The sequence below is a fragment of the Chelon labrosus genome (assembly GCF_963514085.1).
Source record: "Chelon labrosus genome assembly, chromosome: 11".
Taxonomy (NCBI): domain Eukaryota; kingdom Metazoa; phylum Chordata; class Actinopteri; order Mugiliformes; family Mugilidae; genus Chelon; species Chelon labrosus.
Window position 1 is genome coordinate 12,892,894 of NC_140344.1, and position 57,534 is coordinate 12,950,427.

Consider the following 57,534-nt stretch of genomic DNA (forward strand, 5'->3'; position numbering starts at 1 on the left):
GGAAACAGCATTTTCTTGAGATTTAGACGAAGTGCCACAGTTCCTCACCTCCGGTGCTGTTAACAAGTCGGCGATGACAACATCTGACGGATGAGTGTGATACGTCGTGGAAAGAGTTAGTGAGATGTTTACATCCAAATGGCATTGTTGCGTGTTCCTGCCGCCTCAGATCTCTGACTGTGAAAAGTAATTTGCGCGTAATTGATATCATTGTTTCAGCACAGTCTGGGATATTTTAACATGGCATCATAAGCACTGATCACAGAGGCTACATGGAACTTGTCTGTCTCATTTTACTCACTAAATCATGTCATAATGTGAATGAGTGTTGTTACCTGGTCAGATTTACAGAAAACCTGCAAGAGGAGAGAACCTGGAAGGTGAAGAGGGAGAAACTAGAGGAAGAATAGAGAATCAAGAAAAACACACACACCCATCCGCCTCTACATCTGACAAGAAACACCCTGGCAACATGTGAACCACTTTGTCTCACCTACAATCTAAACCTTTACATCCGGTTTATTCCATTTGATATGTTTAATTTTATAAAACATAAAGGCCAAACATGAAGAGTAAATACATTTTAAACAAGTTAAACCCCAGTAGCTTTTGGTGTGCATCAATGACAGATTCAGGCTTATCTGAACATCACACGCCAGAGAAGGTAAAGCTCACAAATCACTGCATGTTCCTCATGGAAGCAAATTAAAGGAAGAGTCAAATATAAACTTACTCCTTATGTAATATGGATATTAAGAACCTGTTCCATATTTGCTCCATGCCAATATCACTCGGCTCCCTCGTCATGCTGCACGCTGTCTAGCTGTGGTAGTTGTGCCAATGTTGTCCTTTCTGCAGCCAGGGTAGACAAATAGTGGCTCGTGGACCTAATCCAGCTCTTTCACTGACATTTTTTTGGCACTGCAATAAAGTTTTCCTTTCGCAGTTTGCTTCAAATGACTTCCATGATTTCCATTATTTCTCATAAATCTTCTATACTGTAGTTAACGATTAACTGCATGTTTAAACCGTGAACGAAGCTGAATGTTCTGTCCAAAAGAGTATTATATAACCTCCTGTAGCGTATATATTTGTGTATTTTATCTGCATTCAGTTACAGTCACAAAGCAAAATGAGTACACGCTCATCAGGCCAAACATTAAGACCACCTTCCTAATATTGTGTAGGTCTCCTTTGTGCCTCCAAAACAGTTGGGACTCATCAGAGAATGGACATGGGTCTTCAGAGGGTGTCCTGTGGTGTCTGGCAACAGGATGTTGTTAGTGGGGGCCTTTGGGTCCTGTGGGTTGAGGGGAGGGGCCTCTGTGGATCATCCCACAGATACTTGATCAGTTTGGGATCTAGTGAATTTGGAGGCCAGGTCAACACCTTGTGCTGTTTTTCATGTTTTTTTTTTAGTTGTTCCTAAACCGTTTTGTGTGTGTGTGCCTGTATCAGGCTGCTGCCATCAAGGAGTGTCATTACTATGGGGGTGGGGTGCCTGGTCTGGTCTAGGTGGGTGGTACATGTCTAAGTAACATCCACATGAATGCCAGGTCCAAACGTTTTCCAGCAGAACATTTAATTGTCACAGGATAGTTTATGTTATTTACTTCTCCTGTCAGTGGTCATAATGTTATGCCTGATCGGTGTAAACACTGTTAAGTAGTTTTCATTCTAATACTAGAACAGATAAACATCTTTAACATACAGTAGAGACCTGCAGCTCTACTGTATTTATACAGCTTTGTCAGCAACCTGGCTGAAAGATGCTGGAAAAAACGGGCCTATTGTTTAAAACGTAATCTGCCACAGGATTGATATGCTGTACAGTATGTAGACAACAAGGTAACATTTACGTTCATAATTTAACCTTCTGAAAACAGCAACAATTTACTATTAAATTATCAGCACAATAAAATTGAAAATGCAACAAACAGTTCAGATGTTTTTCTGTCTCTTCTAAGAAGACTATCGTCAGCATAGTGAGAAATAAACTACTACTATAATATTCAGATTAAGGGGGTCGAGGCAGCAGTCAGTTTGCTGGTGAAGTCTATTGAATGCTAAATCATTTTTATGTACAAACCAAACTGTATTAGAACAATTCATGTTATAAAACGTGTACGTAAGAGCTTCTTTCTTCTGCAAGTGGAGGCATTGCACAGTGAGTTTTAAGGGAGACCACATGTTTCCAATTAATGGAGAAGCCTATATGAGTACATTAAAGACACATTAAACACACAAACTAAAGAACATATCACTCCGATGATACAAATACGATGCATCTAAGGACATAAATATCCTATCTATAGAAATCTTTTTTTAGAATTATGTTTTTCCTCTTATTTACATCATAACACTGTGTGCGATCAGAGTGCTAGCTTTGCAGATGTTTACTGTTGTGTCAGGTCTGTCATCAGGACATATCGGTTGGTGTATGTTTCACAGATGCTCTCTTGACATCTCAGTCTGCTCTCGAAAAATACAAAGGCAGTTATTAATTGAAAAAAAATAAAAATAAAAAATCTGAAACATGACTTTTCTCAGTGTCTTAACAGGTCACAACAACAGCAAGTGCAAACAGCAAGAGGGGACGCAACATAATTTAAAGTTTCTGATCATATCCACCACACGCACACTCAGCCCTGTAACATTTATCTTAATTTGCCGGCGGATCATCAGCCGTCTTAATATTTATTTGTCCACCTCCAACTCTTTGGGTCCTATCAGAAAGAGTCCCCGCAAAGGACAAACAGAGAAGACGTCACACACATCCTAGGAGACATTAAATAAACACACGGGCAAACACAGCTGTATCCGAGCAACTTTTAGAAACCAGAGCGGAGACCAAGCAGCAGCATTTCTATTATTTCCTCTCATCCTCTTGTTATTCTTGTCTTAAGGGGCATGAAGTCAGTCACTGTATACTTGCACATGCTGTACATTCCTCCCCCCTGTGTGTCTATAGCTGTCCTGCATTATGTTTCACGGTGTCAGTGGAGCAGTGGAGTAACATTACCTGTCTCCATCAACAGATGGCAGCATAAAATAAGTCAAGATGAAAGAATTTATTTGGGTCTTGTTTTTCTTGACCTGGTCACTTCATCCTTCTGAATTTCCACTCGTATGTTTTCATGAATTTGATGCATGAATCGTTATTTATCATTTGCTGGATAAAAATGGGGCATTTATAAAGACATTAACTGGACACGTGTGTAAATTATGTCATTAATGGCAGATCCACCTCGGTGACATCAGTGAGGTGCTGTATTTATCTCTGCTGCAGATAGTCGTGATTCAGTTGATGCTCTCGGGTTATTTTTCTCCCGACGAAGTGCGTCTCAGATTTCAGGCGAGGGGGAAAAAAATAGTGAGCAGTTTGATTAGCAAAGGCAATCTTGGGACAATCTGACTGTGGAGGCTGTTTTGGGCATTTCCTCGCCGAGTCTGATCAGATAATCACTCGATAGAAACATATCGGTGGATGTGGAGATCACTGTATGTGCTGGTAAATACACGGTTTACATGGTGTAGTGATATCATCCTGGCTGTTTACCCGTCATTGTCACTATCTGATCAACCAGCTTCCTGCAGCAGCGCCCCCGCAGGCTGACAGCGGAACTGCAGCGCGTACACAGCGTCAAGTTAGACGCAATGAAGCTCCGACATCTCGGTCTGGACTGTGAAATTAAAACTCTGTTAAAATTACAGCCACTTGACAAAACATTAGGTACAGCACTGAAAACAAATGCATTCCAATATAAAAGTCCTGCACACATAACCCTAAGCCCTAAACCCCCACACCAAGCGCTGAGATAATGGTGGAAGAATTGTCTTTCAACAGGAAGAACCCAGCTCCTGTGTAGGGACTCTTCTGCTTGAGGCCCGGCCTAGTAGAGAGACAGGAAACAACCAAATGAAACACAAGAGAATGCAGGAAAAGACAGGAAAACTAAAAAAAGGACATAGATTTAGCATGATGATGACATGATACTATACAACATGTAAAATGAATCATATGCAGAGTGGAAAAGGGGACAAAACATAGTTTGAGGGGTGGGTGCTTATCCTCGGACACGGATCCCCTTGAACCCAAACTGGGAGCTGGTTCAAGAAGAGAGGAGCCCGATAGCTGAAGGCTCTAACTCCCATTATACCTCACGAGCCTCTAAGAACGACAAGTAAGCCTGTACTATAAGAGTGAAGCATTTTATTGGAGCAACATGAGGCCTGTAAGATGAGATGGAGCTTGGCCTTCAAGGGCTTTTCATGTGAGGGGAAGGATTTAAAATTCTATGTAGAAAATTACTGGATGAAGAGAAGTAAAAAGTGGACAAGCCTTCTATATCCAATCAATACCCTTGCTGCAACTTTTTTGACAAGCTGGAGGCTTGGACAACCTCATGATAATGAATTACACCAGTCCAGTCTAGATGTAACAATTGCATGGACTAGCTGTTCAGCATTGCTTTGAGACAGGATGCTCCTAGCATTTAAATACTGCACGGATGAAAGGAAGCAGTTGTGGTCTCTTGTTTTAAATGCATAGCAAACGTTTAGCAAATCAGCCCACGGTGTACTGAAGAGAGAGAGCTGCCACATCAGAATACAGAAGCTAGTAATGCTTGTTAGAGACACTCCAGATGTGCATCAGTGACAGAAGTGTTATTTTATTTGGAATATTACATTGTGGGTTCAGAAACTCAAAAACTAAATGAGCGATGGAATTACTTGGACAGTTCACTGATTATAGGAATACTTGCTCCTTGAATTTACACTGTATATCTGGGGAAACACAAAAAATGCAAATAAATAAATAAAAAATGATATGTTCATGACAAAGTAGCATGGTAGCATAGCACTCAAGCAGAGTACAAGTACCTCTGAGCTGCATATGAGGGACTCCAAACACCCCAGGTTCACTATGTGACAATCAGTCTGGGGTCATTTAATTAGTCTCTCCAGATGTGCTTCCAGTTTATTAACTCTTAACACACTTTTTTATGCTGCTACAATAGACATTTAAACAAAAAATAAAATCTTTTGCAGTTTGACAAATCAAGATTCCCCACTATTCCAGAGGAAACACAGATATAGTTATTCTGCACAAAAATGACAGTAAGTTTTCAGACTTTTATTTTGTTATGTGTGTCAGGAATGAGGACTGTGGTCTTTTCTCCCTTCCTTTAGAAGCTGACCGGTACAAAATGCTAAATCAAATGTCTTTTAAATGATATCTGGGTCAGTAAGAGCTGTTTTCAGACAGTAATAGCGCCGTGAATTCCAGGTGTTTTATTTCGTCTGTAAACTGTCCGTGTACTTCCGGTCTGGCGCCTGCACCTCGCGTGTAGCTTGACGCAGGCAGCTCGTCTGTAGCTGCTGCTGGCTGCTGCAGGCGTGCTATTTGCGGCAGCGGAGATACCTCTGCGAAATGCCTTTTGTATGCCCGGCTGTTTTTTGGGGTTTTGTTTTGTGTTTCGCGAGGGTCCCACCACAGTGTTCGTAGCCATGCCCTGCGCTGGATTCAGCGGGCTGTCCTAGCTGACTGAGCCGCTCCAGCAGCGGTGGGTCCGGTGCAGTGCACAGCCGGGGATGAGGCCTACTTGTTAAAGCTCCCCCACCACCCCTCCATCGCGATGGCTGATGATCAACAACAACCTGGTCAGAAGCCTGCCTCGGGATTAGGCTCTCTTCCAGCGCTGGTGCCAGGACTCCAGGGGCCCGAGGCTAACGCGCTGCAGTTCAAAATAAAGAATTCAATTTGGTAAGGATGGAAACGATCCCCGGGGCAGCCACACTGTCCTTTTCGCTAGCCGTAGCCTCATAATTAGCGTATCTAACTCTGGAGTGGCAGGGAGGCAGTGTGCTGCACAAAGCCGCTGAAAATAACACGAGTGTTCAAAGGCTGTAGCCGCAGATATTTGACCGAAGCACGGAGCAGCAGCGAGGTTGAAAAGGGACGCGGTCTGGTTCCTGTTTGTGCATTAATAACACGGTAACGTCGGCTTACTTCCAGCAGCAGCAGCAGCAGCAGCAGCAGTAGCTATGATGATTAGCATCGAGCCACAGGAGGCCATGTTATAATAGATGACACCAGATCCACCGGTGGTGCTGATGCTCAGGATGACAGGTGTCAAAGCAGACAGCTCCACAGATCGAGCCTCACACTGATTTAATGCTGCTAACGAGAGGGCTGCATCTGAAATATTAATAACAATAGGAGCCCCCTCCTCTGGGAACTGTGTGCTTTTTTTTTTTTACATTTACGTGTTGTATCTACAGGTTATTCTTGCAGACTGATCAGCTTGCAGTAAATTGTGATTCAAATTTTAATTCAATATATTTTTTATGTATATATTTTGCTTTTACTACCAGTTATGGTTTGATGGCTTTGGGAAGAATCCAGACCACTTTATTTGTGCAAAATGCATTAAGAGAAAACGTGCTTTTCATTTGGTGTTTTTGCTAATTTATTTAATCAGATGAAAAGTCTCATTTACATAAATATTCATCCTTTGATTCACTTTGATTTTTTGAGATTAACTAAGTGATATGTTTACCGCCCGCTATATTATTTGTATGTCACAATTTTGAGTTCGTAGCGTCTGTACCTCGTCCAGGATGTACCTATATGTATATATTTTATAATGTCACAGCAGGAATTACATTACAGTGCAGGTAATGCAGTTACAGGCTTGATTCCATTTAGCTGTGTCGGTTTCAGGATCCAGGTGTTGTGCATATTGATCCACAGTCACTCGCGTGTTTTCATTGAACGGGGCAGTGATTCATGTTAGTGGTAGCATCTGTATTATAAAATAGCTGCTGCAGAAAAACTAAATAGAGAACCATAAAAGTAGTGTCAATGGCATGTGCATCATTTTCTACTAACGGTTTCAAGTTACAATGCAAGAATGTGCATCACGACACGTGTAATTGACTAAAATGAGTCACAGGGAGTTTCAAACAAAGTAGTGAATGAAAAGCTAAAGAATATTTAACTGGTTGGACTTGTTAGTTACAAAAAAAAAGTCCAATGATCTCTGTACACTGCATTAGTACAGTAGAGCAGAGTGGCGGCAGCATCATGCTGTGGAATCAGACTGGTCAGAGCTCAGGGAAGAATGAAGCTTTAATTTCTGAATGAAATGAATTTAATATGAAAGTAGTAAAGAAGGACTTATGATGTAATAAATTTATATGTTTGTAATAAACCGTAAAAGCTTCTATAAAACACGTTTTACCTTGTGTTAGTGTAGATCGTCAATCAACTTTAAATTACATCTATAATAAGTAGTCTGAATACCTTCCAAAGCCAATAAATATCACTGTATTTGAGTACTTAAAGATAATATGAATAGCCTTGATTTTAAACACAATTCACTATATTTTACTACATATCTACTATAATGTACTACAACAGAATTTCTATACAACTGAGTGTCCTAATTTATGGGATACCACAATTTAAATCCACAATGCCTCGCTGTTGCCTGATTAGCTGTTCATACGTAGATTCAAACTGGTTTCTGGTCACACAAAACCAAGCCTACAGAGATTAAAAAAGACATAGATTTGTTGAAATGTTAAAAAACAAAACAAACAAAGAAATGCATCAATGATATTTTAATTATTTGCTTTTTTGTCCTTTTCTGTCTTTCTCATTTTAGCAAATCTGTACAATCAAAAGTGGACAGCATATTGGTGAGTATCCATAAATACTTTCATAAATGTAATTTTCTTGAAAGCAAGTCTTTCTTTTTTTTTAAACCCACTGTTTTAGATGTGGATCATAAGATTATGATTATTTCTGCAATATGCAAAGGATGTCATGCACATGCAGAAATATAAGCTGTTTCTCTCTGTCAGGTGTATGTATGAATACATGCAGGTTATAGAGTAAATCCAGGTACCACGGTATTTATTTCAGACATATTAATGCACTACTGTTCTTTATTTCTGCACAAGCCATCGATGCACATTTTGGCTCAGATAAATCTGTCTCTCGTGCTGTATTCAGCAGCAAAGCCGCGTCAGTGACATCAAAGGGACGCGATAAAGCTTTGTCTATTTTTTGTCATCAATTAAACTGAGTCTATTTTAATTTCATCCAGTCTGTCGGGTCGCGTCGACGTAGTTTGGCAGCTTTAGTCTCTTTTTTTTGTCCACCGTTTGGCCTCTCTGAGGTCTACATATTCACATCGCTGTGGACAGCGCATCAAACTAGGACAAAACAAATAATTAAAAGATGTCATTCACACCAGACAATAAGGATTTTGTCTAAATATGTTTTTTGTTTTGGTTAATTTGAAGGAACACCTTACTGTCAAGTAATGTACGCTTAATATAGAGATAAAGGGAACAAATATTAAGAATGCTGAGATTAATGAGATATAGATGGATGGTACTGGTGCAGTCAGATGTATTTGTATTTTTTTAAATTGAAATAAATTACTTATAATTGTCTCAAATGCAAACATTAGGTCAATTTCTGATGTTATTAAAAAATGAATGTTGGGGCGGACACAACAGGAGCTGAAACCAACATATATCCAAAAAATCTCTTGACAGCACATTTTAGCATTTTAACATTATACAACACTAAAGTGTCATAAAGTAAAACATAAACGTGATCATTCAGTGTCACCTTGGTAAGGAAAAACACACTGATGCCATCGGTGAAATCAGTAGTTATCATTTTGTGGATAACACAAAAAAAACAAGAAAACATTTAAGGAGGTGGTTCAAAGAAAATGTTCCAATCACAGTGCAGGACGCAGACAGGTAATACACTAGGTGTTCGTAGCGGTGTAGTGTAGTAAATCACTGACAGCACTAACCTCGTTCATTTAAATATTGGTTCCCATAGCAACAAAGAGGCAAATAGAAAAGGAAGAGGTGAGATTAATCCATTCTTAGAAACCAACAGTTAAGGTGGAATTGCTTGTGAGGTGGTTGCGTGCCACTGTCACACCTGTGTAGTATTTTAAAATAGGTGCCAAACTCTTAACTCATTTTTATATATCTCTAGATCTGTTTTACCTCGGCCATTTTGATTACATTTTATCAGTGCCACCTCCTGTCTTCATTTTAAAAACAAATGCCTTATAGTTGGTTGAAAATGTGGACACTTCATTTGAGCTTCCTTCAATCTGAAAACTATTTTCACCGTTCTTCCTTTGTGATGTTTTTATTTTCGCAGCAAGATGTTGAGAAGTTTACAGACATCGAAAAACTCTACCTCTACCTTAAGTTGCCTTCTGGTCCCAGCAGTGGCAATGATAAAAGGTATGTCGCAGACACACACTTCACTCATATTTCCACTTTGCTCCTGGGCCTGTTTTTTGTCTTGCGCACACACACACACTCACACACACACCTGCTTTTGTTGTGGCTCTCATTACATTATTGGCTCTGTCTCATTGCTTGTAAAAAATTCAAGTCGCAATCCACAGGCTGCTACACAGGCACAGGTTAGGCCCGTAGCCCCTGAAGAGAATTTAGGTTTTGACATTTTTAAGGGTTTTTTATTTTTTTTCTTAGTACACATTCATGAGTCCTTTTTCAGCTGTGTGACTGATTATCATTATGAAGCAAACCACTGAAAAATGTAGACTTCTGCTATACCTAGCTGTCTGTGTTTCATTTGTTTCCCCATATCTATTCATCACCCCAACCCCCAATTTCTGCCCATTTGGACTGAGAATGAGAGGGGGTCGTCCACTCCTGGATTATGGTATTAAAGTTTCTGTATTAACAAGAAATGATGCACAACAGTCGAGGGCACTGCCTCACCAGTTTTATTCTCCTTATGCACCAATTTCAGTGATCAGAGTTCCATGTCGTCAAGCCGTACTCAACAGATGTATGCTTTCAACTGGATACGCAATCACCTAGAAGAGCACCCAGAGACTTCCCTCCCAAAACAAGAGGTGTATGATGAATACAAGTGAGTGTGAGGTTTTTACTGTGGGATTTAGAGTAAGGGATCGAAGGTGTGTGATCTATTAATGTAAATATATATGTAGTTTATATTACCTTACACTCTTATGTGGTGTCTCTTCTTTTACAGGAGCTATTGTGACAATCTCGGCTACAATCCACTGAGTGCAGCAGACTTTGGAAAGATCATGAAGAATGTCTTTCCTAACATGAAGGCACGCCGACTGGGAATGAGGGGCAAATCCAAATATCCTTAAATTCCGATTAACACGTCTACAAAGTGTGTTTTCCTATGTTTTTTTGTCAGTGAGCAACGTGGTTGATGTTGATAGATTGCATCAGTGCATTGGACACACTGAGGTGCTAAGATCTGAACCGGCAGATTTTGTTTGTAATTGAATCTCTGTATTGAGTTTTAAACCGATCCTACAACAAGATAGTCATAAAACAAACCAATGGTGTACATTTTTACTTCAGTGCTTGGCTTTTCAGTGTTTCTCTCAGATTTTTAGGACAGGGAATGTCTTGATGCAACGACCAGCACATAGATTTAAAAATTTATTTCAGAAAATGATGTAGCTGAAGTCCAACACTAGGTCAGCATTTTGTAACCATGTCTGTATTCAGAATCATTCATGTTTTAGAAACCTTAACTCCTTCGCACATACTGTTATAGCGGGTTGAGGAAGAAAGCTTTCGTTCACATGCCTTCCTTACCCAACCTGGATCTGCAGAAATCTGGTGATGGGGTAAGTTGCGCTGTGAAAAAATCTGAAATATTTAGTAAGACTTACACTTGTGACTTACACTAATCTTATGCTCATCCACCTGCTGCTCTGCTCTCTCTGACTAGTGTGAGCTGATGGAGTCGACGGGCCAGTCTCCGAGCGCTGAGGATGAAATGAGGTCTGCAGCCTGTGGACTGGTGTGTGAGTGGGCACAAAAGGTCCTGAGTCGTCAGTTTGACAATGTGGAGGACCTGGCTCGCTTCCTGCTTAACAGCCACTACATTGGTACTAAATCCATGGCTGCACTCACTGTTATGACCGGAACGCCCACAGGTAAGGGTCTCCTTTGATCGACTGGGTGGTCATTATTATATTGTTGTCTTTTAATAGATTGATCTACTGTCTGTTAAATTTAAGGTCCGTTTAAGTTCGTAAAGTGCAACTATTAACACAAGAAAATATGATCAAATGTTGAGAGCCAAGTTGCAACTTGCATGTTACAGTTTTCTAGAAATGAGCCCATCTCCAAAAACAGTTCTTGGTGCTTTAATTTGCAGCTGGATGGTTTTAACTTGGAAATGTTACTAAGAATAAACATCAACCATCACCAATCGAACACGGTATATTTCATAATCATAATCCGTTGAACTTGTTTTATGTCTTTGCAGGAATGAAGACGCCAACTCCAGCCTCTGCGTTTGTGCCCACAGCGGAAGCAAACTCATTCCAGCCCCAGGTGAAAACCCTGCCCTCTCCCTCTGTCGATGCAAAGCAGCAACTGCAACGCAAGATCCAGAAGAAGCAGCAGGAACAGAAGCTCCACTCACCTCTGCCCAGTGAGGCCCAGGTCAAGAGAACGGAGGCCAGTACCCCTGGCCCCACCATCCCCTGCGGCAGTCCTGCTCTGCTCTCCCCCCAGCCCACCATAGGCATCGTAGTAGCAGCTGTTCCAAGCCCAGTCACGGTACGTGGCTGAATCGTTCCTTCTAAAATGTTCAGATATATTACTGATGGCTTTGGCTAAATTATGCTTCTCGTTGATCTTCCAGGTACAGAGAAACAGGGGGTTGATGACCTCACCCAGCCCTGTAGGGACGGCGGAAGGAAAAATGTTGAACTTCCAAGTGGTCACTCAGTCTCTTAAACAGTCCCCCAAAACTCCCCAGAATATCTCAGCTAGTCCTGTAGGTGACCGGCTGGCACGACATGGTACACGGTATGCCCAGATTCTGCCCAAGCCCTCTGCCACCAGTGCCATCACGTTGCGCTCTCCCCCAACCCTGCTCATTACCAACAGCCCCATAAAAACTGTGATGCCCACTTCCCATGTTAGTTCAGTGAATGTGGTGAAGATGACGGCCATCGCTCTGGCTCCCAGCAGCAGTAGTAACAGCAGTTCAACTGCACGGCCAGCCTCGGCTGGTGTGAGTACCATAGCTCCCTCAGACGATTCCCTGCAGTCACATGGTGGGACTTTAGTGGCCTCTCAGTCTCATGCAGTCAGACCCAGTGCCCCTGTCTTCACCCAAACCCTCTCCGCTGACAAAGTGGTGTCTGAAAGTGGAAGTGACAGTCACCACACATCTGTCGCAGAGAAAACTGCTGGAGGAGCCAAAGAGGAGAGAATAGCTAAGTTCAGGGCTGCCAGTGAGCCAAGCTTCTTGGTTAAGTGTTCTCCAGGACAAGACAAAGGGACACGGATGAAAAGCGACCCCACATCCCCTCCCACCTCTATAGCTGTATCTGGGACTCAGGACAGCAATAACAGTAACTGCCATGACAGTACATTATACTTGACTGTTGATAATCAAAACTCGAATGGCAATGCGTCATCTAATGGCTCCTCTGCTGTTAACCCAACATCGAAGGATCCCTGCCAGGATGCCAAGAGTCCCAGGAAGCGCACAGGTGGGGAGACCCATGTGATTCCTGTAAAGAGGGTGTTTATTTCCCAGCAGCCACTGGCTATAGTTGACAATCCCAAACCTGGAGTCGGTGCTGCAGTGAAGAGAATCCCCAGACCAGGAACCCCTGCCAGACCAGAGAGTGCTCCCTGCAAAGTGACTGTAAAACACACTTCTATAGGGCCCACCCAGATCCTTGCACTGTCCGACTCGCCCATCACGCACACTGAGGGCACCCAGACTGTTGTCAAACCCCAGGACATGGGGGTGAAACACGAAGACCATACTCTCAGCCCTAATACCAGCACTGGAGCTGCTGGAAATAGCACGTCTGATCAGGTGTTACTACGGCAGATCACTGGGGACCCTCGTGCCATACCAGCCAACTCAGGACCACACGAAGCCTCTGTGATGGGTGACTTGAAGAGCACAATATGGGAGGAGGGACAGCTTGATGAGCTTCGTAAGCAGGCGTTTGCCCAGCAGATACCAGCAGAACACAAACAAGCCCCTACTGACCAACTTACCATAATCGCTCAACCCCCTGAGGCCTCGGGCCAGCTCACCCTCACACAGGAGATGGTTGATTTTGCAGGTTCTCAGCCCAGCATGGACTATTTCCCATTCAATGATGATGACATGACCCAGGACAGCATCGTCGAGGAGCTAGTCCAGATGGAGGAGCAGATGAAGCTAAAGGGCCTGTTTGCTAACTGTGTTGATGTGTCCCTACAAGGTCAGTCGGCCAGCAATCAAGGCTCAATGCTCAACGCTCACCAGGCCAGTACTACCTTCTATCACTCTGCCCACAGTAGTACCACTCCAGTCCAAACTCCCACTCCAACACCAACACCAACCCCGACACCCACCCCGACTTCTGAAATGACGCTTGCGCACAGCCTGACCAGAGAGAGCCCCTGCTCACGCATGGCTCCCATCACCCCTGTGGATGGAGCCATGGGTCGCCACACTCCCATCAGCACACCACTGTCCAACTGCAGCAGCAGCGTTCCTCCAAGCCCGGTGGAGTGCAGAAATCCTTTTGCTTTCACTCCCATTAATTCAAGCATCACAGGTTATCATGACGCCAGTATTGTCTCCAGCAGCCCTGTCAAGCCCATGCAAAGGCCCATGGCAACACATCCTGACAAGGCCAAACTGGAGTGGATAAACAATCGCTACAACAGCAACTCTGCAGGTCCTTTGTCCAACCATAGCATCGGCATTCTGCCCAGCTACCAAGACTTGGTAGATGATCAGTTTCGTAAGCCTCATGCTTTTGCAATTCCTGGCCAAGCATTTCAATCTCAGACAAGACAAGATGCTGCTCACTTTGGCCGTTTGACCCCCATTTCCCCAGTGCAGCAGCAGCAACAGCAACAACAACAACAACAACAACAGCAACAGCAACTAGTAACAGGCGTAACCACTCCTACTAAACAGGAGAGTTTTGCTGTTCCTGCACCATTAGACAACAAGGCCTCAAGCTCATCTACATCCAGTACTTTCCGTTGCCGCAGTGTTAGTCCTGCAGTGCGCCAGAGGAACTTCAGTGGCAACACTGGCCCTCAAACTACCACCACGAGTACCACCACGACAACTCGAGCCGTGGTTTCACCCTTTAACTCCCCTATCACCTCTGAGGTGCTCAGCATCCTATCCAACCCCCAGACAGTCAGCACTGTCCACAGCATGGTCCAGCGTAGCCAGTCTGTACCTCTCAACATTATGATGCAGAGTGAGATGCTGCCAGTACAAGGTCAGACTAACACCGCAAAAATCACAAATGTTCTTCTCAGCAAGATGGAAGCTGATGGCGATGACTCTGTCCGTGGTTTGGGCATAAACAATCTACCCTCTAACTACACGGCCCGTATGAACCTCACACAGATCCTGGAGACCACTCCCGGCTTTGCTGGAGGAACTGCTCACCAAACTCAGCTGCCTGTCAGCTCCAGCCCTGCTGCCTTTGAGCTCCAGCAGCATGGCTACCTCACCACTGGCAGTGGAGAACAGGTGACTTTCTCTACTACGGATAGCCAAGCACAAGCGGGACCTGGTGAGCAAGACCAGACGCAGCAGCAGCTCCAGGAGAATCCTGTGCAGACACAACCACAGCTCCTCCTCCAGAGCACACAGCAGCAGGAGGTGGAAGACGAACAACAACAGCTGGATTTCAACAACACTGTCAAGGACTTGTTGGGGGACGATGGCCTCAACCCCAGTTCCCAGCTGGTGGGTCAGGTAGCTTCAGAGCTCAACGCCGTCGCGTCTGACTTCTCAAACGACATCAGACTGACCTCAGATCTGTCCAGTAGCATCACTGACCTTAACACGTTGGACACCAACTTGCTGTTTGATCCCAATCAGCAGCAGGAACAATATGAAGACTCAACACTGGAAGAACTGAAGAATGACCCCCTTTTTCAGCAGATATGCAGTGATACTGTGAACTCTGGTTTTGACTGGCTAGAAAGCAAAGACCAGCCTACTACAGTAGAGATGCTGGGCTGATGTTATCTTTTATTCTGTATGATTTCTGTTCTCTGTTGTTTGGTTTGGTGAATATGTAGTATACCTGTTTCTAAACTATAGTTTGTTGGGATTTGTCTGGACTTTGCCATTTGTTCTGTTAAAAGTGCCAGGCGTACCAGAGAATCTCTCCTACTGATGTTTAATTACTTCCCTCCCTTTTTCATTTGTCACCCAGAGTTTCAGTATTGAACCACTTTTCTCCCTCATCTGAAATCAGAAATGTAAGCATTTCAAGTAAAAAGGTGTGAGCACTCGGCAGCATGCACTTAACAAGGAGCAGATTCGAATGCTACGAACATTAAGCAAGGGTAATCTTCGATAATGCAATATACTATGTACTTAATGAACAACTGAGGAAAATGACATGGGTAGGAAATTTGGCACAAAAGACTTCACCAAAAACGTATGTTGTTGTATACTATTTTCAGTGTGTGCAGTTCAAGTTCAACCAAATGGAAACAATATTGGTATTGTAGTATATGCACATAATAGTTGTAGTACATTTGCCTGCCATATCTGAATATTAAAAAGGGTGGCATCTTACGCTGCCAGGTGCTGAATTTATGACATAATCTTTATACTTTATCATATACCAAGTCAGTGGAAAACTGATTCACATCTGAGCATTGTCCAAGAGTGAAATTTTCTTAAAGCCTATACTTCTTGTACTGTTTAATATCTTCTAAAGGGAGTAGATGAATCAGTAGGGAGAAGATGGGGATTCAGGCCAATTTGTGGACTACACATTGAAAGGAATCAACAACTGGCTGCCTTATTCCCGAAGTCCAAGGCCTTATGCCATCTTCAGAAAGACTGTATATAGTATAATGTTTTAAGATATCTCCGGAACCATACAGAGCTTCATCATATCAAGGCAGCTGTTACTCTTGATAATTTCAGTACTATTTCTTATTCTGTTTTTGTTTCGCAGTGTTACGATATATATTGTATAGGCTAACGACTACACTGTGTGTGCCCTTATTAATGGATTTAAAGGAATTTGATATGCTGTCATTTCGTGAAAACCATGACAGGCACACTTTCAGTCATGAAATTTTTTTTCATTTTTTTTGGCATGCTATACTCCCAGCTTGGATATCAATGGTATGGAGAAGGCTTATTTACAGGGAAGGCTAAAGGCTGACATGTATGTTTTGATGTCATCTTGAGATTAAGAGGAGGTTATTAGGTTATTATGTTCGTGGAGATCCAGCCTTATTTCCATACCAAAGATGATCTGTTTAAAAATCACAAGAGATTATGACACAGAAACACTCCTAGTAAACATTAACATCAACGGGAAGCGGGCAGCCTCAGAGATATAAAAGAGTTCTATTGCATTGGAGGAAAAGGATTAAGTTGCATAAATCTTATGTACAGTATGTAAATTTGTGAAATGGTCACTGTCCTATGTTTTATAGGTAACCATGGACCTGAAAGCATGTTGAAACCATCACTGCTAGCCAGGTAGGCTATGTGATACAGTAGGATGCTTGCTTGAGTTTTTGGCTATTGTCAATGTTGTATAAGTCATGTTTAAGCTCCATCTGTAAATAGGATAGATACATAGAGATTTGGTGTATCAAGACACTATATTATGGCCATTATCCTAGCTAAGTATGTGCCATTTAAAAGAAAAAAAAAAAAGCTTAACAGATTTATAGTCGGCAAGATACTGTATGTTGTGTGTTACATTTCTGGCTCAATGTGTCGTAAAAGTAATGCTGTCTGGTCTCGCTTGCTGATTTTTTTTGTTTCTATTTCAAAGATAATAGGTCTCTGCAGTTGCAGAAGTGATGTGTGCTTTGAGCAGGATCAATAGCATGGTATATTGAGAAAAAAAAAAGTTGTGATACTGTTAGCTGGTTGCAAACATCTCTGTGACAGACATTGTGCTCAAGATCTTTCGGCAGACACTGGAAAAAAACAACAACTCATGTTTCAACAAACTTTGGAGGTTCACGTTATTGCACTAAATTTTTATGACACATGGCTTTGCCACGTCTTTATGGACAAATGTAATGATGGATACCCGGGAAAAAAAAAGACAAAAAAATATTTTTTATGGCAAGATGAGTAAGGAAATTAAGTGAATTGTCAGAAAATGACTAATTGTCTTGTAGCAAAATGTGCATTAATCTCAGTGAGATACACATTTCTTACTCATTCTCATACATGAGAATATAAAGCATTGAGGGGAAAAAAAGTTAACCTTTTAAAACCTACATGCTCATTATGTTGATAAATGATTGTACGCACGCATGTGTGATGACTTCTGTTGTACTTTGTATTCTTGGTAACCACTGTCTTCTGTGATTTGGGCAGGTTCTGTTAACCAGACTGGCAGTGCTAGTTTCATGAGTTACATTACTTTCATTGTGTGCTGTTTACTAAGTTAATGTTCTTCTATATGTTATGTTGATGACTGTTTTCTGATGATTTTACATATTCATACTTTGCAAAATGCATTTGTGAAGAAAGTTAACATTTTTCCTTCTTTTTCGTTAACAATATGGCACTGATATTTGAATCTGAATGAAGGAAATGCACCTCTTTACGAATACAGAAGCTCCATCAAGCAGTGACTGATTCTTTCCCTTTGACTGACCCAGACCCAACTCTGTTTGACTATCTTGTCCATTTCTACCAGTAGGAAAAAAAAACCCTCCTCTGTGGTGTTGTCTGGTGTTCTGCTTAATGTACAGTAGCTTGTTAATATTGCAAACGCGTTGTTTCTTTTTTTCAATGGAAAGTACTCACTGGTGAGATTTTTAAAGTGGTTTTAAAAGCCAATAAACTTTTTTAAAGAATGTTCCTGTGTGTTTAAGTGGTCATGATTTTGTATTTTATTGCAGTAAATAAAAAGGGCTTCACAGCTTGAGGAAAATGAAAATGTAGTCATTGTAGTTTTAATGTCACACAAGGTATTAATAATGAAAGTCATTATTTTGTTAGCTAAGCAATTTCTTTATTAGGTGTCATTTTTAAATAATTATTATAGAATATATTATTTCATCCAGTAATGACAATATTTTAAGAAATAAATCTAGGTTGTCTTCAGTATAAGCACTGCAAGACAAAGACAAAGCTTTATTTGTCTCCAGCCTATGACATGGCACTATTTATTGATTTTCCCAAATGTGGTAATATTGATGTTTGTTTGCTTTTGGTCAAACAGCACACTTTTAATATTATAACAGCCAAGTTTATGCAAAATCTTTCCATCACCTTCTTGGCATGAGGTTAGAGGTCATCAGCTCTTCAAATGACCTCTGGGGTCAGTGGGGGGTGGCCTCTCCTGGTAACAGGCTCCAGCCAATCAGAGCCCAGATCACTAGTCCCCTGCTCTGCTTTCCCATGGCCTCACAATATTCATAACATGTTAATGACCTTAACCCTATTGATCGTGGCCAAACAGCCTGACCTTCAGCCATGTGGTGTCCAGTGGCTACCTCAACCTACGCAACACAACATTTGGCAACGTGAGTCGACAGATTTCAAGGAATACATTTCTTTTTCATGCATGTCAATAACTACATAAATCTAAAATTATAGGCAAAATGAGGGGACAATACAGATAAAGTGATATGTTTATATCATAGGCATTTACTATCTTTACAAAATAAAATCACTACTATAGGGTATGAGTATGTAAAAAAAATAAAATAACCATCCTAATGAATGAATGAAGGACACCAGGTCCCAATAAAAGCCCTAATAAAGAATGGCATTTAAAACACAAGTGTAGAAGTCTGTTTTATAAAATCTTTAGTGAAATAATCTCAAAATCTAAACTACTGAGTAAACACATTACCAGATGCTATTACCCTGGCAACTGGTTTTGAGCCTTGAGTTATAACTATAAGGCTTTAGATGATTAAATCAATAGTTAGCTTTAATCAATACATAATTACGCTGTGCTCTTCTCATTTGATTGGATATTGAAGTGTGGAGGTGCGTGTTTGAGGCGGTAATCCCTTACAATCATTCCACAACCTATACGTCTATAGTTGAGAATTAAAGTCAACACTTTGCGAGACACAACAAAGTTGTCCGGTCTGAATGTGGCGACTTTATTTACCTGCTCCGATGGATTGGTGTTTTGCTGATACAGCGTGCCTGATCTCACAGCTGGAGCCCATTGTGCTGCTATTGAATGAGGGCTGGGAGACGGGAGGGTCATTGTCAAAAGGCACGGTCGATGGATCAATACCTGAATTCATTAAGCAGCTGAGTTGAAGCCATCAGTATCTCTTCATAATTACCAGGTTTTCTGGTAGGAACAGATGCTGTTCACCATGACCCTTTTACCACTTGGTAACTGATAATTCACAATGTTCATCTTATTTTGTTGTCCAAAGCATTTGATATACAGAAAGGCACATCTCACCAAGCTAACAGGGGAAATTGGTAGTTGGTTACTAATCAGATTGAGGGGTATATGAAGTCAGTGAGCCTGATCAGAGTTTGATGTATAAAATGCCACTCAGCTTTATGTGATATGACAACCATCTAAAAGAAATTCAATTCTGTTTCGCCTAAGGCATTATGGTACGCAAAAACAAACTCCTTCTGTCTTCACATGCTCAGTTCAGATTGGGACACACACTCAAACTTAAACAAGGAAAGGGAGAGAGGGACACCTACGTACATGTCTCATATGCAGAGTGGGTAGAACCAACAATAAAATTACTATACACAGTGGCAATATTAGTTAAAGTGCAAACACAAGCTATTAAAAGAACATGGATCAGAGAACACATCAAGCAACTTCCAGGCGCTGCCATGCAGTGCCAAGACCTGGACTGCAAAGCATGTAAGTGAAAGGTTAATAAGTAAGGTTTGTTTATTCAGTATGGTTTGTCATAAACACAAGAGGCCAAAGAGTTCTTTCAAGTAAACGAAGGGATAAGCCAGGCAGCTTTGAAAATGCTCCTGTAAATCTCTGTGAATTTTGAAAAGTGCCCAGAATTAATGTAAAATAGCCAAATGTGCAGACATGAACACATTATTAGGACTCACAGACTGTATTATTCTTATATGACACCCATCTCTAAATAATCCTTTCAGAGGCTATTTTCATTATCTCCAGGTGAGGACGTTGTAGACTGATGATGTCTGAACACCGGTTTCACATTCCTGGAGGTGGAATAAATGCAAACACGGTAAAAACACAGTGAGAGATCCTCCCGTGGTCCCCTGCGGTCCCTGGACCCCACTTTTTTTGACACGCACTTGCCCCTGGCCCGTGGTGTCTGCGCATGCGTGAGAGGGCGGGGTGAGCCCCCGCGGCACCCCAGTAGAGCCGTTTGAGCTCCGCTGCAGGCAGAAGCGATATTGGGGATCTACGGGCAGCACGCAGGAGAGCGGAGCTTCACCGTGGGAGGGAAAATGACACATCATTCTGGATAAATGGCTAATTTTAAGATGAAAAACTGCCAGCGCTGGCTGCTTTTTGTTTTGTTTCTTCCTCTGTCAGGTGAGTGTCGTGTTTTTGTTTTTTTTTTTGTATTGACGTTATCGTTTTCAGTGCGCTCCTTTGCGGTCTCCGTAGTGATTGTTGTTTGGATTTAACTGCCCCCATGGTGTAAGTTGCCTTTCCTCTGTGAAACTGTTATTATTTTGTTAAAAGACAGTGTTGTTTTTGACCTGCATTGAAGTTGCTTAACTTTATCTTGACATGTTGAAAGTTACGTCTATTGGAGGTGATGCTCACGTCCAGCTTCATGTATGATATTTGTAACAGGCAGCACATTTTACGTTACCATACATTATTATTATTATTTCTGAGACATATATTGTGTATTTGTAGCACATGCATATGTATGTCACGACATTTTTAAATCTTGTCCTTGTCCTCTAATACTCTGAATCTCTTTACTGATGTTCCCATTCTTTTCCTTCAGGGGTTTTATCTTTTAGTGAGTTGTCCTTCATCACAGAACCCAGTGATGTTACAGTGCTACCAAAGGATCCTGCAATATTGGACTGTCAGGCTCATGGGCTGCCTCCAGTCACCATCAAGTGGCTAAAAAATGGAGTTAAGCTGGCAGAAAGTGAACACATACACTTTCTGCCCAACGGCTCCTTGTACATACCAAAGATAAAGCATACCAAGGAGGATTCAGATGAAGGATTCTACCAGTGCCTCTCCCAGAACAAATATGGAGCTATCTTGAGCCAAAGATCACGTCTGACTATCGCAAGTGAGTATGGAGTTCAGAGTGCTGCTAGAATTGACTGATTTGGGACCAGGAGGAAAATTGGTTGAACTTGTCAACAAGCAAGCACCAGTATGGCAGGTTCATAAATTATAGAACTGGACATGGGAAGCAGATGTACACCACCTCTCTCTCTTTTTTTTCTTTGCTGAGAAAAACCTCCAAAGCCTGGCCTTCCATGTTGTTGGAAGTTGACCATACTCGAGTTTAAAGCCCTCAGTCCAGTTAAAGGACCATTTTAACAGGCAGTTAAAGATAGATGGAGAGTCAATCTAAAACCTCATAAATGCTCCATAAATAGGCAGTCCCAAACTGAAGTTCACTGTGATTTCTCTGTTTTGAAGGAAGCTGCAACTTACACATTTAATATATGCACTTTGAAAACATGGGCAACAATTTTACAATCCTGAATTTGTATGTTTGGCATTGACGCTGCAGACTATGGCTCTGTGTACTTGCCGAATGGTCTGCTACACAGAGGAATCTCTGAAAGGCCATTTGCCTTTTAGCCTTTGTTTGGAGTACCCCCTGACCGCCCCAGAAGAAAAGGCTAGATTTCAGGGCATTTGTTTGTCCACATATCAGTGGACAGGACAGCTGTGTCTATTCAGTGGGCCTGGTCTACCATGGACACTTTTCACAGGTCTTAGAAAGGATATCCCATGACTGGTGTCATGGAAACTAGTGGGGACCTTGTGCAATACACTGACTTTCACACTGACACTTCATAGCGATTGCCTTGAGGTTCACCATTTAAAAACAAATGCAGTCATTATACAACAAAATAAACTGAAATACAGAGATACCAGCAGGAAATAAACTTTAAATGCAAATATTTATTTAGCGTTTAAATTAGTATTCATACACAGTTTTACCCTTGTTGCAGTTAATCTAAATAAATAAATATCAGTTAAACATTTTCAGTTTAAGTTTAAGTTCACCATACAAAATTACCCAAAAGTCAAGTTTGGTGTTGCGTCCAGTCTTTGTGAATGAAAGGGTTAAAGGTTTTCGGTCAGCTGTAGGCGGGGAGTGGAGGATGGGACTCCTCTGTGCTTCCCTTCTGCCCAGCGGTCCTGAGGTCAGGGGTCAGTGGGGAAAGGCTTTGTGATCTCACAGGCCTGCTCTGGCTGGGCTGCCCTGCTGTTCTTTCTCCCAGCCCACAATCCCTTTCACTGCATCAGGCCCTCTGTTGCCCTGTCAAGCAGAGTGCTTTTGTTAAAGAAAGGCCAGTTTGTCATGTGAGTGAACAGGCCTAATACTCCACAGTATCAGGTCTGTTGGTCCTTTCAAAACATGTTTACATCCAGGAAGTATTTTCCTTAGTGTTGTCATTGGACTACATGACCATTTTCTACACCTTCAGGGTTTACACACTTGACAGATTGTTGTTATATCTGTCTTACAAAACATGTAGATACATGCTTTGCAGCTATAATTTAATGGTACTTTATCTTTTGATAGAGAACATAAAAAACAACATAGGGATAACCTGGTTCTGTTTTGTGGATTAGTAGTAAACTGACTTCGATCTGGCTCTCAGTTTGGGGTAAAATTGAATGGACAGGGGGGTTGCAGCGAACTATGACCTCTATAGAGAAACCTTTGTGCTGTGTGACCTAGACATTGATTTGTTCTTTACAACAGAGGTGACCATATGAGCAGATAGTCCCAGTCCACCATCTACACCACTAATCCAGATAGTCATCCACGTATTTGTTTTCAACTACTTATCAGGCAATGTATATTTTTATGACACTCATCAGTCAGCCATTTTTTTTTTCTGGAGCCATCAAAGTTGGCTAGTAACACAGCTCATGGATTCTTTTGAAAATAAACAAACAAATGTATTTTTGCCAGGCATTTAGTTTTCAAACCAAAACATTTTACAGTTTCAGGGGAAGACCCCTGTAAATGAGAAGGATATTTGGATTTAGTTCAGGTTAAACCTTAAATCACTTCACATAAACAAGGTGACCAGTTCATCCATATGCTGTTGATGACAATTAAAGAATTGCCCTTCATATCGGTCTCCCAAAGCTCAGGATTTAAATGTGGACTTTCAGCGAGAGAACACAGTATTGATTTTCTTTAACATGATATTGACTTCCTTCCTGTGAGTGAGGGGGAAGGGGGAGAGTTATCACCTTAATGAATGAAGGTCATTGGTCATATTCTTACAGAGTGGGCTTCAGTGAAATGCAGATCGGGGGCTTGTTAATTTGCAGTAACTACTGAAAGACCTTTTGACTGTGCACAAAAGTAAGTGTGCCTGGGAAAATTGTGCACAGTTACCGTTACCAGTCATTTAAAGTGTGTATTTATATACCTATTTAGTTTCTATGTAACATGACAACATTTGACATAGTTGTCAAATATGTACAGCCTGAAACTATATGTTTTGCCGGTGTGTAAAGAATTATGTTTACTTTAATTTAACGTTGTTTTCATTTAACATTGCGGTCCTTTTAATGCAGTGTGTAGTGCATAGTGTATTGATTAGTTTTTATCTGTAATAAATGCATCATTCAGTGTCATGCTTCAATTGATCCATTGATTGAGCCAGCTGGTCAGAATGGGACCTCATAGCTCATCTGCATAAAAGCAAGATCATGGTGTCTTACAGAGATCAATTCCATTCATATAATCCATCAAAGTCAGGGCTTTGCCTGCATAATATATAATGATTTACCTAAAGTCAAAGAAAATACTATACTTACCCAGTACTAGAGTAATACACATTAATTTTGTAACAAACTGATTAGGTAGGTTTTAGTTAAAATGATATACTGCTGACAGTTGATCGATTCTTTGTTCTTTTCACAGGTATCTCAGAGTTTGTTTTGCATCCTGTGCCTATGGTGGTGACTGAGGGTTCTGTGGCACGATTTTCCTGTGCAGTCACCTCCAGCCCTCCTGCCACCATCACTTGGGAGCTCAACCAAAGCACACTGCCACTTCAGACAGACAGGTACTTGCAGCAACATAGATACTCCCCTGGTCATGCACTTGTAGCAGGTCCCAAATCTGTGCTGTACAAATATACCCTCATGTGTTACCCTAATGTTACCTTTGTATGTTTGCAGAATAACGGTTTTGCCCAATGGAGTTCTTCAGATTCACAATGTAGAGTTGGAAGATGCTGGTCAGTATCGATGTGTGGCAACTAACATCGGCAGCCGTTTAAAGAGTCGAGAGGCCACACTTACAGTCCACCAAGGTACAGTAACTTGATTTTAACAATGAGCATTGACCCATCATAATACATATGGAATTCTGAATGTCTCTTTTCCCATTTGTTGTCTTGTAAAGATGCACGCCCTAAACCTCGTCAGAGGCCCAGAATCATCGCTGGACCCCAGAATGTAACAGTTTCCCTTCACCAAACTGTGGTGCTGGAGTGTGTAGCCACAGGCAATCCCTGGCCCATCATCTCCTGGAGCCGCGCTGACAGTAAACCCATTGATGTGTATAAGGCCAAAGTGCTGGGCAATGGGAACCTAGTTATTACTGATGTCAGTTCCAAGCACAGTGGAATCTACCTCTGCAGGGCCACCACACCTGGAACCCGCAACCACACTACTGCTGCAGCCAACCTCACAGTTCTAGGTACTGTAAACTCTTCTGTTTAATATCCATCCATGGCAGGCGCCATAGGTGCCCCACAGTTTGCTTTCTCTGGGTCAATACAGAGTAGCTATTAGACTGCATTTTCATTGTTTATCTCTAACACCACTGTTTCAGTGCCACCCAACATTGTTGAAAGGCCTGAGAGTCAGACCCGTCCAAGAGCAGGCACTGCCCGATTTATGTGCCAAGCAGAGGGAGTGCCTTCGCCACGCATCAGCTGGCTAAAGAATGGCGAAGAGGTTCACTTAAATGGGAGGATCAAGATGTACAACAGGTACTGAATAACAACCCAACATAACTAAGTACTATAAGCTTAGCCTAAATTAAATAAAATGAAAACTGAGTTTTCTTGTTGTTTTAATTGTTTTACAGTAAATTGGTGATTACCCAGATCATCCCTGAGGATGATGCCATCTACCAGTGCATAGCAGAGAGTGAACAGGGCTCTGTGCTGTCCTTGGCTCGACTTATTGTGGTCATGTCCGAGGACAGGCCCAGTGCACCAAGAAATATCCATGCTGAGACTATCTCAAGCTCTGCTATCTTACTGGCCTGGGAGAGACCGCTCTACAATGCAGACAAAGTCATTGCCTACTCTATGCATTATATGAAGGCAGAAGGTAAGACCAAGAAAATTCATTTGGTTTTTCTTATCATCTAAAAAAAGTCATGAACTTGCCTGAACCTGAAGGGATGAAAGTGTGAAAAGAGGCAGGATGACAGTCACCCACACCCCTCTCTCACATGTGATCAACTTTCCCTTGCTGAAGGCCATCTGCTGCTGCACAGAGCAGAGGTCAAGGAGGTCTCAGAATGGCAACTTCACTTAAATAACAACAGGCTTAGTCAGCCCATTGTCCACTCCCAAGCTCATTCTGCCTGCAGTTAAAGGGACAGGGTAGCTTTTTAAAAGTCTCACAGTCTCGAAAACCAGTAATGTAAGAAGATATTTCACTTTAACCATTAAACTGACAGTCCACCAAGTCTTTTAGATGTATAAATGGGTTTGCTTTCAGTGGTCTGGAAGCAGTTATATGTTTGTGCCTTGCATTACACGTGTTTAGAGAAAGGATGAGCGGCATTCAGAGGCTGCAAGCATTCTTTCAAAACACTGACTGTTTGTTTATATGATGCATGTCTGACAAGCTTTCATGGCAATGTATTATTCGTTTGGATAACATTGTTTTGTAACCTACTTTATGATTTGTTGCATGTCAGGTCTAAACAATGAAGAATACCAAGTTGTCATTGGCAACGACACGACCAGTTATATCATTGATGACCTTGAGCCAGCTCGAAACTACAGCTTTTACATTGTGGCTTATATGCCAATGGGAGCCAGTCGTATGTCAGACCAAGTCAGTCAACATACCCTGGAGGATGGTAAGCACAGAGCACTGAGATTTCAAGCATTCCTTGCAATAAATCACTCCGGTAGTTAAGCTAACATGCATGCAAGTGTTGTGAGTACAGAGCACATTTTGAGTAGAGATGAGGTCCTAGTTGATTTTTGTAAATCATGAATGGCACATGTCAGTTTAGTTCTTTCCCACACGTTTGTAAAAGAAATACAGTGCTGCATGGATGTTACATTAGCTGGATTTCTGATACCCATATTCTTCTGCAGTGCCTCTGCGTACTCCAGAGCTAAGTTTGACCAGCCAGAGTGCAACAGACATCAAGGTGAGCTGGCAGCCGCTGCCAGCGAAGGTGAGCCGTGGTCAGTTGTCTGCATACAGACTCTCCTATCGCACGGCTTCAGACAGCACTGTCATATCTGTGGAGCTACTACAAAACATCACTGAACATCTCCTGGAGGGCCTGCAGCCTGACACCATCTACCTGCTCCGCATGGCTGCCGCCACCCGTGTAGGTTGGTGCGAGCCCTCAGCGTGGACCTCACACCGTACACCTAAGACCTCCAGCCACAAAGGTAAACCTGTCAAAGTGTGAAAAATAAATGTTGAGTTGTGGGGCTTGTGAAAGGTAGCTGTACTTTATTCTTTTCTAAGCAGTCTAATCATATGGTTTTATATGTAGACCTGCTTTGTTCTCCTTGTTTTGCAGTTTCTTCTTAAGTTATTTTTGCATGATTAAATTAATTCTCTAAAAGTGTCATCTTCAGTAGGATAAGAAACCCATGCAGTCGAGTAATGGAATCACATGGTGCTAAAACCTGTGCCTGGCTTTGCTTTTGCTTTTGTCACATCTCTGTTTTGCTGCTATTGGAATACTAAGAGGATTCATGCCGAGTGGCGAGCATATGACCAGAGTTTGCTCTTGTAGCATTGTCCCACAGTCTTTGTGTTGGTTACCCAGGAACCTTTGCCCTTCGCTGTCAGTGATGTTAGAGTGGCCCCAGTCACGGGTCATAAAGAGAGGGCCTCAGGCGTCTATGGGGGAAAAGAATAGCCTATTTTCATGGCCTGGTGTGTTGGGGGTTGTTTGTCCACCAAAGCTGAATTTCTTGTTTAAAGGGTTTAGTAACAGAGCTTTAGTTATGATTGTAGAGAAGCACTACAGAGAGTATTACACATTTTTCATTAGAGTGAAAGGCATAGAGTGGTAAATGTTGTTACAAAGAAAACTGTGAATTTGAAGGGAATTCAGTCTATCCCTACTTTTGCTACTCCCACTGTCGTGTTTTTTTTTTTTTTTTCCAGTCTTCTTCTGTGCTCAGCAATATTGTAAATAGGAATGTGTGTACTCATCCTATTCCTGCTTTCTCTGCTTCTCCATAGTGCCTTTAGCCCCTATTCTACAACTTGAGCCTCTTAACTGCACCTCCATTGCGGCACGCTGGCAAACCTCCCCAGAATCTGTGGCTGTTCAAGGTTACCGACTGTGTTACCATGAGGAAGGCCAACCAGAGCAGCCCAACATCCAGCTGCAGGCTCCAACAAATAGCTACACCATCAGTGGCCTTGGTGAGTGATGACTGGATAGTTGAAAAAAACGAATAACGAATAAAAACGAACAGATTATATTTGACTATTTTAGTGCATTTCTATCATCTGGACCAGTTATTTGGTGCATGGACAGCTGAGAGTGACCAATCTGTAATCACACGGATAGGTCTTTATTGCACCGCCCAATTTAATCCAGCGGGCAGTTGGATGCTGCATTTGCATTTCCACCCTCTGTCCTGATCAATATGGGCTGACCCCTCTTGTCTAACCAGCAGCCCTCTCCAGTCTGGCTGTGGTATTGTGTGAGATCAGGCTCCCAAGGTTAGAGGTTAGAGTCCAGATGTCCCTCCCACCACCCTTTCCCATCCCGAGACTTGCATAATTATGCCATACCATTGTGTTGTGGCCTGGGCCAGACCAGCCCTATACGGCCATGGCCACTACCCCCCCTTTAGCCGGACACTGGAGCACACAAACAAAAACCCCTGGGACTGGCCAGAGCTGGACCGAGCCACTGACCTCTAACCGTGTGACAGCAGTCTTGGATTAGGACCCTGCCCCCAATGGTCATCTGGGCTGTCCATGTAAATAACCTACAGCTATCTACATGCAATATGAGCCAGTGCCATACTGATGTAAACTGTTACCAGTATAATTAGTTACTGTGTGAATCCTACTCAGTTAATACCGAATGACTTGAAATCCACTTGTCTTCTTCACACCATAGACTGATTGTTAGTGACTGTTTCTGATTTGTATCTTTAATACTAACATGCTGATGTCAAACACAACAGGATTCTCTGTTGTGATCGTACATGTTTTTTTATACCATAATATCACTGAACTTGCCACCATCACCTTCAGTTTTGAAGCCATGTCTATGCCTTGCTCCAAGTTTAAGGCTATAATACAAGGGCAGCAGAAAAAGCCTGAAAAGGGAAACAAAAGGGGTCCTCCTCCTATCCCACAGTCCTGCGCCCAGATTCCTTCTGTTCTATCTTGGCCTGACCTGTGACCGCAGTCAAGCCCCAGTCCCATGGGCCTAGGAGCCCAGCAGCTGAACACTGGCCCTGGCCCAGCCCCCACAACAGAGCTGGACCCACTGCCTCCACTGGTCAATACTCAAAGGCTGACCTTTCACACTGGAGGCATAAAACAAATCTTAACGCTCCCTAAACTCATCCTGATTTAGGGGGTGAGGCAATGGTAGTATTTTATGTTAAAACACAAAATGTTACTGCATATTTTCCCAGCCTACCTCAGAGCTTTCAGATTTGTGATTCTTCAAGCCAGCACTTGATACAGCCTTGTATGTCTCATATCTGCTCTATTTCTTATATCCAGAAGGAACATTTTACTTCATCCACTTTTGCTATTCCCCACAAAATCAGTGTTTTATTAGTATTGTGTTCCAAGTGTACACAGGGTATTTTACTTGTAAAATCTTTACTGGCTCTGTAAAGGGAAAAAAAGGCTGCATAATTGTGTGACAATTTTCATAAGACTTATTGATCATGTCACCATATTTACTGGGGCTTTGGGGCTGGTTGATCTTTCTCATGCTCCTTACATATGACAACACATGATAAATGAGAGGTTGGGGTGACTCAGGAGACCATGTATTGTCCTTGCATGGGGGATGGCCAGTTATGACCTGCAACCTTCCCCTCCTTCAGCTAATTGTCTTTTTTTCAATAGATCCTGCTCTATTTGTTATCCGCCATTTGTGATTTCAGGGTGATCTTTTAGGATTTGGTATTGCTGGACAAAACCTGCTTTGTTCACTTATTGAAATGCCAGTTTGGCAACAGTGACTTCTTGTTTCAACAAAATGAATACACGTGGCTGAGAACTGATTATTTGTATTCCAGACCCAAGAAGAAAGTATCATGTTAAGATCCTGGCTGTCAGTAAAATTGGAGATGGCTACCAGACTGACCAAACTGTTAGCACCCCGGGGTGTCTGTGTAAGTGCTTTGGGCTATTTCAAACAGTTTTGCAGCTTAAAATGGAATGGTACCTTTGATTAAATATGATTTTTGTTTGCATCATTCAGCGGCTAGAGACCAAATGGCAGCTCCCCCTCCACCTCCACAGCAAGTGACTGTCTTAACCAGCAATTCATCTGCAGTGTCCCTGCGTTGGAGTCGTCCTTCTTTCCCCTCTGGAAAGGCTGTTAGCTTTACAGTCCGCTGTACACCAGTGGGCACACATAATGCTTCTGCTGTACGCTACCTACAAACGTAAGAACCCTGCAAAGAATTTGTATCTTACCTCTGGCATTATATTAGATTAGGTATTAGCCAGTGATGTGTTCTGTATTATTGCCGCCCAAATGCTCATATTGTAACAATGTTGTTTCTTTACAGTAACAAGCAGAGTGTGATGGTTCAGAATTTGCTTCCGAACACTCGCTACGAGTTTCTGGTGCGTCTCCATGTGGACCAGATGTCCAGTCCCTGGAGTACTGTTGTTTACCATCAGACCCAACAAGCAGGTAATACATTTGACATTAGTGTGGCATCATTTTGCCATTACTATGTTGTTGAGTCAAATCTGATGACTGAATCTTTTTTAGTAAATTTCTCAGTAAGAATTGTTGATGATGAATATAATTGCTCCGTGTGTAGCACCTAGCCAACCACCTGGAGGAGTGCGAGTAACTCTGATCGAGGATGACACAGCTCTGGTGTCCTGGAGGGAACCCACCGAGCCCAATGTGGCAATTACACACTACAACATCCTGTATGCTTCTCAGAAAGTCTGGATGGCTGGACACTGGCAAATAATACAAAGGGAGGGTGAGTAGTTCACTTCATCGTGTGATCTGTATTAAAAGTATTGCGGAGGAATTCTGTGTCCCAGCACCGTGTCTTACACACATGTAGTAATAATTGTCATTTTAGAAAGATCATTACATACAGTCACACAAATACATTCTAATATATCAGTCCTGCACTACATTCCTCTTCATGTCTATTGTAATGTAAAGTGGTAGTTCAATTGTATGATCATTTTGGAGGATGTAGTTGTGTTTCTGTTATGTGGCCTAGCCCTCTGACTAATATGAGGCTGTCAAAATAACAGAAACATGCATCAGTACAACACAATACAATTCAATTCAATAGTACTACAAACTACAGCCTCCAAAATGAAAACACAGTTGAATCAACAGCTGTCTCAGTTATTTTAAACAAGTACTGAATACCATAACCTTCATGAAGATAGGATTTAGTGCAGGATTGCTATAATAGAATGAATTTGTTTTCACTACTGTACCTAATGAACTGGTAAGTGAGTGTAGTGAGTGTAGATATAGATGAATATTGCTGAACATTCAACATAGTCGGTGGTGCATCGCCAACCAGACATGGATCTTACAACTAGTTATAAAGGGCTGTGTATCACCTGAACTCTGCAGCTTCAGTCATAAGGAGCTGTGAATATACATTCTGCTTACAGTTAATTATGCATCGTTGTCTGAACTTCTAATCCATACTGTGTGATTCTGCTGCCATTCATAGGGAGTCATACAATGGCCCTGTTGGAGAAGCTGGAGCCCGGGAATGTCTACCTGGTGAAGATATCTGCCTCCAACGTAGCAGGTGACTCGCCTTTCTCCAGCATTGTGGAGCTGGTGCTGAGGCGTGGAAACCTCCGCAGCAAGAACCCGAGACACTCTGACAGCATCCCAGACACAACAGGTCAGCACCATGAAACACTGAATGCACACTATACAGCCATCTTATTTCACTGAACTGGACTCATGTATTACATGGAGCCAGCAGCTTTGTGGATGTACTTTGAAAATAGATCTGTGTATATTCTCGCCTGACATTAAGCCTGTCAGACTATACTGTCGCACTGCCACTTAATTTGGCGTCCACTTTTGTTTGATCTTTGTATATTGTTTTGACAAAACCTTTTTACAGTGAGAGTATATACATGTTGTTGTTTACTGCTGTTAAAATTCAAAATCCTGCAATTCTAGTGTGGTTTTATAATCATCAGTCAAAAAAAGAAAAACTAAATGCAAAAATAATTCAGGCTTCCCTTTGGTAGAAGACAATCCGCAAGTGAATTTTTCTGTTTTTAACTTAAAGAATGATTTAACTTTCAATTCCAGTTTCAAGTTACTCATCTAAAGTCTGTTTATCGTGGAAATGTCAGTTTTAGTTTTTATATATATTTTTTAATTTAATTTAGTAAGCATTTTGTTAGGAGTTTTCTGATTAAAGCTTAGTGCACATGAACTGCGAAACCGCACGAGTGTAAAGGTCTGAAAAAAAAAAAAAATTAACAATATATCTGTCTACCTAAATTGTCTCACATAATGTATATATAATGTTTTATTACTCCCTACCTGAAACACCATGTTGTTTACCTTCCAGTGGTCTCTGACGGTCTGTACCACATAGACCAGAGCTCCATGACAGGGATCATTGTTGGTGTGAGCATCGCCTTGGCCTGTATTGTTATGTGTGCCTTAATCCTCATCAGTAAGGGCAGACCAAGGTACTGACTCTAATCATTTTAATCAATATTAATTTGCAATTGTATTATAATACATAGTGAATTTCTGACGTTTGTTTATTATCTGTGTGTGACTAATAGGAAATCCTCCAGTCCCAAAGTCATTGCTGTAGGAACCTCTGAAGGTCCACATGCTGCTTTGTCCCTGCCCGGTGATGGTAATACAGAGAACGTGGAGGCTCTTATACCGATGATAAGTGATCACTTCATAGATGTTAAGGTGAGAAACAGAAAACAGAGGGAAGGATGTTATAGCAACTGCTCTGTCTCAAGTTTTACATTCAGTAAACCATTAAAAAAAAAACATAATCTAATTTTTTTCTCTCTTGTATTTTTTATTTGCTCCAGGGTGGATCTATTGTGGTTATAAATAGTGCCGGCCCAGTCAGCAGGAAGGGTCAAAGCAAGAAATGGCTGCTGTTCAAGAAAGAGATCAGAAACCCGCCTAAAAGTGATGTAAGTGAAGTGATATTATCCTGGTTAGTTAGCTTTCTTTTCTGACAGGTTTAATTTCATCTTGTCTGTCTCCTTAGGTTGAGATGAGAGCCAGCTTGTATGAAGCTGGAAAAACTGTTCTGAGATATGAGGAGCACCCAGGCTCAGCGCCCCTGCCGCCTTCGTCCCGTGAGATCATCTATGGACCTTTTCACTCGGAGAGCTCTCACACCAGTGAGGGCAGCCAAGAGACAGGAGACTCTGGACACTACTCCAATGAAGAAAGCAACGAAGAGATGAGCAACCCGTCGACCACCCAGAGCTCCAGACCAGAATCTTTTGGAGCAGACAACAGCATCACTGTGCCCGAGCTGAAGCAGTCTTTTGAAGTCCAGAATGAGGAGATTCTGAGGCGCCCCTTCCATCACTCCGCTCCTGATGCTTCCTGGCTCTGCAGCACCTCGGAGGGCTCTCATCCTGCCCTCCACACTTCCCAAGCAGCCAGCTCCTGACATCACCTGGCCTGAATTCGATCTCCAGCGGCCCAAGCTTAAGCCACTTCTACCTCGTTCGCTTCCTGAGTGGAGCCCCTTGGCTATTAACTGAGAGACAAGGGACCAGGAAGCCAGCTGCTGCAAGGGAGGAAATGTGCATTTGCTTCGAACTTACCTCAGGATTTTGTATGAATGTTCGTTACAACATTTTATTTCCGTTTTATAACAACTTTCTACCTGTTTGTCTGTGTTTGGCGTTGTCTGTCCAAAACCAAAGCTCACCCATGATGAATGTTAAAAAAAGAATGTCAGAAATGTACTGTGCTACATTTACATTATATTTAATTACGTTTCACTGGAGTGGAGGGTGAAGTTGAGCCCTTTTTGACTGATTATCTACCTCAGTGTTCTCTTCTTTATATACATTGCTACCTCCTTTTCAACACATGTTGTGCAGTATTTTCTCAGATTCTCAGACAAAACTCTCTCCTCGTTACCTCTGTTAGGGCGTTATGATCTAGTTTCTCTGTTCGCGGTTGAAAGAGCTTTTGTTTCTCCTTATTTGTCTTTGAATGGTGTATGTTGTGAAGATGACAAGTGCATTAGAGTATGTCAAACTATTAGGGGCATTTTCAGTGCACTGAACTCAAAGCTTTAACATGGCCTTAATATCGAAAGGGCTTTGCATACTATAGATGTTGAGATCCAAAGACAGGAATAACTGTACCCAAAGAGTTTTTGATAATACAAAAGATATTCTACCAAAAATATGGATGTGGATGTACAGAAAGGGTGCATTTGCCAAAATTGTGTTCTTGCCAATGATGTAAATTGTCTTAGAATGCTGGTTTTCTCAGTGTAAATTTTATTAATGCTTTATTCTGGTGAAAGCTTTAGCACGAGCCTCATTGGCTTGTGCTCCATTTGCCTTCTAGACCATTGCTAAAACGCAGCGGTGATGCCGATGCTATTATCCAAAGAGTTGTCTGCTTCCTCATATGGGTACAGCTTTTTTTTATTCAGTTGATCCTTGGTACAGTGAGGTGAAAAATACTGACACAAGACCAAAGATCCAGTGTGTCCTGCCAGTGACAGATGCTGAGAGTTAGAGGATCATCTGTCACCCTTCACAAATATTGCTGTGGGGGGAAGAATCCTCTTTCTCTCTCCATAATATTTCCTGTCCCGGTGTGACAATGAAGGATTCTGACTATCATAAAGGAAACCCTATGTGTGAAGAGCAACATAATCAACTTTTATACCTTTATAATACAAATAATCCTAACCAAAGAACCTTGAAGTCTCTGTTATTTAGTGATTTTCTTTGGTTTTCATTTACATTATATACATTATTTGCATCTAAATGTGATATAATTTCCAATGGGTTTGACTACTAGAAAGGCATTTTTACATAGTTCTTATTTCTTAGGCTTGAGATGTCAAAAACTGTTCTGCTTTCTCTTTATCATCATGAAATGTCACCTGAATAATACTTACATTACACTGAATAAAATGTGTTTTAGATTGTTCTTTTTTATAGCATGTTGTTGTAAACAATAACATGTCCCAGTTTCAATGGCTGGTTTCAAGTTCAAAGTTTGTGTAATTCAGTGATATAGAGCATTCATTTGGAAGCCACATGTATTTGTGCTGACTTCACTCAGGTTTCAAAGTGTAGATTTAGAGTCTAGATTTAACTGTTTTTATTTAAGTTATGGTTTTCTGATATTTCCTGCTTTTGAATACCAAAATATGTCTTTTAACCCAAAGTGAGCAACAAAACAAATTATTTTACGTGGTGACATGTTGCAACAGATTTTTTTGATACTCTCAAGATGATCACAAATACTAGATAATAAAATTTTTGTTGGAAAAAATATATATATATTGTGTTTCCTTGGATTTTTCAGCGTGTGTGTGTGCGTGTGTGTGTAGACTGAACAAATGTTGCCTGAAACTAGGTGTTGAGTTTTCGTAGTGTCTTCAGATTATTTTTATTTAGCCAAACAGTACAGGAATACTTAATGACTTGAGTTAATGTTAGCTGATATACTGCATCAGCCTCCAAGATTTATTGGTCCAGCTCTACTTCTCGTGGAAGTAGAGAAACTAGTACAGATGTGGGAAGAATGAGTCCCTGAAACATAGAGTACCACAATGAGGCTTATACTTCTTTGTTGAGATTGTGTCACATAAATAAATAAGTCTTATTTAGTTAGTTATTTTAAATTTAACAACTCCAAATAAATTATATTTATATGCTTTGTTGTGCTTTGAGACTATTAATGTTACAAAACTGAATCCTACTTGAATCACTCAACAGTAAGAAGGCCCAGCAGAGGCTGTACTTTCTGCGTCAGCTCAGGAAGTTCAACCTGCCTCAGGAGCTGCTGATCATCTTCTACACTGCAATAGTCCAGTCTGTCCTGACCACGTCCATCACTGTCTGGTTTGGATCCGCCACCAGGCAAGACAGGGACAGACTGCAGAGAACAGTCAGGTCTGCAGAGAGGATCATTGGTACCGACCTTCCCTCCATCCAGGACCTGTACCGGTCCCGGGTCGGGAAGCGGGCCAGGAAAATCACTACAGACCCCTCACACCCTGGTCACAACCTGTTTAGACTCCTCCCCTCAGGCCGGCGTTACAGAGCACTGTACGCCAAAACCACCCGTCACAAGGACAGTTTCTTCCCCCGGGTTGTTGCTCTGTTGAACTCTGAGCAGTCACAGAGTGTGAGACCGTCCACATGAACATTAAACAATAACGCTGCACTGTTGTATACTCACTGTACAATAACCCTGGTTTGGTGTATATATTATCCTATATTTTATGTGTACAGATTCAGATTTATTTTATTTTATTTCACTTATTTAAGCTGCTTCTGTACTAGAGAGAAAAGTTGCCGGAGTCAAATTCCTTGTATGTGTACATACTTGGCCATTAAAGCTGATTCTGATTCTGTATGAGCTTCGTTGTGTGTACCAGGAGCTCCAGCATGGGGCAGCAGAGCTCCAACAGGAGCCGAAGCTGCAGCGGTTGAGGAGGAAGAAGCAGAAGAAGCAGCGACGGCTCGGTCTTGTTTTTGTCAGCTGCCACACGCACCTCCTGTGCTGTGACAATGCGCATCGAAAAGTGCTATTTCTGCTCGGGACCAGTGTACCCCGGGCATGGGGTGATGTTTGTACGGAACGACTGCAAGGTATGGTGCTGTCTTTCTGCCCGAACGGTTCTGTAAATTCACCAGGAGCTCGTGTTAGGCTGTGGGTGGTGGACGGCTAATGCTAACGTGCTAACGTAACGTGCTGGATTCGCTCACGTGGGACCGAGACAGGAGTCAGAGCTGACAAACCGTGTATAACCCGGCGGTCGGTTGACTTTACGATGGGGAGTTCAAGCACAAACTCTCGTCCCGTATAAATGTCAAAATTGCGGGCTTTTTTTTAAAACAATTTATTAAGAATGAGCTTGTTGTAGATCCAGGACATTTAACTAGCTTGGGCCTCGGGTTGGGATTATGGTGTCATTGCGCCCCCTGGTATTACGATGGGGAAACAGGAGCCTGTAAACGTAGACGATGAATAATGCATTTATTTATACATTTTCTTAAATGAATCTAGTATATACCAGTCTAAATACTATTGCTTGAATTGGCTTTATTTGGCTATTAGTTGTTCTTGTGACATAAAGAATTATTCAGTTTCTGCACATATCTTGTGTATTGTTTTGGCAACAGTATGCTCATCAATGCAAAGCTGTACTTGAAATAGCTAAAGGCTAATATGCTTTATGGTGATTTTACTTAAATATTATAATGAAGATAATATTTTATTATTATTGAATATGTGGAAAGATGCTTGTAACTTTCAATGTACACAGTATCAAATGTTTTATGCAGAACATTTCTCATTTGTGCCACCACTGGTTCATCTCTACATATTTACTTTTATTCTTATTGAGCAAAACCTTAAATAATTTGTGTTTCTTGTCTTTTTTCCGTATAATGCAGTCATTCAGATTCTGCAGATCAAAATGCCACAGGAACTTCAAGAAGAAGCGTAACCCAAGAAAAACAAGATGGACCAAAGCATTCAGAAAGGCATCAGGGAAGGAGTTGACAGTGGTGAGTCTGTCGTCTCTGAGCGCCATTTCAGTCATCGATTTGTTTTGCTCTTTCTCATCCAACAAACCATGTCTTCCAGGATAACTCACTGGAGTTTGAGAAACGCCGGAACATTCCTGTTAAATATAACAGGGTGCTTTGGGACAAGACAGGTAATTAAAAAATTTACTCCTTGCTGTCTGTTTGTGTAAAATCATCTGTTCGATTTCTGAGCAACATGTTTATGTTTCACCGGTAACTTCTACAGTGGAAGCGATGAAGAAGGTGGAAGAAATAAAACTGAAACGACAGGCAAGATTTATCATGAACAGGTGAGCAGTTTATTTTTCTTTGAACATGAACTTTCTTTTGAGTCATTTTTGTATCTTACAGCTGCTGGTGTGTTAAAGAAATATTAATAATAATAATGGATTTTTTCCCCTGCCTTAACTGTTTTTGTCTCCACTGTACAGATTAAAGAAGGGCAAAGAATTGGAGAAAGAACAAGCCATCAACGAAGTCAAGAAAAATATTCACCTTATCAGAGCACCACATGCAGGTAAAGTGTTACCGGTCAAATTATACGCAGGAAGTGGGTGGTTTAATTTGTTGACACAGATTTTAATGCAAACTGCCTTTTGGCATTTGATTTTGGCTCACATGATTTAAAATTTGAAACACTTAATATTCAGTGTCCTTAAGATTGCGTGTGATTTCATCTTTGTTTGCATTTTGTCTGTTTTACAGGAAAGGCCAAACAAATGGAAGACAAAATGGTGCAGAAGTTACAGGAGGATGTGGAGATGGGGGATGATTAAACTCCCACTCACCCTGCTCTTTTTGTGGCGTGAAACTCCAGTTCAAGTTGACCGTATATTATATTGTACTGTAGTTTGGAAAGGAATTTTCCAAATGACAGATGATGGACACAGCAGTGCAGTTTTTAATTGCTGTGAAAGGACTGAACGCATTGACCTGACAAAGAAAGGTGTTCCTGAAAAAGGTGCAGCCATTAACTACACGTCCCCCAGTTATGATTTTTTTTTTTTTTTTTTTTTTTTTACTGTGGTAGTTGAGGCTGTAAAGCATTTATCTTATTGCATAGTGCAATGTATTACATTAATGCAGAAAAAGTTACCAACAATAAATTGAAAAGCATATTGTGGAAAATTTCTCTTCTCTTTTTAATTTTTCTTGTGTGAAATTAAATGTACCAATGCATTGATTTGAACTTGTTTTTATTATTATTATTCACATTGCAAGCAATGGAAAAGTGTAAGATCCTGTACTTAATCCATCTTATAGTCATAGCTAATAATGGAAGCAGTATTCATTTAAAGTATGACAAACCATAAAACACTTTAATGTTACATGGTTATTGTTAGTATGAAGAATAAGGGGGAAAGGTAACTGTCCTTTAACGCACATACATAATAAATACATTATTGTACAATTCAAGCAGATCAGTAACTTGATTTATGTTCTTTATAACGGACAAAATTCAGTCCCTTTGGGAGGTTCCCACAGGGAAATTGACAAAATGTAATGTGTTAAACAAGTTATTCAACCGTAACACCACACTTCCTAAGTAAAGACATAAGTTATTTTCACTTCATTTGTTTTCCCCTATGTTATAAATGGTTTATAAAGGTTTTATTACCAACTGTAAAAGAGTTGAGTGAGACATCTTCTGTCTTACTGCCCAAAGAAATATATATAAAAAAAATCCTACTAATTAATCTGGTAATGACTTAGATTATTACTTTGCCAATCATTAATCTTTAGAAAGACTAGAATACAAATTTCTCTGTTAAAGAGTCATATGTCAGTGGAATTTTCTAGAATATAGAATAGGATATTGTTGACTACAGATGAACATGTTATATAATTTCTAAGCATAATGATAGAAACCAATATAGATTATAAAAGACTATTTCATAGAAGCTATTTTATTTTATGCAAACTACTAATTATAAAATATTTTTTGTAAATGACAAGTTGTTGATCATACGGTCCCAGCATTGACTGTATATACTGAGTCCCAGCGCTCCTCCCATCTGCGTCTCTGGCATCGATTCACCGGCCTGTTGCTAGACAGGCTGCATGACGGGTGCTGCTGTCTTCCCCCGCTTGGTGGCTGCTACCTTTCATCTTCCAGAGGAGCTGAGTCCACGGCTACATCCACAGTTTAGCGAACAGAGCGGGGGTTCATTACAGACATGTCCGAAGAAGGTGAAGGAACAAGGACTATGGAAGAACAGCAGGTAAACTGTAACGCCGAACAAAAAAAATTATAATAAACTATAATTTGACGCTAGTTAGCATCGCGCAGCTAGCACGTCGAATGTGGTAAATTAGCAGGCGGGTAGCACCAAGCTAGTTAGCCAGTAGCTAATGTTGTATTCAACGATCCTACCGTCGAGTAATTAGCTAATTTGCAACCTGGATTTTATTTTAAACTAAATGGGCGCTGTTTTATTGACCACACATTGAATGCCACACTCTCCCACCATTGTAAATGTGTTGGTAGCGTCGCATCAATACTGTAGCCAATGATGCTAAACGTTAAGATTAATGCTAGTGCAAGCACCAGTTGGAGTCTCCCTCTCGGCTCGGATATATTTTGTACTTTATAATATTATAGGCATTCCTAAATTTCAGTTTTCCAGCCATCGACTTAGCTGAGTGGAGATTATGCCATCCATACACACTGCTCTTTCAACAGGAAATGGAGGACAAAGTGATCAGTCCAGAAAAAGCAGAAGAGGCCAAACTGAAGGCCAGGTATCCAAACCTTGGAGCCAAGCCAGGGGGCTCGGACCTTCTCAGGAAAAGACTTCAGAAAGGGGTGAGCGTGTGACCTAAACTTGAGTAGCTTCTCATTTTAACAGTGTCAGCCCTCTCATTTTGTGTCTTCTTGTTTGTCCAGCAAAAGTATTTTGACTCTGGTGACTACAACATGGCCAAGGCAAAAATGAAGAATAAGCAGCTGCCATCAGCCCCGGCGGAGAAGACTGAGATCACAGGGGGCCACATCCCAACACCTCAGGACCTGCCACAAAGAAAGACTTCCATCATGGCCAGCAAACTGGCTGGTTGATGGTTTTATGTTTACTGTTTTGTTACCATTCCAACACCCAGTTCATACCTACCTGCTGTTTACCGTTGGGTTTATTTTTTTTCCTTTGTATGTATTCTCTAAGAACAAGTTACGCACCAAGCCAAATACTTGAGATAAATCCGGTAGTAGAAGTTGAAAATGTTTCTTTAGATTTTCAAAAAACAAACAAACATTGATTTCTTAACACGTGTATCACACTCATAAATATGTTTAGATATTAATGCAGTTATTTTCACAGAACATTTTCACTTTTAAGGATACGTGCCTCCATACAGCTTGTGCAGAGATTAGTTATTCGTCATCCCAAAGGAAACTTCTTCCTGTTTTATTGATAATTAAGGTGAAACAACTTAAGATTGTAGACACAAAATATTGCATTGGTGTATGTATTTGGTAGAAGTGTAATCTACATGTATTGCCTTTCGGTTTGAAACGGTTTGGGTGGTCATATGGAGGCATGTCTGTTTAAATAGTGAAGAGTGGAGTAAACCGTCTTTGTTTTTGTTCTGTTCATTTTTCTAATTGTTGTGTTCCTTCATCTCTGTGTGACGCTATTTTATTCTGTGCTTTAAAAGTACTGAAGTCTAGATGACGACACGCTTTGTAGCCAGTTTAATTCATAATAGTAACATTGATTTGCAATGACTTGCTGCTGGTCTCAGTCTCATCCGGACCTCTAAAATGGCCTTAAAAGTAATGAACCGTTGTTCCTCTTGAGCAATATTTGCTCCCTCAGTGAGAATCTTACTTGTGAATCTTGCCTGAAATGTCTTTCACTGTCTGACTGGAATCACTTAGGATTTTATCGAAGGGAACTCCCTTGACATGTCTGGAGTGTGCATGTGCATTTACTGTGCAGTCACACGGTGCCATTTGTTTTTGTAAATAAAATAGTTTTGCATAATATCTGACACGTATTTCATTGTATCCTTCCATTTAGCATATTTTCTTGAATGTTGCTAAGTAACATAACTAGAACTCACCAAACCCATATGAAGACAATTATGTTTTTGTAAGAGTTATCAGCCAGGATTTGACTTCTTATCAGTACTTTGCTGTTGCCAAGATATTTCCCAATAAGTCATGACAGTATTTCTTGGTTTATAGAGTGATAGAAAAAGATATCACTAATCTGTTTTGTGTGTCTGGGGGGGGGGGGACAAAACAAAAAAAAAGTCAACAAATGAACTAGAATTTTAAACTCTTCTTATAGTCAATGCATACCTAAATTTCGATGTTTAAACATGACTTTTCAGAAAACAATGTAAAACATAAGTAGTATATATAGTATGTAATCAACTGGGGAAGTGTAATGGTGACATAAGTTAACATTTTTACTTTAGTCAAATTAATTTAGGCTAAACTAGTACTCATTACAACCATAGTAAGAAACCAGTTATGCTTGATGGGCAGTGTGGTGTAATTTTCCTCTCTCCTATCAATAATGAGCATGTTGTATACATTTACACAAAAAAAATATAGGCTACAAACATTTCTGCATCTATAAGGACTCAGCTGAATTTCTATGAGACGAGTCATGTTTAGAATTGGTATCACGTTACACCAATCAGCCACAATATTAAAACCACTGACAGGAGAAGTAAATAACATTGACCATCTTGTGACAATTCAGTGTTTCGCTGTGAAACTTTTGGACCTGGCATTCATGTTGATTGTTACTTAGACATGTACCATCCACCTAGGCCAGACCAGGCACCCCCACCCCATAGAAATGACACTCGGCATCAGCCATCCCCACGAGGACGCAGCCTGACAAAGGCACACACACAAAAATGATTTATGAACAACTCAAAAAACATGAAAAGTAGCGCAAAGTGTTGACCTGGCCTTCAAATACACTAGATCGCAAACTGATCAAGTATCTGTGGGATGATCCACAGAGGCCACTCCCCTCAACCCATAGGACCCAAAGGCCTCCACTAACAACATCCTGTTACCAGACACCACAGGACACCCTCAGGAGGCCCATGTCTATTCTCTGTTGAGTCACAACTGTTTTGGAGGCACAACGGAGACCTACACAATATTAGGTAGGCGGTCATAATGTTATGCCTGATCGGCTTATACACTCCGTGGTTCATAATGGTGTCACCTCCACTTCTTCTTCGGCAGTTTACCGCGTTGGCCGCTAGGGGGCGCGCAAGGCGCACCAACGCAGAACGTGTCGGAGCCGGTCGGGGCACGCGCAGCTGTCTGTTGCAGCAGCAGCGGTTGAGTCCTCCCGTAGCTGAGAGCACCGAGACCAGGACAGGAGCTCAGAAAAGTTTTCTTGTTCCAGGAATCACGAAAATGTTCCACCCTCCTCTCTGCGGGCACAGGACGTTTCTGAAATCCCACTGAGCAAGCTGAAGGACATGGCAGCCTCTGAACTTTACTCCAAGGTAGGAAGTCTAGGTTAAAGTTAATACAACGGTTTTCTCCACCTAGCTAAACCCGTAGTTTGGGTTAATTAACATCATTTATTATCGAGAAAGTAGTTTTACTCAAGTTCACTCCAAAATATACCGAACAACATTGTCTTTTAAAATCTTCGTTCACGACTTTTCTTTAAACCTCCCCTACAAAGTTAACTATTCTGCCATTTCCCTGAAAGTTGTTTTTTTTGTTTTTCATTTGTTTGTTTTAGTTTTGTGTGGGACTGTGTGACTGTAAGTGGTTGAATGGCTCTGACCCGGTTTCCGATCTGTCCATCAGTATGCCCGTGTATGGCTCCCAGATGCGGCAGAAGTGTGGAAGTCAGCAGAGCTTATCAAAGACTACACTCCTGGGGACCTGTCTCTGTCTCTACAGCTGGAGGATGGCACGGTGAGACAGACAAACAGAGCTCCACACGGAACACACGCATGCAGGCACCGACGGGGAGATAGAGGCACTGGGATGGGTGTGATGATCTGTCAGAAAGCCATGCACATATTTCTCTGAGCCTCGTAAATTTACATGTGCAGTGAAGGCTTATTCGAGTCAGCTGTGTTGTTTGACAAAAAGTGCAATCATTCTCTGTCAAGTCAACAGGCGGTACAGAAAGTTTAAGTACTGGCTTTAAAATAAAGTGGACTGAAGCGTTGGAAATGGTGGTTTAAAAGTCATGCTTCAGCACTGCTGCTACCTGCAGCTGCAATGTCGAGTTTGGGCATGCACATCAGGTATGGAAATGAGGCCTAAGTGTTATCCTGAGTGAACATGAACAGGCCAAGCACAGTGGCTGCTTGTTAGCTTTAACATAATGCTCAACTGATGCTAATATTTCTGTATTTAACCATCCAATCTTGTACTTTTCTACTGGTTGTTTCTTGTGTTTTAATATACCCTAAGCTACCTTTTTTTTTTTTTCATCTTTCCAGAAAGTGGAGCACAAAATAGATCCCCGAACCAACAACCTGCCGCCGCTTAGGAACCCCAATATCCTGGTGGGGGAAAATGACCTCACAGCGCTCAGCTACCTCCATGAGCCGGCAGTGCTACACAACCTTAAAGTGCGCTTTATTGACTCCAAGTTGATTTACACGTACTGTGGTAATGAGCTCCACTTTGACTCACACTATCACTGTAGACTTTGGAGCGCTGCTCACTCTACGCTCAGACGTAATCTACAGCACATTATGCTTATGATCAAGTTGCATTTAAAGGAACACAACACAGAAACGTACTACGTGAATTAACGTTAAAGAAAGCACACAAAACCGCTCATTAATTTGACTAACTTTCAGGTAATCAAAGTTTATTATGTTTTAATAGTCTGAGTGTTTTTCTCCTTGTGAAATTCAGGAATTGTCCTGGTTGCCATCAATCCTTACGAGAGCCTGCCTATCTATGAAACTGACATCATCAATGCCTACAGTGGACAAAACATGGGGGATATGGACCCCCACATCTTTGCAGTAGCTGAGGAAGCATACAAACAAATGGCCAGGTTTGGACTTTGATGAGTAAATTTTATTTTACATTTTAAAATGCGTTCATTTCCATTTGCGCCGACACTTGATACTTGGTCTGTATGTTGTCACATTTTATGCAGAGATGAAAAAAATCAATCCATCATAGTGAGCGGTGAGTCTGGAGCTGGCAAAACCGTCTCGGCTAAGTACGCGATGCGTTACTTTGCCACAGTGAGCTTCTCTTCTAGTGACACCAATGTCGAGGAGCGAGTCCTTGCATCCAGTCCCATCATGGAGGTAACATTTAACAGTGTGGGGAAAATGAGACAAAATTATAAAATAGCGTAAACTGCTGAGACACCTGTATTTTTTATTTTATTTAGGCCCTTGGTAATGCCAAGACAACAAGGAATGACAACAGCAGTCGCTTTGGGAAGTACATCGAGATTGGGTTTGACAAGAAGCATTCTATAATTGGGGCTAACATGAGAACCTACCTACTGGAAAAGTCAAGAGTTGTGTTTCAGGTAGATTTCATGTGTGTGGATTTTGCATGCATGCCTTTAGGTGACAGCCTTCAGAGTGGGAATGTGGCCCTTCATATCTTTCTATCATCTGGGTTTCTCCTCACTTAATTGATTTAAAACAGTCTCATGTTCATGAAACTATGCACCAGCAAACAGCATTAACATCACGCAGTTTAGCCTGCCTTGGCCTTGACTCAGAGCAGTGGTGAATGTGTTAGAAGTGTATTTCCTGGCTACTATTTTAACACCTGTCTGCACCACTTTCAGGCCCACGAAGAAAGAAACTACCATATATTCTACCAGTTGTGCGCCTCCTCACATTTACCAGAGTTCAAAGCCTTCAAGTTAGGTATCACTATCTAAAATATCAGTTCTCTTTTGGTAGTACTGGCAAATGATCTACCACATAATTTCAATGGCAGTTGTAACAGGTAATCTAAAGTAATCCAGTATTTTATATGATTAATATTTGAAGGTTGCGCAGAGGATTTCCACTACACTAACCAGGGTCAGAGCCCAACCATAGATGGAGTCGATGATGCCAAAGAGATGCGCAATACCAGGAGAGCTTTCTCAATGTTAGGTAAGTGTGTCTGCATGCACGTGCAGAGCAGACAGTGTTGTGTATATATTTATATGTATATTTCTTGCTAAGCAATTGTTGAACATTATTGATAATAAAGTATTATTTTGTTTTCATTGTAGGAATTGGTGAAAGTGATCAAATGGAAATCTACCAAATTCTGTCAGCTATTCTCCATCTTAGCAATGTGGAGGTTAAAGATCTGTCAGCTGACAAATGCAACATCTTGGTAAAGAATATTAAGTTTTTTTATCTTCTGTAGTGGATTTTAATGTTATGCCTTAATGTGTTATTTAGGATGCGTTACCTGCACAATATAATTATTGTGCCTGTATTTCCAGCCGGATGATGTCCACCTGATGGTCTTCTGCGAGCTGATGGGAGTGCCTTGTGAAGAAATGGCTCATTGGTTATGTCACAGGATGCTCAAGACGACCACAGAAACATATGTCAAGTCTGTTTCTAAAATGAATGCGGTCTATGGCCGAGATGCCCTAGCCAAACACATCTATGCCAGACTCTTCAGCTGGATTGTCGGCAGTATTAACAGCGCCTTAAAATCTGCACTGAAACAACATTCGTTCATCGGAGTACTTGATATTTACGGGTACGTCTGTAGGGTTTTTCTGTTCTTGTTCCAGAGATGAACAGATATGTTGTTTTAATTCAAACATTTACGTGTCTTCAGGTTTGAAACGTTTGACGTGAACAGCTTTGAACAGTTTTGCATCAATTATGCCAATGAGAAGCTTCAACAACAGTTCAACCTGGTATGTGTCTTTCCCTGCTTGGCATGCTGGCGTTTTAGTCAAAACAGACAGTACTCGTAAATCATTTTTAGCTCCCTCTCCTTCCAGCATGTCTTCAAACTGGAGCAAGAAGAGTACATGAAAGAGGAGATCCCCTGGACATTGATCGACTTCTGTGACAATCAGCCATGCATCAATCTCATTGAGGCAAAGCTTGGGATCCTGGACCTCCTGGACGAGGAATGCAAGGTACAATACCATTTCTGTTTTTGTTTTTTTCTCACCAAAAGTTTGTTCCGCTCCTCCTGGAATCTCCACCACAATATGTGTGGAGGTTATGAGTAATGCCATGACTAACTGAACCTCTTCCTCTTTCCACAGATGCCGAAAGGCTCTGATGACACATGGGCACAGAAACTGTACAACACCCTCCTGAAGCAGAATGCTCACTTTGAAAAACCCAGATTATCGAATAGAGCTTTCATTATCCACCATTTTGCTGACAAGGTGATTCACGATTGTATGGCTCATTCTGAGTTGGAGTTTATCCCAGGGGTTAGCGTAGCTGAGAAGAAGAAGAAGGCATCGAGTTTATCAGGGAAAGGACATGTGTGGGATCTTTCTGCATGGACTTTGCACGTTGTGTTTGTATCTGCATCGGTGCTCTCCTGATGTTCAGGTGTCTTAATGTTATCCAGGCGTGTACAAGTTCACACAACTGGGAACCCTAAATTGCTCATAGGTGCAAATATTTGTATATGTTATATAGTCGCCGTTTTGACAGACTGGTGCCTACTGCATGGTTATAACCCAGCTTAGTGTGTGCTGGGAGAGGCTCCAGCTCCCTGCACCCTGAACAGAACAAGCCCTGTGAAAAATAAACGGATGGATGTATGACTCATATTTACTAATCAGGAGCACCAAGAGCTTTAAGTGTGGAATTGTGATGACAAGCTTAAAAAGCCAGACTTCAGTTATATTACCACAAATGTTTGATGATTCTGTTTATTGGAACCACACTAATCAGTCTCTGGATAACTGTGACCTTTGCTCTTTTACTCAAAGAACATGTGTGATCTGGTCTTTGTGCCTAGGTGGAATACCAGTGTGTGGGCTTCCTGGAGAAAAATAAGGACACAGTCAACGAGGAGCAGATAAATGTGCTCAAAAAGGGCAAGGTGAAATACTATGATCACAGTTTATTATATTCTCACTTGTAGTCATATCCCATAATATATCTTTGTTAAAGTCACTGTAAGAAATATATTTAATTTTAACATCAGCAACTCTTTGACTGCCAAAAAAAACAAGAGAGAGTATTTTTTTGCGGTAGGTTTGTGGGCACACACCCTTGAATTGTTCCAACATAACTATTGGAGGAAATACTCTCACTTTTTAATTTTAGATTGAAAACACTGCCACCTGCTGTTCAATGACAACTCTGTGATCTCTGAAAATGTTTTAGTTCGAGTTGCTGCTGAGGCTGTTTGAGGATGATGAGAAGACAACACGTTCTGCTAACAAACCTGCTGGCATCACCGGAAGGGCCAGGCCAGCCCAGAGAGACAATAAGAAAACAGTGGGACTGCAGGTGAGAACATTACGAGGACGCAACATGACATTTGGTGGCGTGCAACTCTGATTGTTATGAAAACCCTGGAGAAGTAGGAACAGTATGGAAACTATGATTTAATTGATGGGTTTCCTCAGTTGGTCGGTGTCAAGTCTGTGTGAGGTTTCGTTTACTTTAGGGGAATAGAAATCAATCAGAATATGTGGGATTTGATAAAAGTCAAAATGGGCAAGTAAACTGTTCACATTTAAATTGAATGCTAATGTTATGTTTTTCAATTCATGGCAAGTACTTATTGTCTTTTTATTCAGTTTCGTCAGTCTCTGCATTTGCTGATGGACACGCTAAATGCTACAACTCCTCACTACGTGCGCTGCATCAAGCCGAATGACAATAAATCTCCATTCACGTAAGAATGATTATTTCACTTTTCATTTTCATACAGTTAAATTCAAGCACTGATTAAAGACTTGTACACTCATTTTGTTATGGGTGTTTGTTTTACATAAAGCCTGGACCCAGTCAGGGCCGTGCAGCAGCTTCGAGCATGTGGCGTCCTCGAAACAATCCGGATCTCTGCAGCAGGCTTTCCTTCTAGGTACCACATTAACAACAACATCTAGTACACAGCACAGGGCCATGAGCAAATATACACACCATTACATTGCTATATTTCCTAAACCTATAGAACTTGTATATGCTACTTGTCCCATGTAAGTGATGAGTATGAAATGGAAATTGCAGATGGACATATCAAGAGTTCTTCAATCGTTACCGGGTGCTCATAAAGCAAAAGGACGCTCTTCCTGATCGAAAACAGACCTGTAAGAATCTCCTGGAAAAACTTATAAAGGTATATCTGAACTGTCAGTAACAAAATAAATATAACTTTCCCAGACCAAAATAAAATAGGATATTTATACTATACTACATATGCAACTGTGTTTTGTTCCTAGGACCAGGAGAAATATCAGTTTGGCAAAAACAAGATCTTCTTCAGGGCTGGTCAGGTGGCTTACTTGGAGAAGCTACGTTCTGACAAACTGCGTATGGCTTGTGTTCGCATCCAGAAGACTATCCGCTGCTGGCTGGCCCGCAAAAAGTATCTGAGGATGAGAGAATCTGCCATCACTATTCAGAAACATGTACGGGGCCACCAGGCCCGCTGGTGAGTGGAGACGTTAAACAACAGCTAAATATGAAGTATAACAGGTCTAGAAATATATCAAGCATTGGATGTTTTTTTTCTTCTGTCAGTCATGTCAAGTTTCTGCGGCAAACCAGAGCAGCTATTGTCATTCAGCGCAATGTACGAATGTGGTCGAGAAAGAGACACTACCAGCAGCAGCGCTCCGCAGCCGTCACTATTCAGTGCGTCTGGAGGGCCTACATGGCTAGAAAGGAGTATTATAAGGTAACGTCATCCTTGAGAAATGTAATAAGTAATAATTATAATTAGCAAGTCTAACTTGAGAATATGCTCAGGATAAGGACGTTGTTGACCAAAAGAATCCCAGATCTTCCAGGTTTGGAGGAAGCTGTTAACTGTTTCTGTGTAGAACTAATTGTACTTGGCGTTATCCTGTAAACTCGTCTCTCTTTTCACAGTTGATGTATGAGCAAAATGCCATGGTCATTCAGAAGTGGGTGAGATGCTGGCTGGCCAAGCTGCGCTACAGACGCATTCGAGCAGCCATTATCCTGCTGCAGAGCTGTGTGCGACGCATGAGGGCCAAGAAGGAATTAAAGAAACTGAAAGTGGAAGCGCGCTCTGTGGAGCACTTCAAGAAGCTCAACATTGGCATGGAGAACAAGATTATGCAGTTGCAACACAAGATAAATGAGCAGGTTAGTATTGAGTTAGTGTGGATGTCTGGTTTCATGTATGGTAAGTAGCTGTTTATTCTGTAACATAACCAAAAGACAAATTGCTGCTGGAGAAACATTGAGTCATTGGGAGTTGTCATATCACATGCAGAGCATGTGTGTGTTTTCCCCCCCTGCAGCAAAAAGAAAACAGAGAGCTCAGTGAGATGCTGAGTGTTGTGGAGAAGGCCCAGACTGTGGAGAGAGACAGACAGAGCAGAGAGATAGAAAATCTGCGTAGATCAGAACAAGAGGTCAGAGCCAAGGCAGAGAAGGTTCCCTCGCTGCTGGAGCAGCTCTCATTCCTTCAACAGGAACTGCAAAACACCCGCAGAGAAAAAGAAGACCTGGTGGAGCAGACAAAGGTCTACAAGGAGCAGACACAACAGGTAGGCCTATTCCACTGTGAGTTTACCCAGCTCTACAGCCTGGAAACTTTACTACAAGTGTCTACATACCAGCTAATTATCTGGTATGGTAATATATGTGTTTTATGACGTAGTATTTGTGTAGAAAGTATCATTTAGTTTTGTACTCCACAATCCTGAGACTATTCCTACAGTAGGCCGACAGCAGAGTTTTGTTTGTTGTTTCTAGTACATCTGAGTTTTATTCAGTCTTTTTATGATAAACTGTGTTTTTATGAATAACATTTTTTTTTATTTCTAATGTAGAGAAATAATTCTTAAAAATCACATGATTTCCCTCCTCATCAGGTTTTAGATGAGCTTAATATGAAGAACAGCTTAATGGAGAACAACATCGATGAGCTGAACAAGGAAATCCTTGAACAAGCCCAGGAGCTGACAGGTATTGAACGATTCACCTCAAACCTTCACAGCTCATCAATAATACCCACATTTCGAATAAATTCAGTAAAGATTAAAATTCTTCCACATAGACATTAAAGGCAACACTGAGAACAGCAAACAGCTGGAGAAGGATTTAACGGAAGAACGTTCTCGCTACCAAAGTCTGCTGAGTGAACACCTGCAGCTGGAGGAGCTGCACAGAGACCTGAAGGAGGAGATGAATGTCAGCATTGTGAGGAACTTCACTTGGCTCACGGAGCACATTGAAATGTGTCATATGCAAAGAAGATGGTTGAATGTTCCAGCATATCAGAGTTCAGTGTATCCGTAACATTAAAAGAATGTTTCGTGCGATGGAACAAGTATAACATCTTTTCATTTTCACTCTTAACTAGATTTCAAGCAAATCTTGTCACAAGAGGACGGATTCCAACTACAGCAGTAACTCATCTGAGTTTAGTCTGAGCTTAGGCTCTACTGAGGGTGATGACATCTCTGTACAAGCACAGGTAATGTATGAAAAACTCTTCTGAAGGCTTGAAGGTGGTGGAGAATCATTACTATTTAATGTTTCAGCAAAGAAACCGTGTATGTGTGTGTTTTAAAGCATTGCCATGGTGGAAAAACTAATCTGCTGAACTGATGGATCAGTTACACATTAGACTAAAGTGTAACACTAGTAATTGGTTACTGTGTACATAATTAGATGACAAGGTTTGTTGTTACCAAATACTTTCAACTTGGAGCAGCTGTGGGAACATCTCTTTCTGGCCTTGGTGTTGTAATCCCATTAGTGCAGCATTCTAGTTACCTTGTGAAGAGATTTACCGTCCAAGCTTGCTGTGTTTTGTTAGGATGAAACCCCGGCTACAGCGGACCTGCCAATCCTTCTGAAGCTCCAGATGAGAGTGAAGGAACTGGAGCAGGACAAACAGTCACTATGGCAACAGCTGGATAAAAAAGAGGAAGCCCAGCAAGAAAAGGCGAAAGTATGAAACGAAAATGCTTTTCATCAGGAAAATGAAATATAAATCCAAAGAGATAGATCATTTGTTGTTATTGTTTATTTATTTTTAAGTATTTGTTATTTTTGGTTGCATATTTGATGCCTGCATAATGTGTATTTTTGTCTGAGAAGGAGGTGGAGGAGCAGAAAACCGTCGGCAGAGCAGAACTGGATTTGGAATCATTAAAGGTGAGTGTTGGTATATTGGGACATCTACAAAAAATTACCAAAAAAAAATACACCAATACACTGTATCTGTTGATTTTCAAACATTATTAATAGAAAACAAATATTTGTGGATGTTTTATACGTGTCCTAATGCAGCGACAAGAACTGGAATCTGAGAACAAGAAACTGAAGCAGAATCTAAATGAGCTGCGGAAATCTCTGACAGTTGAGAGTGGTGATTTAATACCCCCTGCCCCTGGCTCTCTGCCCTACAACATACTGCTGGACCAACTCAGTTCCTCCAATGACGAGCTGGACATGCGAAGAGAGGAAGTGCTGCTCCTCCGGTCGCATATGGTCCGCCAGGAGGCTCTTAAGCATAGGGTGAGAAAGTCAATGGCATTCACATTTATTTTTTAAGAGGAGTGTTTTTAAATGATTTAAAATGATTAATTATGTAATGAACTGACCTCCAGGACTCTGCGTTTGGCGAAGGTGTGAAATTAGATCTCAGCGAAATGCATTCATTACAAGATGTTAACAGGTAAGATCACATGACTTTTAGTAGTCTGTTGATTAGAGCAAAACTTAAGTTATATAATGCTGTTTGCGTGGGTCCCAGTTTGATCATCTTACTTATTAATAATGCTGTGGTTATTGTTGTGTACCGTTGGAATATACTGGAAAAATGTAATATAATAATGAATGATTAACCAAACTTTCATTCTTTGACTTTTATATTCGTTAAACAGGTATTAAATTGGATTCTGTTTGCAATTTCATTGTAAGTCCTGTAAGAAACCTGCAGAGCTTTTATTTCCTCCTCCTCAGATCCGCTGACATCCACACTCTGAATGAAGATGGAGAGCTGTGGCTGGCTTACGAAGGCTTGAAAGAGACCAACAGGTAATGAAGTAATATTCTGTAAGTAGTTTATTGAAGCAGGTTCATGCTATACGGAGCTGAAAGATATCCCTCCATCCTCCAGGCTCCTTGAGTGCCAGATGCAGGAGCAGGAACGTGTTCACAGGGAGAAGTACGAGATGCTGGTTGAGGAGGTGAACAAACTGAAGGAGGAAAAGCAGCACGCACAGAAGCTGTTGGCTCAGAACCTCCTCTTGCCTGAAGATGCCCGAATAGAGGCGAGCCTGAAGAACGAGATCACACGGCTCACCAGAGAGAACCTGGTGGGTATGGCCAGTGTTGGTCAACGTCTACTACGCTGCCTTTTATCGGTTGTTGTTATTATTAAGGAATATCTGTCCAACACTGGATCAGTATCTTGTCATCAAGTTGTTTTTAGGGTTTTTTTCAGTTTTAAAGGTCCATAGTCTCTGCCATGAAATATTCGTTTGCTCTGACGCTTAGAAAGTTTCCTTGCATGATTTCAGGAACTCTCGGAGCTTCAGGAAAAACAAGACGAAACCATACGAAAGCTTAAAAAACAACTTAAGCTTTACATGAAAAAAGTAGAAGATTTTGAAGGTAATCACACCGAACTAAAATGCACTTTTACATAAAAAGTTATTTTATTTTCAGTGTATTATTATCGTGACATTAATCCCGTCTTTGCTCATGTGGTGTCACTGCTGTGTTTAGCGACCGTTCAGCGAAAGAATAGCGCCTCCGTGATGAACGCCCCTGTCAGAGCTGTGAACATCACTCGCAAGGAGAAAGACTACCAGGGCATGTTGGAGTACAAGGAGGGTGACGAGAGCCGCCTGCTTAAGAATCTGGTCATAGGTATAATTATTGCTGCCAAAAGAAATAATTATTTGAATTTGTTTTCCACACTTTAGCGATACAGCGGTTCAGTATTTTGTTGTGTCGTGTTGTTCTCAGATCTGAAGCCGCGTGGCGTAGCGGTCAGCTTCATTCCAGGACTTCCGGCCTACATCATCTTCATGTGCCTACGATATGCAGACAATGTGAACGACGATCAGAGAGTCAGCACTCTTCTCAACTCCACCATCAGTAGCATCAAAGGGGTCATTAAGGTGCAGTTTATAACTTTGATTTGTTATAATGTCATAAATGTTTTGTTATTTTCGTTTTTTTGAGTACATCTTTACTCTGTTTCTGCAGAGGAGAGGAGATGACTTTGAAGTGGTGTCTTTCTGGTTGGCCAACACATGCCGGTTAATGCACTGTCTGAAGCAGTACAGTGGAGATGAGGTAATCCAGAGAGGGTGTTTAAACCAGTAAGGTGTTTACAACTGTACCTGTCCCTTATTTAACTCAAGGTGTCTGTACGTCCTTTGTGTGCTGTAGGAATTCACGATGCACAACACTGCTAAGCAGAACGAGCACTGCTTGACCAATTTTGAGCTGTCAGAGTACCAGCAGGTCTTTGGTGACCTGGCCATCCAAATTTACCGCCAGTTCATCAAATGCGTGGAGCGCATCCTGCAGCGCATCATAGGTGAGGAGACATATTCTCGCTATACGTAATACCAGACATCATGTTCTTAATAAGTCTGACGCCTCCCTTGATTTGTATCTCACGTCTAGTGGCAAGCATGTTGGAGCACGAGACAATCCAGGGTGTTTTAGGGTCCAAACCGACCGGGCTGAGGAAGAGGAGCACCAGTTTCCCAGAAGAGGCTGTTACAGTGGAAGTCCTCCTGCAGCATCTTAGCCTCATCCACACCACCATGAAACAGCATGGGGTGGACCCGGACCTCATTAAACAGGTGGTCAAGCAGCAGTTTTACATCATCTGTGCAGTCACACTCAACCATCTGCTGCTGCGGAAGGACATGTGCTCCTGGAGTAAAGGTCTGCAGATCAGGTAAAGCAGGGAACACACAACAGGCACGACGTTGTACTTTATACAGTAATATTAGATGCGAAGGAGAATATGGATTGGATGTTTTTAAAATTTTTGTTTACATCAAGGAAGATCTTTGACTCCTATAGAGCTGAAGATATAAGACTTTATTTAATGGCTGCATAGTGACATACAATAGAGATATTCTGAACATATAAACACTTATTTTATACTTTTGAAGACGTTTCACCGCTGTTGTAATATTGTGCGAGATTACACTGTTTGACCTCATGAGGGCACTATAGTAGAAAAACAAAAGATATAAACCATGACACAATCTAGTTACAGAAAACCCACACTATCATTCTTTGGTTTAACTTGGACGAACACTGACTAAGAAGAAGTGTTTATAACATTGATTAAATACAATAATTTGATATAATAATAACAGGCCATCATGTGAATCTTCTGATGGTAATTAATACAGAAACATAATGTTTCCCATTAAGCAGTCCCATGACAGGAGGATTTTAGAGTTTGGTTCAGTGCTGACTCGTCTTAGAGTCTGAACCACTTCCCTTTTTTTATCACTAAATGTAAAGTTCATAATTAAATTAATTCTGGTGATAGTTTTAAGGCATAGAGGTAGAACCGTTCTACTCTCATTTGATTGATTGTAGGGGTGGGACTGATTTAAAAAAAAAAAAAATAGAATTAATTAGAGACTTTGTAATTAATTAATCTCGATTTATCACATTTTAATCGCATAAAAATATTTGCCCCAAAAAGCAACATGTTTTTAATTTAAATTTTTGTGGACGACTGAATCAAATAATAGACTCAGACATGAATATTGTAAACTCAAGCTCTTTTAAAGTCTGGAAAAATGCATTTAATTGAATTTCAATTCAAAACAGTAGAAAAAGAAAGAAAATATCCCTGGCCAAAACTGAACAAAGTGCCACTGTAACTACTTTAAGTACTTTTTCAGAACAGTATTGACTTTAAATGGCAAAAAAAAAATGCTTGGGTCGCTGACACGTCTTGTCCGTTCTCGGACCGGGACTGCTAGCGCTAACAGCTCCGGCGGTTTCTGTGCTCACTGCAACATACTTTGCATTTAGATGGTACCATAGGGTTGAAGTGCTGGTATGCAAACTCTTTTTTTGCACAAAACCCCACTTTCATCAAGGCTTCCATCACGTAGTCTTTTTTTAAAATAAAATGTGCCTCCCATCAGTCCTAGCAACATACTTTAATCCGATTCCTCCATTTTGGAGGAATCGATCTCTGACGTGTGCATAAGTGTAATCGGTGTACCAGGAAATCGTGCACTGACAAAAGTTCTGCGTTGTTTGAAACGCAAACTGCGATTAAATGCGTTAATTTTTTGGTAATTAATTAATCGTAATCACCGCGTTAAAGTTCCACCCCTAATTGATTTACATACATGTCTTTGTTTTCGCTGTTGTAGTTGCAGAGAACTGAAGCCAGGATGGATCTACCTCGACAGTATCTATGCATAATCTGTTCTTCTCCTCCACGCTTGTCTGCTTTCAGGTACAATGTTTGGCAGTTGGAGGAGTGGCTGTCGGAGAGGGAGCTGACAGACTGCGGAGCAAAGGAGACTCTGGAGCCTCTCGTACAGGCCGCACAGCTTCTGCAGATCAAGAAAAAGACAGAAGCAGATGCCCAAGCTGTCTGCAACATGTGTACTGCCCTCACCACAGCACAGGTCCAGCCTCAGTAAAGACTCCGATTTCTACATCTGTTAATAGAATACTTTTTAAGTTATCTGATCATTGTTTGTTTTTCTTTTAGATTGTCAAAATACTGACTTTGTACACCCCAGTGATTGAGTTTGAAGAGCGGGTCTCTACCGATTTCATCGCAACTATTAAAGTGAGTAATGTTTTGTGCTCTTTTATTGTCAGTTTTATATTTAGTAATACTATTTATCTACCTTTTTTTTTTTTATATTTTAGAACCTTTTAAAGGACAGAAAGGAATCACCAACCTTAATGATGGACGCCAAGAAAATCTTCTCTGTCACCTTCCTGTTCACGCCCTCCTGCGTTCCTCTGGACACCATTCAGATCCCTGCTAGTCTTAATCTGGGCTTCCTTACCCGCATCTAGATCACTGAGCTCTGACACTCGGACCTCGCTCTCTGAATTCTGCCCACCAGAGTAAAATATATATTTTTCACTAAAGTTTGCACAAGGTTATTTTCATGATCAGCTTTAATTGTAACACTCCAGAAAGCAAGAGTGTGTTGTTTACATGCACCTGTGGAAAAAGTAACGACTGTATAATCAGAGAATATGGTAAAAGCATATTAAAGGTCATCTCATGTCACAGTTTCCTGGAAACTATGAATTGTTTCATCTCAAAAAAATGGGTTGACGTGCATGTGATTTCTAAAATGTTAGAAATGTCTCGGCATGAAATTCAGGAGTTTTATTTCTGTAACTTTCCATTTCTGTAACTATTAATGTTGGGTATTCATGTCAAGACAGGGAGAAGGAACAGAAAATAATAATCCAACCCTTTATCCTGTATATGTGCGTAACTAGTCTTAATGTCGTCGGTCGTATTAAAGGCTGCCTTTTCAGTAAGACCTGGTTTGATGTGCTTCAACATACTGTAGAGCCTCACTACCTCATGATGTGATCTCGCAACTCAAGCTTGTTTTTGCCAAAGGTGTGGTTTGACAGCAGACACATTGCTGTAATATTTCTCTCCTAACACTGGAGCGCTAAATGCTGTGTTTGCTTTGACACAACGTATAAAAGTATATATTTAATAGTAGATGTGCTCCATGAAACACACTGTAAGATCTATAGAATTCAGTCTGAAATTATATCAGTCAAACATAAATTCTCAAACTTTCACTGCTTAACACCTGAGGACACCTAAAACTCCACGTATGATTAACCTGCTAACTTCCTTCTACCCACAGTTCATGTGTCAGTGTGTTTCCTTGTAAGTCTTTCTGGTGAACTCTCGCATTCCCACTGTTTTCTC

At 41.3% G+C, this 57,534-nt stretch overlaps 5 protein-coding genes across 6 annotated transcripts; all 5 read left to right on the forward strand.

Annotated features, from left to right (window-relative positions):
• The first annotated feature begins 5,231 nt into the window (after positions 1-5,231).
• Positions 5,232-18,166, forward strand: rfx7b (regulatory factor X7b). Its single transcript, XM_084555478.1, has 10 exons — positions 5,232-5,767; positions 7,674-7,707; positions 9,206-9,290; positions 9,700-9,739; positions 9,830-9,952; positions 10,076-10,192; positions 10,610-10,694; positions 10,799-11,006; positions 11,342-11,637; positions 11,723-18,166. Exons 1-10 carry the CDS (start codon positions 5,640-5,642, stop codon positions 15,089-15,091), a joined length of 4,485 nt encoding a protein of 1,494 aa, XP_084411604.1. The 5' UTR covers positions 5,232-5,639; the 3' UTR covers positions 15,092-18,166.
• A 2,358-nt stretch (positions 18,167-20,524) lies between these two features.
• On the forward strand, positions 20,525-34,113 carry LOC311495379 (protogenin B-like; the record flags this gene model as incomplete). Its single annotated transcript, XM_084554801.1, has 19 exons — positions 20,525-20,591; positions 21,019-21,318; positions 24,160-24,304; positions 24,420-24,553; positions 24,646-24,942; positions 25,078-25,237; positions 25,336-25,583; positions 26,182-26,346; positions 26,591-26,896; positions 27,705-27,890; positions 29,744-29,839; positions 29,929-30,115; positions 30,242-30,369; positions 30,503-30,673; positions 31,397-31,576; positions 32,264-32,387; positions 32,487-32,625; positions 32,754-32,861; positions 32,939-34,113. 19 exons carry the CDS (start codon positions 20,525-20,527, stop codon positions 33,350-33,352), a joined length of 3,555 nt encoding a protein of 1,184 aa, XP_084410927.1. The 3' UTR covers positions 33,353-34,113.
• A 2,219-nt stretch (positions 34,114-36,332) lies between these two features.
• rsl24d1 (ribosomal L24 domain containing 1) lies at positions 36,333-38,832 on the forward strand. Its single transcript, XM_084554474.1, has 6 exons — positions 36,333-36,536; positions 37,344-37,457; positions 37,537-37,609; positions 37,705-37,768; positions 37,910-37,995; positions 38,184-38,832. The coding sequence occupies exons 1-6, from the start codon at positions 36,456-36,458 to the stop codon at positions 38,252-38,254; spliced, it is 489 nt and encodes a 162-aa protein (XP_084410600.1). The 5' UTR covers positions 36,333-36,455; the 3' UTR covers positions 38,255-38,832.
• A 714-nt stretch (positions 38,833-39,546) lies between these two features.
• Positions 39,547-41,459, forward strand: LOC311495723 (cAMP-regulated phosphoprotein 19-like). The gene is made up of 3 exons (XM_084555284.1): positions 39,547-39,700; positions 40,162-40,284; positions 40,366-41,459. Exons 1-3 carry the CDS (start codon positions 39,656-39,658, stop codon positions 40,534-40,536), a joined length of 339 nt encoding a protein of 112 aa, XP_084411410.1. The 5' UTR covers positions 39,547-39,655; the 3' UTR covers positions 40,537-41,459.
• Positions 41,460-42,633: 1,174 nt separating this feature from the next.
• LOC311495914 (unconventional myosin-Va-like) lies at positions 42,634-57,125 on the forward strand. Of its 2 annotated transcripts, XM_084555569.1 has the most exons (40): positions 42,634-42,959; positions 43,273-43,383; positions 43,920-44,091; positions 44,344-44,488; positions 44,594-44,750; positions 44,837-44,980; positions 45,248-45,329; positions 45,456-45,563; positions 45,686-45,792; positions 45,905-46,170; positions 46,252-46,333; positions 46,421-46,561; positions 46,694-46,819; positions 47,407-47,490; positions 47,778-47,903; positions 48,197-48,294; positions 48,397-48,483; positions 48,630-48,738; positions 48,842-49,053; positions 49,143-49,299; positions 49,494-49,733; positions 49,892-50,140; positions 50,468-50,561; positions 50,653-50,795; positions 50,959-51,072; positions 51,418-51,552; positions 51,702-51,758; positions 51,894-52,121; positions 52,214-52,281; positions 52,569-52,643; positions 52,726-52,924; positions 53,129-53,222; positions 53,337-53,480; positions 53,580-53,734; positions 53,823-53,912; positions 54,009-54,159; positions 54,249-54,528; positions 56,068-56,242; positions 56,329-56,409; positions 56,493-57,125. In XM_084555569.1, exons 1-40 carry the CDS (start codon positions 42,933-42,935, stop codon positions 56,643-56,645), a joined length of 5,466 nt encoding a protein of 1,821 aa, XP_084411695.1. In that variant the 5' UTR covers positions 42,634-42,932; the 3' UTR covers positions 56,646-57,125. The 2 variants fall into 2 exon arrangements, with proteins under 2 accessions (XP_084411695.1, XP_084411696.1); XM_084555570.1 differs by lacking the exons at positions 42,634-42,959; positions 43,273-43,383; positions 43,920-44,091; ... (1 more) ...; positions 44,594-44,750; positions 44,837-44,980 and having other exon boundaries at positions 45,090-45,324.
• The last annotated feature ends 409 nt before the right edge of the window (positions 57,126-57,534 follow it).

Bases quoted from the DNA above. Each gene is read 5' to 3' on its own strand.
- rfx7b (XM_084555478.1), top strand. From the start codon at position 5,640: ATGGCTGATGATCAACAACAACCTGGTCAGAAGCCTGCCTCGGGATTA. The intron at 10,193-10,609 runs ATATCCTTAAAT...ACTCCTTCGCAC, and splicing joins GGAATGAGGGGCAAATCCAA to ATACTGTTATAGCGGGTTGA. The intron at 11,007-11,341 runs GTAAGGGTCTCC...ATGTCTTTGCAG, and splicing joins TATGACCGGAACGCCCACAG to GAATGAAGACGCCAACTCCA.
- rsl24d1 (XM_084554474.1), top strand. From the start codon at position 36,456: ATGCGCATCGAAAAGTGCTATTTCTGCTCGGGACCAGTGTACCCCGGG. The intron at 36,537-37,343 runs GTATGGTGCTGT...CGTATAATGCAG, and splicing joins TTGTACGGAACGACTGCAAG to TCATTCAGATTCTGCAGATC. The intron at 37,458-37,536 runs GTGAGTCTGTCG...CATGTCTTCCAG, and splicing joins CAGGGAAGGAGTTGACAGTG to GATAACTCACTGGAGTTTGA.
- LOC311495723 (XM_084555284.1), top strand. From the start codon at position 39,656: ATGTCCGAAGAAGGTGAAGGAACAAGGACTATGGAAGAACAGCAG. The intron at 39,701-40,161 runs GTAAACTGTAAC...CTCTTTCAACAG, and splicing joins GGACTATGGAAGAACAGCAG to GAAATGGAGGACAAAGTGAT. The intron at 40,285-40,365 runs GTGAGCGTGTGA...TTGTTTGTCCAG, and splicing joins GGAAAAGACTTCAGAAAGGG to CAAAAGTATTTTGACTCTGG.
- LOC311495914 (XM_084555569.1), top strand. From the start codon at position 42,933: ATGGCAGCCTCTGAACTTTACTCCAAG. The intron at 44,092-44,343 runs GTAATGAGCTCC...TGTGAAATTCAG, and splicing joins GTTGATTTACACGTACTGTG to GAATTGTCCTGGTTGCCATC. The intron at 51,553-51,701 runs GTATGAAACGAA...TTGTCTGAGAAG, and splicing joins CCCAGCAAGAAAAGGCGAAA to GAGGTGGAGGAGCAGAAAAC.